The 62,770-nt window shown below is 37.1% G+C and overlaps 4 protein-coding genes across 5 annotated transcripts; 3 read left to right on the plus strand and 1 right to left on the minus strand.

The window, feature by feature from the left end:
• The first annotated feature begins 14,072 nt into the window (after positions 1-14,072).
• Positions 14,073-16,120, plus strand: LOC122614304 (protein krueppel). Its single transcript, XM_043788859.1, has 2 exons — positions 14,073-14,185; positions 14,649-16,120. Exons 1-2 carry the CDS (start codon positions 14,149-14,151, stop codon positions 16,118-16,120), a joined length of 1,509 nt encoding a protein of 502 aa, XP_043644794.1. The 5' UTR covers positions 14,073-14,148.
• Positions 16,121-33,786: 17,666 nt separating this feature from the next.
• LOC122614162 (MORN repeat-containing protein 3) lies at positions 33,787-34,946 on the plus strand. Its single transcript, XM_043788656.1, has 2 exons — positions 33,787-34,357; positions 34,417-34,946. The coding sequence occupies exons 1-2, from the start codon at positions 33,880-33,882 to the stop codon at positions 34,854-34,856; spliced, it is 918 nt and encodes a 305-aa protein (XP_043644591.1). The 5' UTR covers positions 33,787-33,879; the 3' UTR covers positions 34,857-34,946.
• A 1,428-nt stretch (positions 34,947-36,374) lies between these two features.
• Positions 36,375-37,653, minus strand: LOC122614012 (protein takeout). The gene is made up of 4 exons (XM_043788464.1): positions 37,460-37,653; positions 37,062-37,299; positions 36,868-37,001; positions 36,375-36,811 (listed from the first exon to the last, which is right to left on the minus strand). Exons 1-4 carry the CDS (start codon positions 37,542-37,544, stop codon positions 36,375-36,377), a joined length of 894 nt encoding a protein of 297 aa, XP_043644399.1. The 5' UTR covers positions 37,545-37,653.
• Positions 37,654-40,097: 2,444 nt separating this feature from the next.
• LOC122613948 lies at positions 40,098-41,365 on the plus strand. 2 transcript variants are annotated; one of them, XM_043788383.1, is made up of 4 exons: positions 40,098-40,236; positions 40,360-40,540; positions 40,592-40,850; positions 40,899-41,365. In XM_043788383.1, coding segments are annotated over exons 1-4 (798 nt in total). In that variant the 5' UTR covers positions 40,098-40,234; the 3' UTR covers positions 41,255-41,365. The 2 variants fall into 2 exon arrangements, with proteins under 2 accessions (XP_043644318.1, XP_043644320.1); XM_043788385.1 differs by having other exon boundaries at positions 40,104-40,237; positions 40,445-40,540.
• The last annotated feature ends 21,405 nt before the right edge of the window (positions 41,366-62,770 follow it).

Here is a 62,770-nt window from a genome sequence, read left to right on the forward strand (position 1 = left end):
CATGTATTTCTTCCTTTTAACTAGTTGCATGCGATGGTTAATAGCTTGACCTACCATATCGTGGCGGATACTAGTTATTTGAGAATGCTAGACATTTAAAATTTAGTAAATCTCAGTATCTTTTGTATTTTAGTATTTAGTATTAGTATTTAGTATCTCATACCTTTTGCATCTACAGGATAATATGTAAAAATAAGAAATTACAATTTCATAAGTAAAATGCATAACATATAATTCTTGCAATAATAAATACTCATATGGAGGAAATTATCCACATAAATGTTAGTATAAGAGTTTCAGCATATCAATCCGTTGTATAGATGGATGCCAAAAATACAAAAAAATAAATCCGTCTTTTGTATACGAATTAAACAAAATTTACTTTGAATATACCACGATAAAACGTATAAATAAGAATGATTAAAGAAGCGCTGCGAACGCAACGGATTGTTGATTTCGGATGATTCGTTGTCGCTTTCTGTAGTCGAATTGGATTGTACTTCAGGCATATGCGGCCATGTAGCAGTGGAAATTGAGTTTGATATTAATCACTTATCATGCAAGGCGGCGCTAAAGAACAACCGCTGCCTGGACACGCAAATGTGATCATGAGCTCTTCCCATTTAGTCGGAGACGTTGAATAAAGGGAGAGGCTAGATACACAGTTTTAATCTCATTACATAATTAACTTATATTTTATTTTTATTTTTTTAAATTAATTGAAACAAATCGAGTGTGATATGTAAAATACATTGGAAATCGTGAAGAAAAAAATATATTATGTAGCTGGAGTGAGCCCTGGGATATTACCGAAAAATATAGTGAATAAGAAATATGAGAAAGGTGAAAAGAACCAAAGCTAAAATCATTTTCTTGTAAGCTGCCACAAGGAAATTTCGCACAGTTTGACCGATTGAGCACGAAAAACTTTACTGCACTGAAGGAAATCATTATTTCAACATAAAACACTTCGGAAACTACAGATTCCAAAATCAGTGTCTGTTTATTCCTTAGCAGTGTATATCTTGATAAAGTTTCTTTTTGCTTCTCGGGGGTATTTGTTACTCATTAATTACGCAGGGTAAGACTAACCAATTTCGGTGTTAATTTCAAACTTTTATATACTGAGACAAATATACAGACATGTCATTTAAGCTCAACCTCCCACTTCTTATGTAATTAAAACCCAAAAGCAAAACAACAACGTGAAGTGGGTTCACAAAGCTAATGTTTATTGTGGCTTTAGGATATTAGTTATTAACGAGCTTTTTACATATATTAATGATATAGAACAAAGTATAAAGTTATTATTGTTGTTGCTTTGTATAATGATTTTATTGTTGCTCTGTTATACATATGTTAGATGGTGTAAATATTATGTACTAGTGAATTTTGAACGACATCCTCCTTATTTCACCAGAGAAATTCGCAAGAAATTTAATCCCAAAGCAGTACGCCATTTCATAGGTAATATCGATCAAACTCCGCCTTCTTATTTGACTCATACCACAGTACACACAAATACAAACATACATGTGTGTATTTTAGAAATATAAATCAATTCCCCAACGCTAAATAAAGAGTTAAAGAGCAAACAGCGAATGGCAATGACAGAGTTATTTGTGTGTGTGTGGGTATTCGCAACCCTAATATACTAATATATGAACTCTTAAATCGATAATATAAGCAGCCACCCCAAGAGTCCCTTTTTACCCTTTTGATGTACAAAAATCCTTTCGATTTCATCTGAAAATTCATACGAGTATGAGAGGAGAGAACGAAAAAAAAAACTCACTCAAGCCGTACACACACGTACGAGCATGGAGCTGAGAATGAAGGGGTAAGAGAACAAGTGTTGCTTCCCCTTTTTACTTTTACTGAGCGAAGAGGTGTTACGGCGAAGAGCGTGGATTTGCGATGAGTAAGAAAGAGAGGATATTGGCCCAAAATCAAAATTTAAGCCCCACAGCTCCAAAGAGCGCACATCAATGGCAGACAGACGTGATGCAGACGGAGACGGCATTAAAAGGGTTAAAGTGGGCGACACGTGCGGGCGAAAGAGAGCGAAAGTGTTAAATTGGAGCACATGCGTGCTGTTTTCCGTCTCTGTTTTGGCGGCCATTTTTGTATGTGATGGGTTGGCGCACAGCAATCAAGTACGTGAAGCTCCTTTATTTGCCTTATAAACAATTTTTCTTGTTCCTGAACGTGGACAACGTTTGCCAATACTAAAAATTAGGAAATATAAAACGCGTATAGTTTCGGGGTCGACTAACTAGGAAATATTGCATATATGTACATATGTAAACATACCCACACATATTTAAATTTTGTTTACAAGTTTTTTTTTTTACTATTTTGTAAAGTGTTATAAATGGTTGTATATCTATACGAAATCAGCTTTTGCAATTTGATAGCAGTGTCCGGGTTATTGTTTTCGATCAAATCTAGGACACTCAGCGCAGGACATAATAATCGCACATCCTGTGCATACATATACTATTTGGTGTTCTGTTTTTGTGGTTTTGGTTTTCATTGTGAAAGTGAAAACACAAGAACGGATGCACTTTATACAGCTGATCATGTTGGTTTCAAAAAAGATGTTGTTGTATACTTGTGGTTTTCTGTTTGAGTTAAGTGTTCTCAAATTCTCCACCTTGGTATTTGCTAAAGGTGTTTCAGACTCATGCAATTTTTGCGCATCTTTTGCGTTTTGTTTAATATTCTCACAGGTGTTCTCTGGCTCAGGTGTTTGGGTTTTGTTTGTTGTCCAGCTTCCAAAAGATTATCTTTCATAATAAGAAGTCCGCTTGAGGTTTTATTAATCTTTCTTGAGTATACGTTACCAAAAGAGATCGTTGCATAGTTAGCTATTTTTTTACCCGTTACCAATAGAGTAAACTAAGAAATAAGAAAGAAAGTTATCCCTCGCACATTTACTAGCTGAGTATCTGATATTCGATGAACTCGACTATGGACTATGGCATTGATTTATGGCAAATAAAGTGAGAACATTTTCATTTTTTACTACCAGTTTTTTATATTCCCCTTATGTATGTTTTTTTTCAGCCTGCACCTTATTTTAGGCACGCACTCAATGTCGTACAAAGGTGAAAATATGGTGAGCAAAGCATATGCATATGTCGCATCATAGAAGAGTTCTTAAATTCTCTTGGGGAGGAGCCAAGAAAAATTATTATTCGTTCTCCAAGTGGCGAGCACATGGAGACAATTGTTGCAGGAAATGAGACATTTGCTTGAGATTTCTTAAGGAAATATTTGAACTTTTTAACATTTGAAATGCAGCAGGCGCTGAGCACGCTTGTCGGATACGAAATTAAATTTAACAGGGAAGGGGCCCTCAAAGAAAAAATGAATTGTCAACAAAAATAGAGCAGTCAATTAAAAACAGGAATATTATCAACAGAGCGAGAAGTTAACCAACCTTAAAAGCAGACAACGTTAACACCAATGTTATACATTTTGATTACAAAAATCTACTTAAATTATAAATTAAATTATATTATTTCTTTGCAATAATGCCAGAAACCTATAGACACGAAAATATCCAACTTACGTATTTACTCCATAGAAAAAGTAATCTTTTATTTTCACCAAAGTAGACATAACCGCGTAATTGTGTTTTATTACGGAAAAAGATTCCACTCTCGAAAAAAAGTAGATGGAGCTGAAGACCGAATTTTACCGGCACTTATAGCAGGGTGGTAACTAATTCGAGCCCAAGCCCAGCAGTGTGTCAATAGGCCGTCATAAAAACACTAGTAGCCAAGAACTATCTGCGTAAATGTAACGTTACTTATTGCGCGTGTAAGCAAAAAATTGTTATTTCGGAGGTCTGCAAATGATTACATTCGAGCGTATTTTTAAGGGGTGTACTATTTTTTTTATTGACTTTAAGCGTATATAAATTGCGTCCTAGCAGCACAACTTGATTTGAAGTTCGCTTTTTTTGCCTAAACGGTCAGCTTTACGATTGGAGGACCCTTGGGTCCTAATATCCCTTTTAGCACTCAGCTATGTTTTATTCCTTGGATTTTATTTCCGCAACTATTTCGAGTTTGAAAATATTATTATGGTTTCCTTTCCTTATTTTGTTCTTTCCTGATGCGAAGCAGTCTTTTTTTTCTACAATGACACTTACCATCTGAAAGTCGCTGTCAATCCTTTGCAACGTTACGACAGGATGTAGAATGTGTAATGTGAGACGAATAAGGAGCTACCAGCGGCTAGAGAAAGTGTTTGTTTCCCACACATGTAAAATGAAGACAATGTTGCCAGAATGTGGCCCGCTCCTACACGTCATGGGAAAGTGTATGCAACACATTGCAAAGGATTCGATTCACGCACCTATACATATTATAGGCATTACAATGCATTTTAAATAAAAAATGTTAGACGTAAATAACACATAGAAGCTCAGTGAGCCTTACAACTCATCGGTTAAATTTGGACAATTAAAATCGACACAAAGACTGCCTAGGTCAAGCGTTCATTATACAAGGCCTTGTGGAAGCTAAACGATATCCTATGGTGAACAGTCATGAGATGGTCATTATGATGGTGCAATGCAACAGCATAGAGAGGATCCCTTACCGGATCTTCATCAATAATGTGAAACATGTTGCAAAATCGCAGAGTGTACACTTAAACCTTTTTGCTGGACAATGAAGAGAGCAAACAAAAGCAATAAGAAACTGACAGGGCGGAAAGACAATTAGAAACCCTGACAAAGAATTTACTTTTTGTACTTAGCATGTGAAAAATATGTATACATACATACATATGTATATATTTTAAGGCCAAGTACTTATAAAAATAATAAAAAGAGCTGCAGCTGATCTTCGGGAGCTCCTCTTAAAAAAAAACACGTTTTTCGCTTACCACTTTTTTTTTAACTGGATCATCGAAAATTAAAAAACCAAACAGAAAATAATGTTAAATCTTGTAAGTCTAGACAAAATGTCAATTTCTCAGAAAAAAACGCCGAAAATTTGGCTCGAAATTGTTTATATAAGCAAAAATATTTACCGGAAAGAAGAAAAACTTCAATTAATTGTAATAGCTATATCTATGACTAGTAGTACATTTTTAAGTAGAAAACATACTAAAGACAAAAAGAATATTACAACTTTTTAAGAACTGCAGAGAAGATAAGTTGGTTGTTCCTTTATCCTTGTAGAGATTATGTGTATATGTAGAGCATATATTTCGCAACCTACGATATATATGTACATATATTTATATTTTTGATTAGGATATATATTCGAATTGATCTAACCATGTCCGTTTTACCTGTCTGTACAAATGTTCTTTTCGCACAAATGACTGTAATAGAAAGCAATATAGAAAGGTATGTTTTTTGAAACTCACTATTAAATGTACCTAGTCTGCCAATGGTTTTATGTATGACTAAAACTTGTAAAACTAAAACATTTTTGGAGTACGAAGAGGGAAATTTGTATCAAAAGAAATTGGTTATCAATGAACGGAAATATTTATTAAGATTCTAGTTATATGGCCAGTCGTTTAGGGATGAACGAAGATAAAAAATATTGTGAAGAAATTGTGACCACGGATATGCTAGATTAGTTTAAACAAGCATTTGGTTTTATGCGGGTATTTTTACTTCTAATTTAAACAAACAGAATTCCGGAACATATATCCATACAACCACAAATAACTTTCTAATAATACCTTCTTTCACCTTTTTTGCAATATGATAAGTTATAATTATAAGACCACACAATAAATTGGAGGAAGTTTCGATTTTGTTTTTCAGACCACAAATTTGATCGTTTAATCGTGACCCAGAGAACTGACTACGCGGAAATGAAATTTGAATGCTTTACGGGGCGTGCCTCGCTCTGCTATTGTGCGCGATTTGACGTGGAAATTAAAGAAAATCTGCCTGCCCTTGATACACAATCGAAATCGAAAGTTGCCTGGACTCCACGCTGATACCGGAAATGGTTTTTACTTTTATCGAGCGCCTCTCTGATTTATTTGTGTTTTATGTCCTAGTTACCCAAGTGTCGGGTTTCTGCTCGAGGGATAAAGACGAGAACCTTCACTTAAGGAACAAGAAGTGGAAAAAACAAAACTCAACGAGGCATATGTGTTTTCTACCGCATGAACTTGTTTTCCTTGTTAAAAACGACAGTCCTCACATTTTGCATGCCTGCTTCAGTGCACACATTCTTCATCTTCGTTTTTCACCAACGGCACCCTGGTCAGAAGGCCGGCAAGAGATATTCTGTCCTTCCATGTGCTTAAAATTTGTTATCCCTTTGCGCAAGATTGAACATATTTTGCGTGGGTACCTTGGGCATCTGTGATTAGGGTCAGTTTTTTATTTTATTTTCATTTTTGGGAACATGGAATAATGTATACGCGAAAATACTAATATTTTGCGTTGGTCAAAATTAAAAATCTAAATAAGAAATATACGACCAATCAGTATACCTTCTGCGTGCTAACACAAGTTAATTATTCCCCTTTAGACTGGCGCCTTAGAGTAAATAAACATTTAGCCTAACCAAATGTCTAGTCATTTTCGGAGTGCTTTTAAAATGATAAGACACCCATTGTCATTAACCACACAATGAGGCAAACAACTGTTCAATAACAATATTTTAAAAATACATTTCCACAGCGAGTTCCCAACCCATGAAAATTTCTCTTTGCTTATCAGTCTCTTAGTCTGGACAGTCGATTAAAATTGCAATTGAGTAAACATTACCGGAAATGTACTTGCTTCATTGACAATTACTGACTGACCAGACTGACTTTAGGTTATCTTATTGTTTCCTCAAATTGTATCGATTCCCTGTCAGCTTAGTTACCATGTGGTATACTTCACTTATAGTCTTATTTCGTTGGTTGACTTATGTAACATTGCCTGAAAGGGCTTAATAAATGGCACATTTTTTAAGTGCTGAGGAACTTAAATAAGATTAAAGACCGTATAAAATGCCTGCACGATCCAAAAACTAAGGATACGTGCCCATCCAACAAAAAAAAGGATTGCGGTACAGATCAAAGAAGATTTGAATTCGAAGTCCTATTAGGGTTACATGTACCAATAGAAACACATACTTTACACCATGGATAATAAGAACAGTACAAAAGGATACATTGGACGAGAGATACGTTTGATACTTTTATATAAAATCACGTAAATTTCAACTTAAATTGATAATTTATGTAGGTGATGACATGTCAATGTATATGTCTGGTCGCCAGGAAAATCGTGCCCACACAAAGTGGAAAAGTATACAACCAAATTGAATGTCAAGTATTGTTAATCAGTCTTTAGCAAATATGCACACCAGAATCATTAGTCGAGGATTGTCAGGGAATTTAATTTTATCAGAGCAGGATTTATAAAACTATTTTGGACTCTCTATTAAAATGAAGTGCAGTATAAAATGTATACTTTATATACCCAAATACCAACTGAAAATTGGTTTTTGTTAGGTCTAAAGAATAGAAACACATCTGCTTTTACAATTTTGAAGGGAATGCAGTACCAAGAGATGCTCCACTTTATTTCACGGAGAAAAGTGGACGTCTAAAACAACACCGCATGACAAGAATATTTAACAGACTGTAGGTCTAAGAAATGCCTAAAACTTTTTCACACATTGAAAATTCTTAAACTGTAGTGGCGTTTATTGGGTAACGTCAAATACCCTGAGATATAAAACTCACTGAACTGGTAAGGTCAAAATTATGATTAATGAATCTGCTTCAATAAAAGTAAGCTAACTGGCTGGCAGTTCTTGTTTGTAATGTTTTCACTGGATTCCCGATCCAAACAAGGCTAAAAAAAATTAGTGCCAAGGAGAAAAAGTAAAGATCAAAACCTTGAAACATATAGAATTCTTCAGACCACAGGAAGGGAAGGAGCTACTTTCTTTGAATCCATAAATCATTTAGGTCTATTGATTGACACCTAAGGACTACCTTTATTTTATGTAGGTGGCAATACATTTGATTAATTGATTCCGACCAGGGCCTAAAAAGGATTGGCCGTAAGCAATTGCCATTTGGCGCGCTTGTTGACAACCTATGCTTACAAATACTGGCTTCAACTCAGGGCCTGTTTCTATGCGTGTGGCCTTATACCAACCCCTCATCATATCTATAATCGCCCAGCTGTCAGCGGAATATCAATGCAATTTATAGCTTCATTTTTGCAAATTTACTCGAAAAATCTCCCAAGAGTTACAACGCTGACAGGCAACCGCTGACAAACAAAGGACATGTCCAACCACCAACTGTTACTTGAAAAGCTGCCTATGTGCAATGCGATACTTTTCTATTTTTTTAATACTGGTCATGAGTTTTTTGTCATATAACTTTTCTACGACTTCACTTCTGTCTAATTGCCAAACAATCGTCGCCTGATTATCCTGTCACGGCTCAACTTTTTTGCGGATTCCACAATGAGGTTTTGTATAATTGGATTGACTTGCGGACATTTGAGTGACATCATATCAACATCTTCATCGCACCTCTCCATTTCTGGCACTGTTTTAAAAACACGACTGGCCACAAACGAGCCAAATTAGTCAATATCGACCGAGACATAATTGACTTGATTAGGTTGAAAACGTATACATTTTCGGGTTGGTGGCTAAAACATGGCTGTGTTTTAAAAACTACATAGACAGTTACCAGCAAGACGTATTTCTTTAGAAAATTATAAAGTTAACTTACACAAGTTGATATATATTGTTATATAATTAAACATGAAGATCTTAAGAAGTTAGGCATTGAATTTTCAATTTATTTTTCAGCGTATATTAACTGGGACTTATATTTCGTAAGTAAATCTGCCATCGTATTTGTTCTGTCGATATCTGGTTGCCATGCCGGTTTTTGTCCTTCCCCGCATTTTTAACACGCTTGGAGCTTCTGACAGTATTATTTGAAAAATAAATAGCTTTGGTGCTGATAACAAACTGGTTGACTAAATGCGCTCCGGGTGCATTGTACGACCTACTGATAAGCCTGGCAAAATCCTTGATCTTGACGCTGCGTTTCAACTCGCAAATTTATGCTGCTAAACCAACTTAAATGTTTTTTTTACGTATTTTTGTCTAAAGCGTTTAGCTTAGCATAGTGCAAGAAGCAAAGATTGATAAGAGCCCGAGTTCGTAGCGAAAAGTTGCGCGTCGAGCCCAGCGGGCAACGCTTCTGATATGATAAGAAAACCAGCATCGCAAAAAATTCAAAATCATTTTCCAATTATACATCTGGGAGTTAAATTTTTGAAGATTAAACAGCAAAGTAACAATGGTGGAGTGTGCACATTAAAAAATGTTTTACAAATACTCAAAAGCAGTATTAGTTGAATTGGAAATATTACATACATAATAAAGCAAAAACATTTATCGCTTTTCAGAGGCCAGGACACACTTTAAAAATTTTTGAAATAATGGAAACAGTACAGAACAGCATTCAAGTTTTTAAATTCTTTTTAATAACCATTATGACATAAGAATTTATATTTTACATATGACAAAATATGATTTATATATGATTATAATAATGATAATTACGATTAAATATGATATATGAAATATGACAAGACTCAGGTAATCGTGTATGCTTTTTTACTTTCGTCCAAAAGTACTTCTACCGATTATTACTGTTTGAGGGTTTTAATCCACATGTTAATCAAGATATGCGGAACTGCGGTTTTCCTATTGCACCACACACCCAAAGTATCCTAGCGCCTAATGTGGATCAAGTCAAATCGGGCTCCTAAGTTAACTATAATCCCAGCTTAATCACTGGATCAGTGGCTAAGTAGCATTTTCCGGAATGGAAATATGGAACTACCTGCTTAAGTCTACCGATCTTGACAACTGTTTTAACTTAATCGTCATGCATTATCATAAAAAGCAGTTTGCTACAATTTATATTTTCCTATGCTTTTACCTCTTTAGAGCAGATGGGACCTGGATTAGGAAAGAAAAAATGTTACGTCTACCTTCAGAAACGGATTAAATTTTTTCAGACAAATAATCCAGCCTTAAGCATGGTGATTAAGCTTGATCCCCTACCAAGGGGCGTAATATTGACGGATTTTCCTTAAATCCCTCGGTTAATCTCCGGCTTAGAGCGCGACGCGTTTTTTTCGCGACTCCTCCTGCATTGTTTTTTCACTTTCTTCAATTCGCAAGAAGGCAGGCCTAAGAACCGAATGAGGATCATAATTATGGAATTCCTAAATACACTAAGGAGGGCAGTCGACATGGCGTTGATCTACCTGTAAGCGTGGGTTCCGTCTTTGCCCCTTGAGTTCGAGACTCTCTGGTCACAGGTAGTCAGTATTCCAGCCTTGAGCCCGTCGGCAATTAAGAAGTCAAATTTCACTTAAAAACAACAAAAAATGTCAAAGGAAAAACAATGCAAAAAATATGCGTAACTGAACTAAATCCGGCTTAGGATTCTTGCATCATAAACATGACCAGGCAGCCTTTAAAATTTGATCATTTGCATGGCACTCTTGCACCGTAAACGAAACCGCCACATCGGTTGAAACTCAGCGTCATCAGCTATCTCACTCTTTCGCACCACTTTTTTAAAGGTTTGACTTGTCTTTTTTACGAATGCAAAGGAAAGAATTTTTTACAAGGAAGTACTTGTGTACTTCCGTTTTTTAATGTCCAATTTTATTATTGGACTTTTTACCTGCTATTTATTATGGCTAACAAGTTTTTTAACATTCCGAATCATGGTTGTTTTAAAGGTCAATAATCAACATCTAGAATATAAACATTTTTGTAAACGCACTTTAAAATCATATTAACTACTCAGACCATATCAACGTTTAAAGTTAACGTCTACGTAGAAATTTTCCAGCAAAAGGTATGAGTCTTATTTATTTTATGAAAAAAAAGAAATAGACACCAGAAGAATATTTGACAAGGACCAGTGGGCGTGGATATCACTATACCAGTTCAACCGTGATATATACATATATCCTAATCCAGCCCTTTCTCTTATTAAAACAATGGTAAAATTATACTTATTACCGGCAGGGCAATCCAAGTTCTTGATCCTATCATTATAATTACCAGATGCGCAAGATGATAATTCATTCAAGTTATATTTCTTTGGCATACACCGAGGGTAACGACATTATAACGACAAAATATATGTGCTTTATATACATATGTAAACATAAAATATCTTAGACACACAAACGGCAAAACTGAGTTCGAGTATACTTCCTGAGTTCGTTCGAAAGGGGTTTTCCATCGCATTCTGTATTATATTTAAATAGATCTAAGCCGTTCCATGGCAGCTTAAGGTTGCGTGGATTAGGACCGACGATTATCGACTGGTTAAAGACAAACGTGAACAAAATTCCATCCTGTTCTCCATACTTTGTCAATGGATTAAATTTAAATCAGAGGCTCATAATACCTTATTACGTACTGCCTAATCTTACCGTACATGTGGTAACCGCTATTACCGTTACTATCGTTACTATGGACTGACCATAAAGAAACCAAACCCTCAAAAAAATGGAACAGAAACCCAATCGAGTGTTACAAATTGCTAAAAAATTGTAGGCACACTTATGGGATGTCAAACAATTAAAAAAAACCCTATCCGTACCCCTAGGGATGCTTCAAATTACAACCGTTGCATCCCATGTTTTAGGTCTTTACTTTCAACTTTTTTTCCGCTTTTTCCCCTTTTTTATTGAACCATTATCCCTTTGTCGACAATCCTCGTTGTCACTCCATATATTTGCTTAATAACAGATCTCTTCTTTCAAAAATATTATAATTCTAATTTTTTGCCAAGCGCACGGTTACTCTTAAAATAAAGCTAAACGCGTTTAGAATATTAGTTTGCCGCAAATGTATAAATTTAAAATTTAAGCATGTAAAACTACATATCAATATTAAACAATAATAAATTTAAAATGGGAAACAAATTATGCCTTATAATAAAATAGAACTGAATTTGTTGACCAAGGTAAGTTCCCCTATTTCGGACCTTATCAACGGCCACGACCATACGCACTTCACTACGCACTACTGCCCCATTTTCGCAGAAATCGTTGGTTCACTTTGCCAATCTAAACCTAGTCTACTTTTTCTTTTACTCGCTTTGATAATAGTCTAGTTTAGTGATTGTCGACAAAGCCATTAAAGATAAGGCCCGGATCTTATTTAAATCAGTTGAGCTTAAATGGATTTTTAATATCAAGCCGTACATTGCTGCTTATCACGCAAACAACCCAAAAAATTTTCTGACTAATCGCAGAAACCTAGGAATTGTCTGAAGATGTGCTGAAACGGGTCAGCTCAGCCCGAAATTTAAGAATCTCTTATCAATAGGGTCAGTTTAAAGCGCTGTTCTTGCATATTGTTCAATGCCTTCTGCGAATTTTGTTTTGGTGAAAATCTTTCGATGAAGTCGACCGTGCTCATGCCATGACAAAAACCATTCTAATTTTACGTAACGTTATGCAGAGCAAGGATATTCTGCTTTTGTTTGGTTTCACTTTCTCAAAATCCACGGTAGTTCGAATTTACCACCCGGCGAGCTCTGAGCGTCCTTGGCCTACCTACAAAACCAAAAATACCGATCTACACACATTTTCAACATAAATTTAGCACAGCATGTCCTTGCCATAAAAATCTACATAAAACCATTTAAAAGTCAATCCGCAAAAGTCACAGAAAACGTCCATGCAAGCAGAAACATTACAACGCTCTCTAACCGTTTTTTATGATCTTTTTCCCTACCTGAATGCGTTTTTTACTAGTTCCTTTTTTACGATTTCTTTTTTAGACGTGTGCCAATAATTAGTTACCCATTAAACTGAACTTCCACTTTTTTGAGACTGCTCAACAGGCTACAAGCGAAGACAAAAAACTCACTCAGCCTAGCTAGTAAAAAAAAAGTCGACCTTTTTTCTTGCTTTGTGCACTTCTTATGCCGATGTTTTGTTTACTTCCTGTTCACTCTTACAGCGCACGCTTGAAATTCCACCCCGTCCGTGACATCTCTTTTCATGACTTTTGGCTCTTTTGCTCTCGCTGTTTCCCTTTCGCCCAGTTCTCTATTGGCGTTCATCCCCCTTAGCCAGCTTAGATAATTTCTATAACTCGAATGTAAAAAGGGGAAATGACCAAGACACATCTGAGTGAGTTTTTTTATACGTCCCTTAGCTACTTTGATAACTCCTACGTGATCTTTATTTGGAGTAATATTGCCGCAAGTGCAGTTTTTATGAAGGCTCTAAAAAACACAAGCGGAAGTGGTCATAAGTATTAAAAAATGTCCTTTAATGGTCAACACATAGTTTTGATTTTTTATGTTTTATGACTGACTAGAAACGCACAGGTCATAAAACCCTCTACTGAGCGAAGATACTTCTCATCGGCATCCTATGTTAAAAAACATCATCGTCCATATTGGACTCCAGCTAACTAAATGTCTTCGGCATTGAAAGGAACTGGCTGTCTCGTTCGCACTAATTTGCATATGAAAACTCAGCACTTTTAGGTATAAAAAGGAACCGATGAAATCCACTCACTCAACTCAGCGAAGTACCCATTTTTACTTTACCTGCTTCGGGCTTGGGGATCGTTTTTCGCTTTCGCCGTGATGGTTTCCCTTCCTGTTTGTACGCGTATTTGCGTGCGTGTGAGCGGGAGAGCGCATTGAGTCCCGGTGTGCGTGCGTACGAGGGTGAGTGAGACTCTTTCGCCGAGACAGAGCGTACTTATAGTTAGCTCACGCAGCGAATTTGTATCAGTCGTGATTTGGCTCTGTCAGCGAAAGGAACAACCATTTGTTGTGCCACACACAACCGCGAGAAAAATAATCGAATCAAATTTCAACTACCTCATTTTGCAAAATCGGTGAACTTTTATAAAAGGAAATTTTAGTGAAATCTCTCTACCTCAAAGTACAAAAGTGCGTAAAAGAAATTGTTCATATCCCTGAAAGTGCACAATTTGCTCAAATGAAATCTGTTGTCTAAAAAACTGAAGCTACAAAACTACTAAGGCGAATAATTTAAGTGTTTGCTGAGTGAAGGAGAAAATTGCGCGAGCACACAATTATAAGCACAGGAAAAATTTATTGATGTCCATATCAATGCTTCAAGACGCACAGACGCGAAGTAAGTATAAGCCAATATTAAAATATTCGGCCATTTTATAAACTGTCTAGAAATTCTTGTGTGTGATCACTTCCTCATTTAGTCCTTTAATTCCGCAACAAAATCAATATCACTAAGACTTCGTAGTTGACGTATTGATGGCGTTAAGATAGCAAAGACAAATGTAAAAAATACAAAACACCCATGTACACACACCGATCAGTTATACTGTGTTTACACGTTTAGACAGGAACCCGGCACTTAAGCCGTTATCGACCAAAACAAAAGCCAGTTAGGCGCGAATAAAGAGCTGCCAAAATACTAAGAGTACGGAGAGCACGAAACTTTCTCTCACATATGTAACATATGTTAAATGGTCTGCTCTTTTAAACCGTTGCTCTTACGAAGAGGTCACATCAGTTGCTAGACATTTTCAAATTAGATTCCTTTATTAAACAGTCAACTAACTTATGATTTCCTTTAGCTTTAGCTGCTGCATTAGCTGGCATAAAACAAGAGGACGTCGCTCTGGACCGTTCCATGTCGCTATCGCCTCCCATGTCGGCCAACACATCAGCCACAAGCGCCGCTGCGATGTACCCAGCTATGGGTCTCCAACAGGCGGCAGCTGCCTCAGCTTTCGGAATGCTTTCACCCACCCAACTTCTGGCTGCAAACCGTCAGGCTGCTGCATTCATGGCCCAACTGCCCATGAGCACATTGGCCAACACGCTCTTTCCACACAATCCGGCGGCTTTGTTTGGGGCTTGGGCTGCCCAACAGACGCTCCCGCCCCAGGGCACGCATTTACATTCGCCGCCCGCCAGCCCACACTCGCCGCTGTCTACGCCTCTAGGCAGTGGGAAGCACCCGTTAAGTTCCCCCAACAGCACACCCCAGCACCATGAGCCAGCGAAGAAGGCTCGAAAATTGTCGGTTAAGAAGGAGTTCCAGACCGAGATCAGCATGAGTGTAAACGATCTTTACCATACACCGGGAGGCCCCATATCTCCGCCCTCCAGTGGCAGCTCTCCCAACTCAACGCACGACGGAACGGGTGGCAATTCTGGAGGTGTCGCTGTCTCCAAGGACCCATCTCGCGACAAAAGCTTCACCTGCAAAATATGCTCACGCAGCTTTGGCTATAAGCACGTGCTTCAGAACCACGAACGTACCCACACCGGTGAGAAGCCTTTCGAATGCCCGGAGTGCCACAAACGGTTTACTCGTGACCATCATTTAAAAACCCACATGCGTCTGCATACTGGAGAGAAGCCATATCATTGCTCGCACTGCGATCGGCAATTCGTTCAGGTGGCCAATCTTAGAAGACATTTGCGAGTACACACTGGCGAGCGTCCCTATACGTGTGAAATCTGCGATGGCAAATTCAGTGACTCCAATCAGCTAAAGTCACACATGCTGGTTCACAACGGCGAAAAGCCGTTCGAGTGCGACCGCTGCCACATGAAGTTCCGACGGCGCCACCATCTGATGAATCATAAGTGTGGCATTCAGTCGCCGCCTACTCCAGCTCTTTCACCAGCCATGAGTGGAGATTACCCCATGGCAGTCTCCGCAATGGCTATCGAGTCATCCACGAATAAATTTGCGGCAATGTGTGCCAACTATGGAGGTTCGGACGAGTCGGTCGACATGGAAAAAGCAACAACGGAAGACGATGGTCCATTGGATTTGTCTGAGGATGGAGCCAGCTCTGTAGATGGTCATTGCAGCAGCATCGCACGACGCAAGGCACAGGACATTCGCCGAGTGTTTCGCCTACCTCCACCGCAAATCCCTCACGTACCCAGTGATATGCCTGAGCAAACCGAGCCAGAGGATTTGAGCATGCATTCGCCCCGCTCGATCGGATCTCATGAGCAAACCGATGATATAGACTTGTATGATTTGGATGATGCCGCTGCTCCTTATATGGGCCATACACAACATTAGGCCATTACCATACCTAATTGTACATAGCCATAATCAGTTTTCATTAGATGGAATTGACTGGCATTTATTAAAACAAAATTGAAAATTTTGCTATTTCGAAGTGGGAAGTAAAAATTGTTGCAACAGGAATTTAATGATAAGTACAAGTAAAAAAAAAAAAACACAATACATACGAGACTAGAAAAAGATTAGCACATACACAAAACCAACTCTAAAATTGTACAAAGTAAGCCATGCCATATGCTTGTTGCCGCCAAACCCCACCAAATCAAATCGAAAATGTCGTGCCATTCTTTACCTTAAGTTTAAGTTATATTCTTAGGTTTCAAAGCATCTTAAATTGTACATATTCATCTTACGCAGCTGCGAATCGTAAAGTAATCGGCGCTCTAAAAATGTATTGTATCAGAAAATGAAAAGACAAAGTTTAATTAGGAAATCTATAAATAATTTTATTTAATTTAATAGCTTAATTTTATATAATTTGATAAAAATTCTTTGAGAAAACAATGCCAATAATCTTGAAATCAAAACTAACTTTAAGTTAAATAATAAAAAAAAACATTTGTTCGCTAATTGTTTTGTTTGCATTTACTATTTAAAACTATTATTATATATAATAACTGAGTTAATAATGTTTTAAGCTCATTCTAAATAAATAGACTTTTATATTTATACTTTAATAAATATTTGGTTCATTTGTTGCTTCTTGAAATATAAACAATAAATATAATGGAAAAACAATGGTAACGTTTATATTTAACTGTTTCGTTTTTTATTTGTAAGTTTAAATTTTAAACAGCCTTCACGCAGTTTATCTTAATTTTTATCCATTTTTAAATAAATATTTTTATTGTTGCAAACAATAATATATATTCCAAAAGCATAACCTTTATAAGAATGTAGATCAATGCGTATCAAAAGTATGTTAATCCTACGTATCTTAGCACTCGTAACTATTAGTTATAATTGTAAGACATGAACCAAATACACAGGAAAAAAAATGCTATAACCAAATACCTCCAATACCTCTGTATCGAAATTGTTGTGAGCTGAACAGTATATACATTCAACAATTTGGCAATCGTACAATTCAACTGAATTTATATACAAAAATTAGAAATATAAATTATGAAGCAAAAACAATTTATATGTATTACAATTTTGATGCATATTTTAAAGGACCTAAAATAAGAAATCAATTTTGAATACTAGGAAAATTTGAGCTAGATGTAAAAATATTTAAGGTTGTATATAACAATATAAATGTAAACTTTAAAATAATTTTAGTGCAATTTTTGGTTTTATTCTTCAGTAAGCTAACAAACTTACTGCTTTTATTTCAAAACGTTGTAAAGTCATAAAAATGCAACAAATTAATATGTAATTTTCTTTGTTCATTCAAATGTATGGTATACAAGTTCCTCAAGATTAAAAGAATACAAAACTTATAAACTAAAATAGAAAGTGCATTTCGAATCATTTGAAAGTCAGCGCACGAAAGACCTCAAATACATATGTTTCATATTAATTGTGTACAGCAACACTCGACGTTTAAACCGATAGATATAATTAAATATATAAAATCACCACTGTCAATTTTTATGTAAATAAACTATAACCCTAACTAAGGCTAGGGATGTGCAATGTATCCAGAAACAAACCGTATTTGTGTTAATTTTTGGGGTTTTTATATTAAAACCTTTATAGATATACATACATACAACTTGTAAAAAACATCAGTAAACATAAGCTAGAAAATTTATATTATGGTACATGATTGCATTAGATATGTCAGTCGAGCATACAAAAAGTAAACAAAGCTGTTACTTTTTGTTATAACTATTCTTCTCTTGTTTAATGTCCTACTTCCAGGCGTTTGACCTTTATGCATAAGTTTAATAAATACATACATACGTATACATACTGAATAACTATTTATTACTTTAAAACCCTAATATATTATGTTAAATATAAATATGCTATATCTGGGAAACCAAAAAAATATTTATATATATATATATAATATCTATAGATTATATATATATTAAAATATTGTGTTAAACAAAAATTTGTTGTACAGATTCGTAAAAAAAACAACCCCGCTATAGGAAAATTAGCCACAGCTTTCTTCGATTTTTCGTAAAAGCGAAACTGGCAGCATTACATAAATTTTTAATTTATGCAAACGAAGCCCTTTCGCATTATTTTACATTTGCCACAAGACGCCCCACTAATGCTGTCGCCACGTTCCTCCCCATGCCCAGCCCCTTTCGTCATCCCTTCACTGGAATTTAAATTTACGTCTGCAGGCAACGGCAGCAGCTGAGCAAAAACGAATATAAAAATCGCGCCGCGCAGTCAGAAAATGTCACAGTGTTTTTTCCATTTAATCTCCAGAGAGAGAGAGCAAACATCTACAACGCTATGAAAGAAAGTCGATACTACCCACTCATACCCACCGCCTCGCGTTCAACCTTCCCGCGGAACTGACGCCTTCTCTTCTTTGTGCCCCTTTCAACAGCCAAAAAAGGCTTCATCCTGGCAGCTCTCTATATATAAAATGGTATATACGAGTATTACATAAAGAACGTCTTATGTACTTACATATAAAAAATGGTCTAAAAGAGTGAGACGCAGGACAAATGCTCAAGCTTTGCACTGCTTATTAGCATTTTAGCCTTTCTTCGTTTAGAGTTCTGTAAACATACTCTGTGAGCATACACGAAAATAAAAATAACTTAACAAGTAAGAAGCGGAACGTAACGTTATCTAATACAATGTCTACGCCCCATTTAACTTATAAAAGCTAATTACGAAATAAATCTAAAGAAGAAAATATATTCTTGGTAACTACCGTTTTAAAGTGTAGGTATATTTTTCGGACCCCCCCTTCTTACCTACCTAAGCTTTTTTTCTAGCTGTCGAGTAAATGATTTGGTATGGGGGGTAAACATTTTTGGTTGTCAAATGAGTTTACGATTGTTCGGTTGTTGAAATATTTTTTTCATGTGCCGCAAGAGGCATGCAAAATGAATTTAAAGGCTCCGCCGGCAAAGAATCGCCGACGCACCCCACTGTCGCTCATTATTCAAATTGAAAAATTATAATTTTCACCAGCAGTTTGCAACGTCCGAAAATGGGGATAAGGACGAGAAGTCTTCTCACAAAATCTAGGCGCCCATCCAAGCAAGGCATTATAACAAGCTCCCTAAAGGGAAACGGACAATAGAATGAAATATGGATTGTTGGTAGAGGGTTCACCTCAGTGTTCCTATTATTTGTCAGCCTTGGTCTATTTCTTGAATTTTAGGGCGTTAGAGTGGGCGAGGCAAAAAGTTTTTTTTTGGAAAATCGATAGAAATTTACAAGACATAAAAAACTTAAAAAATACCAAAACATTTTTAAGCGATTTGTGTGCGTCAGAGTGGGTGTGACATCAGTAAACAAACTTCCGTCTATGTCTCAGGAATCTGCATGCCTTATCTCATCGTTGTTACGGACGGACAGACAGTCGGACATGGCCAGATCGACTTAGATTTTGATTCTGATCAATACTTTATATGGTCGAAAACGCTTCTTTCTAGCTGTTACATAATTTTCAACGAATCTATTATACCCTTTTACCCTGCGAGTAACAGGTATATTAAGGATATTTTCTTTTAATTAAGCTCAACTGGCATAGCCCAAACTTTTTTAACTGGATGGTTCTATAAATCCTAAAGTTAAAATCATGTGAATTGATAAAACTTTATAACAAACTCTATTCATGTAATTTAAAATTGTTTGCTGATGTTTAATGGTGAGTTTTTACGTAACATTTTTATAATTCTTGCTCACCTTTTACACCAGAAGAGCATGGGACTACCACCTTGGGACAAACAAAATGATTTAAAACAATAGTAAAAAGGAACAAAACGGTTTAAAGGAATGCGAAAAACACATGCGAACGCCAGGGGTCAGTATAAGCCAGCAGGACCTTAGCAGGTCATGCAAATGTAGGCAAACGCAATTAGCAAGGGATCGGGATCAAGAATAGCAATCTAGGAGAGCCCGCTTACAAATGAATTCCCGCAAAATGGTAGAATATGAGTTGGAAAAAATTGCCTCATCTCTTACATACAAATGGTACATACCAAGAAAGTGGGTGAGCGCAAAACACTCATTATAATTTTACAATTCTACTCATACTAATTTCGCTTGGAATTTTCGAGATTGGCCCTGCTCTTATCAAGTACACGTAGTAGAAGCGAAGAAAGGGCAAAAAGAATAACGGCAAGAAAAAATGAAAAACAACCCTCTCAAACAGGACAGCAGCGACTGCGAAACCGGCCGCGGCGTCAGCAGCAACGATAACGAAAAACTCATTTGCATACGAAGTGCTTTCGCTTTCTCTCCTTACCAATCCCTCCAATTCTTTATTTTGAAGCATGGCGGCAATAGGCCACCTGCGTCTGTGGAAAAGAGAGGGTGGCCACCGTGCGTCCCTGTTGCACCTTTGCCTTCATATCAAAGAGTTTAATCCTGGAATAAGGCAGTCACAGCCAAGAAAAGCGTCGACCTGGAATGGGGCAAAGCTTCCCGGCTTTCGGCTAAAGAAGCGCTGAAGCGCTTCCTTCGCTACTCATTATCAAGCAGCGAGCGTTAAACTCATTGAGACGTTTCCATCTTTGCTTCCCATCGCCCAACACCCCCTGCAGCAAAGCTTTTCTTTGCAAGCAGCTCTCAGCGGTTTCTCTGACTCATTTATATTTTTCATTTTAGTCTCTCAGATGTTCACCGAAAGCTATGTAAAAGCAAAAGACATTTTTCCTTAACGAAAATTACGAACAACCCCTTTGGAATTAGATGCAGAGAAACGAAGAAACAAATGAAGCCAAGGAAGTGAGTACAAAAAACCGTCAGCGTGAAAGCTTAAGAAATGAGCGTATATTATTCATGGAATTAACGTCGTACGCAGGAAAGGCAAAGCGCAAGGACGAGTAACTTTACATGGGATTTTTAAACATTCGTTTAAACGAATTCAGGAGTGTACTTGCGAAAGGCTTTAAAGTTTCCGTTCGAAAATTCTGGTAATTTCGACTATGAGCCGCAATGCCACGCAAGCTATGAAACATTTTTCGAAAATGTTTCTTCCGCACATATGAACTTAAGCGTTCTTTATTCACCCTCCCAAAAAATTGTAACCATTTATCTCCTTTTACACATTTTATTAACCGTGCTAAATAACCATACTACTGATTGTATAACAAAGGTCTGGTGAATACATAAACATTAGACAAGTGAATTACTTCCGCCCTAACACATATGTTTTTATTTACCACAAATTTTCGGCAATTTTGGACAAATTTACATGCATAACCCGCAACGACTTTGACAGCGGAAATGCCAATTTTCCAACAATGACGACGAACTGCACACGCGATTTTCATGTGGTTTAGCATTTCTATTCCCCCTTGGGAAGGTCGTGGACCCTTTCTTCCCCTTTTTTTTTTTGCAAAATTTGTTTAGAAAAAATCAAGTGAAAAACGTTTGAAAATTATATGCGTGGTGTGGTTCGTTGACGTGTCAGGGAGGAGTGTGGCTTGTTGACACTTTGTGTTCCATGGAAAGTGAGCTATCAACCAGCTATCATTCACTACACACACTCGAAATTGTTTTTGCGTGTGTGGGCGAGGGCGTTTGGCAACTGTTGATACGTCTTAAGCGATTTGTGTCTGTTTTTTTGCAGACTTTTACATTCGGCGGGTGCTTTATTTAAATTATGAAAACTGCATCTTAATGGGAAAAGAAATGAAGGCGAGTAAAAACGGTCAGTTTGAGAAAAATACATATTTGGTAACCAAAGGTTTCAGTTCGGTTTAACAATTAATTATAAGCTATATATATATATAAATGGGTTTTGGATGAGGTTTAGCTTTTTGGGGTTGATACGTCTAAAACAATTTGTTGTGTGTTTTTTCGCAGACTTTTACATGCGCCTGGTTCTTTGTTTCAATTACGACCTCTGTAACATACATATCAGAACGCTCATGGGAAAGGAAATGAAGGCGAGTGAAAACGGTCAGTTTGAGATATATATATATATTTGGTGACAAGAGGTTTCAGTTTGGTTTCACAATTTAATTATAACCTATATATGGGTTTTGGATGAGTTTGGGCCAAAAAGGATTTTCTAAAAATCACTTATTACATTTTGTTCCATTAAGCTTCGTATCAAATGTCTATCGTCCTCGTATGCTGTTGCGAAATAGTCCTAATGGATTTGTAATTCGCTTATAGAATAAAGGTCGCAGCCTAGGTTGTGCAACTTGCGAATTTCCGTCTGTCTTTCAGCTGTGTACGGCACTAAACGTAGTGCAAAAGAATTTGTAAAGATGTCTACTTATACAACACGACAAAACTAAATTATTCAAAATTCATCAGGCAAATGATAGAAAATGTATAATCGGTAAACCTCACAGAAGTTGTCATCAGAACTATTTATGTAGGAAGTGTGATCATCACTTCATAAAAAGTGTTTTTGGTAGACAAAATCTTTAAATGAGTAACTGAATTTGACTTTGAATCAACATCGAAGCCTGACACGTAAGCGCGTTCAATGGAACAAGAAAAAATATGCCCTCAATAAAATCCACTTTATTTTCGTCTGAAGGATTCACCACTAAATATTTAAAACGCAATTAAACATTGCAAAGAACAAAATTTTAATTACCTTTCACATCCGTCCAAGTACCCTGGTATAAAGCAGGTCTTGACGTTATATCCTTTTAATCAGATGACTCCCTAGCACAACAACAAGGAAAACATTAATTAAGAGACAGACAAGCCCATAACCAGGATGTTGGCAACGAATAAATGAATTAACAACAGCGACGACTTTGCATAAATGAAAGGATAATCAGCCTATCAACAAAGCCAAGGACCGAAGGCACAAAATGGCGTGCAATTAACGTGGAAATTACTTTGTTTGACACTCAAATGAAAGCCAGCATTCTAGTGGGGAGACAAAAGGCTTTGCTGTTCACAATCTGAGCTGGCTGAGGGTTAAATTAGCAAAGGACCCAAAATGAAGACAGCAAAGCACAGTGCCGCGGGCATAATTTAATATTTCCCATTAAGCGCGACCAGTAATGAACGAAGCAAAGGCAACTCTTGCACTGCGCAGACTCTCCCAAGGAAATTGAGGAGCTGGACGTCTCTCTACACCCGTCCCATCCAGCCGTCCAAGACGAGTAATTAAGTTTATGCGAAGTACAAAATTAAATTTCGTTTGCCACCCCTTCTAAGCCACCCCCTTTGCGGCATTGGGGTATCTTAGCTTTCATTTTGTTGCTTTTTTTAAATGCCTTTTGAAGTATTTGCGTCCCTAGTTGGCGCCCTTCGTTTGCCATAAGCATCTTAACGGCATCATTTGGCTCTGGGTTGCGCAGGTGGCCACGCAGTTTTTCTTAATGTACAAATTCTTATCAAGGTGGTATTATAGATACTGCGCGTGAAATTTGACTGAAGAACCCCTGCTTATAATTTGTAATTGGAGTTTGAGTGCACATTATATAAAATATCTACCTCTTAAATTTTTGATGGAACAAAGAACCGTATGCAGTTTATTACAAATTGTAATTAAATGTAGTAGCAAAGAGTTAAACTACAAATTATTTCTGTTTAGTATAGATTAGTATAAAATGCCTAACACACCCAGGCAAGCATAAATTAATAGCTTTTAAGAAAACTTATGCATACAGCGTAACCGTGGGGGCCGCGATTTTTATAGACCAAGGCATATTTTGCAAATTAAATAATCGAGCAAAAAATAAGCGCATTTCGTGATGCTCGCATACTTTATTATCAACTTCAGTATGGCATCTACTGCCGCAATCATCGGAGCTGACACGCTTCCAGTTCAGAGTTGTGCATAAATTAAATTAACCCCTATCAAGGGAAAAAAACGACCCCCTTGTCTGCTTCCTTTTTTTTCTCATTTATTTTTTTTTATCCACCTTAATGTATTTTGTGATTAACTTTTGCTTTGCATGCAAGGCTGCGATTTTGTTACCCCTTGCTTGTTTTTGAATTTTGTATTGCACTGCTGTAATTTTTTTTTCTATTTCAAGATCTTAAAGGTGAAAATAATTATTTTAATGTTTTTCTTTCGACTTAATAATATATAGTATTCTTATTATTTTATAAAACATGATATAAATCATCTAATTAACTAGTTTGTTACCATTTTATATATTTGCATTGTAAAGGGTTTTTAAAATTCCCTATAAATAAATTAATTATTTTCGTTTACTATCACAAAAATTAATAAAAAAAACTAAAATTTCATTAGTACAAGTGCTTTTCACCACATCAGCCCAAATTTTTCAGCTTGAGCACATGCTAAAGAACCCACGTTTTTTTTTTTTTTTTGCGTTTTACCCCAGCTCTTCTACGCGTTTAACCCTTACAGAGCATACTTGAATATTCACTTGTAAATTAAAAAAAACTGTACCAAAAAAATGAGGCATTTGTGTTTTATGCAGAGATCCTGATGCCGACAGCTTTAGGGGTAAGTTAAAACTTGATTTTCAAGTCCTAACAGAAACACAAAGCAACAAAATGCAAATTAAAAGTTGTGGAAACCCCTTTTAAAAAGTGCAAAAAGGGTTGTCGCTATCCCAGCCATAGGACTTTCAATGTTGTCTGGGTAACGAACAGAAAAAATCTTTATGAGGGGTGCTTTTGTCGTGTGCCATGCCAGGCACAGCCTCACTTTTTTGAATATTTAATTTTTTGGGTATGCAAATTCCGGCTGCTGGTAAAAAAAAAAAAAAACGGTATAGACAGATTTCGGTATGTACCTCACAATAGGGATTTATGGAATTTTAAAAGGGTTTCGGTTTTCGATTTTCCTTTAGTTTTCCCTTCTCCCTTTTTTGCATTTAGCATGCGACGAATAATCCCGATTTAGGGGCAGCACATGCAGATGAAGATCAACAACGGATTTTGCGTAAAGAATGCGAGCGGCACACGTCGTTTTCTTTTCAGTATTTCTAAGGAACGGAAATTATACTTTCCTTTGGCGTCCATTGGGCGTCTCATTTACGCCTATTAGCAATTTAGACAGCTGCTCGCTCAGGTTAGCCAAAACAGAAAGGCTTGCGGGCCTAAGTTCTGGCATTGACAGTTGCCCCTGCCATTTACGTTGGCATGTCCTGCGGTGCTATTGCTCCGGCTGACCCTTGCCAGCTTCAAGCATATCCTGATCCAAATACCTTTTTCAAATAGAACGGTCAACCGGTAAAGAAAGGACACATGTTCAAACAAGCCGAAAATTGAACTTGCTTACACACCCCCTCAGCCCCATTTTTCCCCCAATAGTTGGTTTAAGAAATCTACTGCTTCCGTGACATCTTTTCAGGTAAATATTGAAAACTGGCAAACACACGTGCACAGCAGGAAGACAAAAAATGGTCTTGATTAATATCCAGCAAAAGCTACATGTGCTGGCCAGGAACTGCCGCTACAATATGAATATACCACCATTGCTTTAAAACAAGCATATTTAAACGTACTTTGGTATTAGAGTTTTTATTATTTGCGGTCCAATGTAGATTTTGAGTATCTAACATTTTTTTTTTTTAAATTTTGAGTAATTTAACTTTATTTATTAATCGCGTGGCTTTCTTGTAATTGTCGGTGGCTTTTTATTAGAAAAGCTCCGGATGAAAAGGATGTGCAAGGGATGGTAAGAAAAAAAAAAGAGCTACCCCTAAAAATGCTTAAAAAAGTTGTGTCAAAGGTTTTTTGTCTAGCGGCTGCGGGATCTAGCAAAAAAAAACGACAGCAATAGTCACGGTGGGGGAACTTCGCTGGGAGTAAGCGTCAAACCCAATTTAAACTGAACTCCACTCCACCGACCTCTTCACAAAAAGCCCTGGAATGGTGAAATAGAAAAAAATCGATGCGGTAATTATACCCATTACTCGTGGAGTAAAAGGGTATGATTTTAATGTTCCAAATTCAAAATGTACTTTGTATTTTAATATCCATCGGAAGTTTTCGTTATATTTTTAAAATCGCATAAATATACAACAAATTATTAAAAGGGGTCTTATAGTTGGCACTTGACTTGTCGCGCATTTTACTTAGGGAAATGATGATTTCTTACCATGTAGTCTGTCTAACAAAAAATATACCACACCTCGAATAAACATTTTGCAAATGATTACTTTGAAAAATTTCATTAATCTTGTCTTTTATTTAGAATGAGCAACTTTCTGATTATTAAACTTAATTGTTTGAGTTTAACACTAACAACACAAATTTCCATAAACTTAAGTGTTTTTCATATTAAGTTACTTATAAGTAAAAAAAAAAAACAAAGGTCTTACTTTAAACTAAAAAAAATCAGTGACAGCTGCGGATCACTAAAAAACTGACTTTTCATTAGAAGCATGAAATGCAACCCTAAATTTTGTTGTCTTTCAAATATAATATTACACAATTAACATTAGGTTTAATACCGGCAAGTGCAGATGGGAATACGCGGAAGTGGGAGACAGCGTAAGAAGCCGAGAATGGGTGTGGAGTTAGCAACGTTCGCAACAAATACACCAAGGTTCTGGAAACCGTTTTCAGTGCCAGACCAACACAGCCAAAAGTGGCTGGCACAGCCGCCATTTAAAAGGGGACATTGAAAAAAAGGTGCCACCCTCGACCGAAGCTGGCGTAGGAAAAAAACTGTATACCTATTAAAAAATATAAAAGCGAAAACAACGAAAACGCGCGTGTAAAGCAAGAGTAGAAAATTTGAATGAGCTCGCGCCAACGATTCCTTCAACTGCGCAGCCTTCGTCAGCGTCGGGGGATAATGTGGAAAATTGTACTTTTCTTGTGGGCGCTCTTCCCCTTGCTATATACTTATTTCCCAAAAGTATCTAGCTCATTTGCAAAGGGTGAATAAACTTAACAAAAACAGCAGGCGACAATAACAGAATATAGTAAAAGTAAGAAAAAAATTATTAAAAATAAACAAAACCCGAGAAATATACCAAGCGCTAAGGGTTTATTATAAAATTTGCCAATATGGGCAATTTATCTACTCTTTTCTAAAAACTTAATATTAATATATCACATATAGTCACATTCGTTCCTTTAATTTCGATGCATTTCCTTAATGTTAGATCGTCAATAAAGCCGTTTTGTCTGCTGCCCTACATGATTATCCTGCTCCAAGCAAAAGGGTTGGAGTTCGTTACCACCGTTGTTGATCGATATTTTCATTTAATTTTTTTCCAATCTTCCATTCCCTGTTCATCCGAACTCAATACATTTATGTAGTTTGATATACTTGTATCTGATTTTTGCTTTAAATTTTTTGGCAAGGATGTTAATGTCGAAGATTAATTCGCAAGTGTATGTTTGTTTGTGATTATTTCTTTATGATATGCATCTATAACTTTCTTATAGGTATATTTTCATACACTCCTCGTTTATCTAACGAAAAGTATTGCCCACGGTAATAAAATTATTATATTATTGCCTTTCATCGAATACTTTAATCAAAAACCTTCAGCTTCCTTTAATAAATTAAAATTAAATTACTACATATTTGGCAAAATAGAATGGTATACACTAATCAGCAGTAGAGTATAAATGCATTTAACTTGGTTGAATTGACTGTAGAGACTAAGTCTAAAATACGTGCTTTTTAATATTGAAGCGAACTTCGTTGACTACGTACAATAAAAAGCTTTTAGACACAGCCTTTAGTGAAACTACCTAAACAATTACGCCTATTATTACAGTTATAAAAACTTAAAAGGTAATGCATAACAACACCAACACAAAGAATTAAGAAAATAATAAGAAATGTTTTTGTTTCAAAATGAAAGTACACTAAAAGTACATTGCTATTTCGACATCTTTCGTGTTCTCCGAACCACAGCGAGTAAAAATGTCATAAAATTTGAAAAGCAGGCGACAGACAACCTTAGAGGGGAAGCGGCGTCAAAGAAGACAAGGCAACATATGCCTAGTAAGCAAGGAACTGCAATTTTCCTCGCTAGGGCTTGGGGTGCCCTTTGGACATTCCTTGATAAAGACATTTCTTTTAATGCAATTAGGTGAGTGCCCGGAAAACTCAACGAATAATTCAGTTTTGACAACGTTTCACTCGTCGCAAGCAAATTTGGTTAATGTGTTTTCTTAGTACAAAAACACATATGAATATTTTATAGTTCATAACATGAGCATGGTTTTGCAATACAAAATTATGAAAAGTTTATTTTGTGTATATCAACGACAACTCAACGGTCGAGTTCTTGTTTTTTGTGTAGCGATAGAAATTGGCTAATCAAAAATTAAAACAAAAAATATCAAAAAAGTTTTAAAAAGTGTGGGCGTGGCAGTATTTTGCGTTTTGAGAGCGTTAGAGTCGAACACGAACTTGCGCTGCGTCTATGTCTCTGGAAGCTGATATGCATAATCTGAATCTTTTTAGCTTTTATAGTTCCTGAGATCTCGACGTTCATAGGGACGGACAGACGGACATGGCCAAACCCTCTCGGCTATTGATTATGATTAGGGATAACTACTCGACTAAAGACTTATTTTTTGTTATGACTTCGTATTGGCGCAGAAAATCAAATAATGCAAATTCTTTAACAGGACAGTAAGTAATTCGAAGCAGTCAATCGTGTATGAGCTTGGAGCAAAACTTTCGCATAAATAAATCGTATTTGAAATAAGGCCGCATAGTAAAAGTTGGAGAAAAGACAATTCGAATACGCCAAAGTTTGACCAATAGAAATTTGTTGATTTCCGTGGCGAATATGTATCTTTCCAGACTGAAGATAAATGGCAATGGAATTAATTAAGTTGTTAGTTTCCTATTAGACACTATACGCTGTGCACGTAAGGATCGGAAACAACACAAATAAGTGAAAGCTTAGGATGGAGTGTAAGACCCCCTGACAGCACTTGACAAAATTATGTGCCTAGTGGCAACATTTAACCTTTCAGCGTGGTGAAACAGAAACAAAAAAAAACACAAACAACCGCTCGAGGCGAGGGCACGGCCCTTCCTACTCCAACTCTGGCTTGAACTTCAGCTCTCTTTTTCCGTTCAGTCGTCACATATGCGTATGTGGCCACAGAAGCAGCACGCGTAAACATTTTGTGTTGGCTTCCCCATCTAACTTCCGTGGCCATATACATGTGTGTTATATTTGCATAAAAAATCTCACACAGAAAGCATTACAAATCGTTGCCTTTCACCTACTGCGACCGCACACACTCTTCACCCTCAAAACACTAAAGGATTCGCATGACCTCACACCAACGCATGTAAGTTATCCACTCCCCCTCTCCGACTCGTTTCTCATCGCTAATAGACCGTAATAAATGTCATGTTTTTCATGATAAGGCTGAGCTACTCCTTTCAGTGCTTTGAATTTCGATTGTTGTTTGTGCTGAAAAGGGGCATGATGCATCCATGCCATTGTCGCCATTTGGCTGGAGCAAGAAGCTGTTTACTTGAAAGTATATAAAATTGTATTTAAGTTTTCATAGTTTCTCGTCCGACCTAGAAATGTAAATACAAACAAGGACTTCCTCTTGAGGTACCAGATATATTCTTGCTAATCCTACTTTGAGATGTTGTACCTTTTCAAACTTCGTGCGGTTCTCTCCCCTTTTTTGACCAAAGCTTCTATGAACAGCTTAAACTTGTAACTTATATCTAACAAAAGAAAATATGGAAACTGCTCGGAGATACATAGGACACCCAGGGGTTTTTGGGGGTTCTAGGGAGAGAGCGAAAACCTTTGTTTATGGCCTTACTGCCCGCACGGCCCGAATTTGTTCCCTTTTTTCATTCCACTTAGCGAGTCACCTCCTTCATTATTTCTGCCGCTTCTTGCTGTTGTTGTTTTTTGTGCCGCTTCTGCCTACGTGCTCTTTGCTTAATTTTAAACACCCCCTCATTTGCATAAATGAATTATTTTCAACCCCAAAGAAGCACCAACAAAAAATTAAGATTGGAATAAGAAGAAGGCAAGGAAATGAAAATGAAAATGAGAAACAAAGTGAAAAGCAAGGCAAGAAATTGCTGTGCATGCGCAAATTTTTCAAGTGCAAAGCGCTCTGATGGAGAAATCGCGGAGAGGCCGGGGAGAATGGGGCTGAATGACACTTAGAAGTAAACTTAATGGGCAACTGGCCACGACAAGAGTTCAGGCCATAAAAAGCCCACAGAAAAAATACGAATTTCGATAAATTTGTGTCTCCTCTGCATTCGTTAATTTTCTTCTGATAACGGTTAAACGCAAACAATTAAAAATGCCAGTTAAAAGGAAGCAGGCTACACAAAGAGCATAGAACCTATTGAAGACCAGGTGTATATGTGTCCCTTGGTATTGCCCCTCCCCATTCGTTTCAGGTCATGGCATGAAATGACACAATTTCAATTTCAGTTTCCATTTTTTAACAAGGAAGCGGATTCATATTCCCTTTCTTAAAACGAAAGGCAACACCGTAGAGCAACTGCACACGTCAGATCCTAGCCTTTGATTGACCTGAGTATCACCCCCGCAATGAATGGGTACTTGCCAGATTGTCCGTTTTCCTCCGTTCTTTTCCTTGCAGCTCTTCTTTTTGCAGTATTTGTTTGTTTAGCAGCCAAATGTCAAGCGGGCGTTGGTTTTATTTTTCCCATCCGCTTCATTGTGATCCTTTGATCCACAGTTGCAATTCCTTTTGGGCCCGTTCAAGAGTTAAGTCTATTGTAAAGAGGAGGGTGCATCGCTGTCTGTTCCAGTAATGCCATAAATGAGCGTAAAATATTAGGCAAGATTGAGTCCGAACGCACATTGAGGTCTTTTATGTCTACCTAACTGTCTAACCAAGCCTCTAATCAATCATTTCGGGTTTGTTTCTCCTCGGAGAATAGAGATCTATCTATTTGTGTGCTTCGTGTCTAATTCTCAAAGACATTTAAAGCGGTAACCATTCTTGTTTAGGGCTTATAGATTAAAACATATTAATAAATAAATAATAATACTTGAGGGTAAATATCGCTGATTACATATCGAGCTTTTAAAACAATTTGCTTTTTTGTTTTATAAGCCCAATCAACAAATTATTTAATTGCAAGACACAAACCAATATTATCTTTTGATTTGTTATTAACTTTATTATGACATTAAATATATTTATGCATAGGAATCTTAACTTGAGTTGTTACTGGGACCTTTGTTCGAGAGCAGTCTTTTGTGCCATCGAAATTGTTTAAAGCTCGGGTCAAGTTATCAGATTAAATGAGTAGGTGCTACTACATACAACTCATATTTAATTAGGCGAGTTATAAAATCAATGATCTGGTCGTCGTTTTGTTCACTATTTAAGCTACTCTATATCAACTAAAGCTGTTTATTTTCTATACTTTGCAAAAAATTTTGACAAAGAAACTTCCATCAAGGCTCAGAGTACTCAAAACCCAAGACAAGTGGGCAGAGCGGAATGGAAAATTGTAAGTCCTTATTCGACAGCTGCTTTGGATACCAGGCAGTATTTATTTGATTGGAGGTCGCGACTCCAAAAGAAAGTTCATTAAAATTATGCCCTTTTCTAATTTTTGAACTGGCCCCCAGAAAGGAGAAGGGAGGGATATGATAAGTACCATAGACTCAAACTTTGCCTTTCTCGTCCTTTGCTTTTGAAAATAATCATTGGACTGTTAATTTGTTTCAAGCTCAAATTTTTGTTGGTGCTCGTTTTCTGTTTTTCTTTCCAGTTGAAGAAACTTTAGCGCATGCAAATCAAAGAAACTCAAGTTTTGACTACCCCCACCAAAAATAAAATAATTCGTAAATAAAATGTTTAAATTTTTCGAATTTGAAAATATTGCCTTTGTGGGTGGTTTTCGTGGGTGTGGCAGTAGTGGCTCACACCCTTAATTACGAGAAAGGGGTTAATCAGGCGGTGACCCCTTATTGGATGTTTGGCCACTGCCCACTGGGCATAGGTTGGATATAAAAGGGTTAAATTAAAACAAAAAGCTTTCTACCCCGATGGCTATCGCAACAACGGTAAAAACAACCCCACATAAATGATATGTATTTTATGCCGTCGGACCTTACTCTTTCACATACTTTATCTAATGGCTGCGTGGCTATTAATAAACATCCCCTATGATTTAGATAATATTTAAAGGGTTATCTGGGGCATATTTACCTTTACGTCAAATTATGCGTCTTACAATTTTTTAAAATCGATAATGGTAATGTTGTGGGTCCTAACAGAGTTTACAATTTTCTCTTGGACCTGAGCGCATAGCTCAGCCTATGGTAGCGTTGCGATGCGTATCAATTATACATGATATTCAAAATCATAATTTAATTGTCGAATGCTTAATACACATGGAAATGTTTAACTTTTTAGTTGCACATGAACATACCTATAAAGCAAAACCGCTGTATCTGTTATAGATATATATTGGCAAAGCAATTAAAATGTTCCATTTCACTCAACCGAAAACAAAAAGTTGTACTTATTTGAGTTTTATATTTTTCTTCTTTGTCGTTGTTTTGTTTATTTGAAGTTTATCAATACAAGGGAATGGATACAAAGAGAGCAAAGAAAACCAAACGTTTGCCTTTACTGGGATTTTCCGTAAAAAAAAAAAAAAAAATAAGCGGCAACCTACTTAATTAGGCTTATCATATACAGTCCAAATACAAGCTGTCGAACAGGAAGAAAAATTAAAGCGCCTGTCACTTGCATATATTCAGCCCATAGGTGGATTTCGATTCTGTTGCTACCGAAGGAGGAAATTCGATGAATGAACTTATGTACAACTGCCATTAGACTAATCTAAAAATAGATTTGATTTAATAGATTTGGCTAAATAGGCTTGGTTTAATAGTTTAAAACAATCTTTATACGACCAATATTATATTTTATAATCACTTACTTACAGGCTATCACTTACAGTAAACCAAAAAAAAGTAAGTAAATACCAAAAATAACATTTTTGTATACCGAATAACATGACTTTATGATATGATTTATTTTCTTTTATTTTTAATTACCTTTCCGACTGCCACTATATGATATTTTTAATTAAATTTAAACCCAAATTATATATTGTTGAAAAGCTGGTGTATACCACACTTTATGATGAAAAACAACTGATTATTTGGCAGCTTTTATTTTGTTTATGTTATAGTATGTATCAAGTTTTATATATTATATAATATTTATTTATATTTTAGAGATATTGACAATTTAAATGCATCTACAGAAATGTTAAGGAAATCCCGAAAGTTTGATTTTAATAGCATTTTCTTTACTAATCTATTATAATTTAAACCCTCGGTAAATCGGTTTTTCATTCATCGAAAACTTTAAGTGTCACAAAAAAAGGAACCTATTCAATATCCACAGCTCATACACAACAATTTACCTTTTCGCTTTCCAATCCTATTAATATGATTACGGTTTATTCACACGCAAAACGTTAACATAAACTTTCCCTGAAATTTATTGTAAAGCGGTTCTAAAAACCCCGTAAGTTGTGTTCCAGTTGTTTGGTAGTTTCTGCTCATATGTTGAGTTGCTCAAGGGTCGAGTTATTGAAAAATATAAATCAAAGTATTCACAAAATTCACATTTCCTTCTGTATCAATTTAATCAATTTTCCATTGTCATGCATATCCTAACTCTCACATTAGCATATCTTTAAGCGTCCAAGTCAAAGTTTTTTTGACAGTATGAGTACCTGCCTGGAACGATTTTTTTGTCCCAATAAACCCATCTGCAGCTCGGGCAGAAGAGCCACGTTCTATTATCCTGGCGGAGGGACCTACTCTGGCTACTGGTTATGCAACAAACATCAGGGCTGGGGCGTCAAAAAGACGGCAAAACGAACTAGCCAGTACTTTTTTGGTAAAAAACATCCTGAAGGCCAGCTCATTTATGAAGGGGACTGGGTGATGAACAAACGACAAGGAGTCGGATCAATGCTACGAAAACGCGGAACAGAAGTACAACTGATATATTCGGGAAGATGGTACGATGACATGAAATGTGGAGAAGGTAAACAATTCTATTCCGACGGATGCGTCTACTTTGGAAAATGGATAAGAAATCGACGGCACGGTTTGGGAATCCAGTGGTACAACGATGGGAATATCTATGCGGGCGAATGGGAGACAGATTTCCGGCACGGACTTGGGGTCATGTTTTACGGTTCGTAAATAATAATAGTTTTAATGGTTCTTCCGAATTATCATTTTAATATAAACCAGCCAATGGAAACCGGTACGAAGGACACTTTGCACGTGGATACAAAAATGGCGAGGGTGTTTTCTATCATATGCATACGGGACAAATTCAGAAGGGGATGTGGGAAAATGATAATTTAAAGACGTCGGTAATACAGGATGAACAAAAAATCCGCTGTAATACTGCAATAACATCATATCCGATTCCGCGAAACTGTCTTAAGTACCCCAACGAAATAATGCGAGAACTTTTTCAAAGGTACAAAGCTTTTAGCAATAAGCCCCATCGTAGATTCAATGACAGGGTCAGTCTTGCCTTCATTCACCATCACCGACAGTATGCCTCTTGCGAAGAACGTTTCGCTTCACCAACAATTGTAAACCTATACCCCAAAGCTGAGTTTGGATGCACTTGCGACTGCGAAAATGTTGCCCGAAACGAAGCCAACTTTAGTCAGATATAGCATACTATACTTTACCCTATACGTTTGAAAGTTGATGTTACAAAATTGGCAACCTAAATATTAAAGGCAAAATTGTATGTCATAGCAATATTTAATATTCTTTTATTTGCAGTGCCATAATGTTTAACAAGCCAGTAAGGTCTTTCTATAAATTGTCAGTCAGATATAGCATTCTGACCCAACCCTTTTCAAAGATGATTTTCTAAATTTGGGAACTAAAAAAAAATAAAATTGTATGTGATAATATTTTATACTGGTATATTTGCAGTGCAATTATGTATAACAAAGAAGTAAGCTCTTTATATAAATTGCTTATTTATTTTTAAAATGTTATTTACAAGCTTTATATAAATTAGCTTTTGTCCCTTCCTTTCACGAAATTGTAACTTAGGCCGGCCAAGTAAGGATTTTTCTAATGGTAGCAAAAATACCTGTGTATCCCATCACCCCTCTTCATTCAAACAAAACAGACTTGCCACGCCCCAGATGAACCACCCTCCCTCCTACAATCCCCAAAAAAGACACCCACGTTTTCTACTTAATGATAAAAGAAAGGACATTAGCGGGCCTCGGAGCATCTCAACGTTTTGAGCGGCTTTCAAGTGAAAAGCAAAGAATTAAAAAAAAAAATTAGCAAAAAAGGTCGAAAAAGAAGCGGAAAAAAAGCAACAACAAATGAATACTCGTACAATGAAAGAAAAGAAAAAGATTTCAAACCACCTCCCAGCGCACACTCTACGTAATGCTCCTCCTGCAAGCTCTCCATTTATCAAGTTCCTTTTATTTTGGTGCGCGGGCGTAGTTAAAAATTAATAAATGAAATTAATGCCGACGACACTTTGCAAGGCATTGGTCAGTACGGAAGTGGAAGATGTTGCCAAGGTTTTTCTTTGGCTTCCCTCTGTTTACATCAAAAACATTTTCATTTGAAATATTAAGCACCTAAAAGTCGATAATGCTTTTTCTTGCCAGTGACAGCTGCGTCGCATGAATTTAATTATAGCCAGCTGAATATCACCAGGGCAGCAACACTTTTTGGCAACCCAAGTCCATCCAACGCAATTAACTGCCCTCCTCCCTGAAATGAAAGTAAAAACTTTTGAAGGAAAAAATCTCTGTAAATTCATCTTTGTCGTGGCCGGTGATTAATCAAAAGCAAGAGAGGGCCAACAAATAGTCCCGCGCACAATGCTCCAGGTGTATTGCTCGGATAGAGTGTATGTGTGCCCCCTCTAAGCAGTCCCCATGGTGCAGTTAGATGTGACTTTACATTGTAAAAAGTTCAAGCCTAATATGAAAATCCAAAAACAGACTTGGAAGAGGTTCTAGAAGTTATTCACAGCCTTAATCATAATTTTTATATAATTTTACGATGTAATATATAACACAAAAATTTCCATTTAACGAAGAAATAGTTCATAAAATTTTAAAAGGCAATACATTATATTATTAAACATTTCCCAAAAAGAGTGTGGGTTATCACCAATATTGGCCCACAAATGAATTATTTAATTAAAATCAGTTTTGAAAGAACTCTTTATTTAAAATACTTCCATCGGGATTTCCAACTTCAAAGGGGGGCTCAAATATATCTGGACTGAGAACCGATGATGGTAATCTTGGCGCTTGTGTAATCGGATTGATGATCGTCTTTCCAGGGGGAAACATCTCATCAAATGTAGCGCTGGCAATGATTTCATTCGCCACATCTAAAAACTTTTTCGAAAGTCCTTGCTCTAAGCCGGGCACAATCTCTTTGAGATATAATTCTTGATTGTTATTAATAAGTTTATTTCCTACGTCCCCCAAAATTCGATCGCCGCTGAATAGGTTTGCCAAGTTTAATTTAAAATCCTCAAAATCAATGCGCATGGTCATCTTGGTGAACTTCACATATTCTTTGCCATTTCGCAGATAGCGAGAGCCACGAATTTTAACGAATGCTTTTGCGTTTTCTAATATAAAGCAAATGAGTTGTTTTTTAGTTTTTATGTTCAAAGTTAAAACCTACCGCAATATCCCTGCATATTTCCCTTTCCTTTTATGTCTAGAAGTAGCCAATTAAGGTGCAACGAGTACTTCCCTCTAAAGTCAATGCGCGGGAGTGTAATCCAGAGATCGTACGATGTGTCTAACGGTTTGGCACTTCATGCAAAAAATTAATATCTTAGAATCAACATTTTCATAATGCTAATACTTAAGTACATAAGACGGTCAATGACAAAGTTACTTCCTCCATTGGCTTCAAGGTCCGTGAAAACAGCTTGAAATTGACTAGTTAGTCCTAGTTCAATATTATCTAGGAACAACGGTTCTAATGGGGGTGTTGTGAAGCCATCCCCCAGGTTTCCGTGCACTAGTAATGGCCTTATTTGGTACACAGCGTTAATGATACAGCGCTCCAGAAGAGGTTCGTTGCGGGCGCATGGTCTAATTGTGGACGCTAACAGAAAAGATATTTAGCAACAATAAAAACTTACAATTTGACGTGTAACGCAATTAGAAACGTTATTATTTGTTTTAGTCAAGGCCATTCACACATCAACAGAAATTGAAATGCGTCACAAGATAGTCCCTTGCAATCGGTGCAATTCGATACTTACGCAAGTTTGCAAAAATTACAGTATACTGCAACGCCAGGCACACCAGCAATAACACTAAACCCTCAAAACCCCTATAGTAAATCATCTGTAAAGAGGTTTTTTCACAATGGCTTCACGATATGTCCGTTTGTGATTTGAATGAACTGTAGTTGCTGCAGCCAAGAGGTCTACTAACGATTCAACAGGCATTAGATCGTGCTTTTGATTGAATTAAGCATGCTTAGCTAAGTCTCTCCCTCCCGCGACATTTTCATAGCATTAAACGAGCAGCTCACACTTACAAACGAACAAGGCAACGATTACGTACTTGCCCGCTGACGCCACTCAGGGGCACGTGAGTTGTCGCCTTGCATGTAAAGTTAAATTTATGTGGTTTAAAGTGAATTAAAACAATGCCGAATTCATGGCCCTAATATTGAATAACAAATGCAAGTAAATCAGCTACGAAAATTTAAATAATAAATTTATTGTCATCCTCCAAGGGCCAGCCTCAGCGCTACAGTTATAATGTATGCGCAAGGATGAAACAAAACTAGATTGGGGATAACATCAACACCAATCAGGAAAAACAAAAATGTTTATTTTTTTGTAATGCAAATTTGAAATTTATAAACGAAGTAATCAAGGAAAACATATAATAAACCATAGACTAGTCACCATGCTACCACCAATTGTTACATAAAAATTGCTTTCTAGGAATGTACTTATGTATAGTGCAGCTCGATTTATTGAAGCAAAATTAACCATACCAATGGTAAGCCACCAAAAGTAACCATTAAAACATTATTTAATAAAAAAATATATATACATATATAACATTATATTTATATATATATATTTATTTAAAATTATATATATATAAAATCTTAAATGATTTTGTACAAAAAAAACAAAAGCCCAGACAGAATTTAATCTTTCAAAAAATTCATTTCTAGTAGATGATGCTATTCAGAAATTATTATTATATTAAGTTATAACATTATAAAAATAAACTATATTTGTTAAAAATTAAAGATTTCCGGACAAGGAATGTTTTAATATTTTCCCGCTATAGTCTTTAAAAAAATGGATCTATTCCGGAAAAAGGGACAGCACGACAGCAATGTTAAAAAAGGTTGATGATCATACAACCAACAAAATATTTAAAAGGTAAGACGAGTATGCACAGACAATTTTAATTCAAGCCCAACCAACTTCCAGGATTTATCTCCATTTTTTTTATTTTTCCCGTTTGGCAGAAAATAGAAACACATCAAATTTGTAACAAATTACCTTTGATGCGTGTAATAAAAAGCCAGAACAGCTGTCGAAATGAAAGTTCTCTCTTCCATCAATAGGCTTTCACACCGCATTTTGGCCTAATTAAGTTTTCAAGTGCAATAAAATGATGGCCGGACTGTGCAACTCAAAATTTCGAAGGTGCGGGAAGAAAAACCAACGGGGAGGAAAACGCCCTATTACGTGCGGACATCAAATTTGTGCTCAAGTACATAAAACACAACTTAAAAACTTAAATGGATTTACCACAACATGACGAGAATCAGAAATGTAGATAATGATGATGAACACACACGGGGACGTGTACCGAGTTTGCTAACATACCCATACATTTCCAAGGTAGTATTTTAACATAAGAAATGTATATTTGCAAAAAAAATTTAAACATAGTTTATGATTATAAAATATATAGATATGTAAGCAATTATTGTAAGAACAACAGAAGATTACGTTATTGTCAAGTATTTCGGCAATTAGATAACCATTGCTCAGCTGAAGGAAGTGCGAGAAAAAAATGTATAAGATTTATAGAAGCAACAATGCTTCTGTATTCGAAATTGCACACGATTACCTTCTAACGACGGAAAATATTTTTTTATTACTTTTTTAGCTCTAATTTAAAATCAGGGGGGGACGCTATTGTCGAGTTTTTGGACTTTAAGATACCCGTTAGTCAGCTGGTAGGGGTGCGAAAAATAAATTTTAACATTTGTCTCGAAAATCCATAAAAATTTGGGTGGGGTGGGGGGTGAAAACAATAATAAAAGGAAAAAATGTAAAATTGAGGATGTGCAATTTTGTTGCGATTTGTGGGCGTTAGAGTGCGCGTGGCAACGTTTGGAAACAAACATGCGGTGGGCCTGTGCCTCTGCAATCTGCATCTTTAATTGCAACAAGCTTTCATAGTTCCTAGGATCGAGGCGTTCAAACGGACATGGTCAGATCGACTCGGCTATTGATTCTGTTTAGGAATATATATATTTTATATGGTCGGAAACACTTTCTTCTCCCTGTCACATACTTTTCAACGAATCTGGTATACTCTTTTACTCTACGAGTGATTAAATATAGCCGCAGCGCAAATTTGTTTACTTACTCCACACCCACAAACTGCTCCACTAGCTGAGTAACGGGTATCTATTAGTCGGAAGACTTGACTATTGCATTTTCTCCCTTTTAAAAGTTATATGGTTCGAGCTTCCAGCCTTTAGGTACGCCACCTTTCGTCTAACAAATATGCAGAAAATCATTCTTTAGAACATTCTACATGGTTTGAGTCTCGGAAACAATTGTTAAGGGTTCAAGTCCGTGCAATATTAAATTTCAGTATCTTAAACAAATATTTAGTGGTATTTTTGAACTGTCAAAGGAAAGCCACACAAGTTGCAAATGACAACAGAAAATAGGGAATACAAGATAAAATAAAATATACGAAAGAATATAGTTTTTATCGTCTAGATATAACATTATATGTCTTGCAATTAAATCCCCGGCGTAATGTAAGTAGAGCAACTGCGTATTCAAAGGAATATGCTGTGTTGAAATTTGTGTTCATAACAATTTCAGGAGGAAATTTCTGAGATGGCAGTAATAATTATTTTGGGTTTTTCGGATTGTTTCAGGGGTAAGCACAGAACAGCCCAACAGGATGCAATCTTCGTAGCATTCATGGAACGGCATCCAATCATCTCGAAAAATTATCTTAAAGGCGACAAGCAAGCGGCGGAGGCAGCGTGGAAGAGATTGTCAAATGAACTAAATAGTGTTGGACCCCCTGTCAAGGAAGCCAGCGAATGGAAACGGGTAAATACAAGTAAATTAAACTAGCTACCATTTTAGACAATCTTTGAACAGGTTTGGAAAGACTGGAAAAGTTGTATTCGAAAAAAAATTACTAATAATCGGCTAGAGGACTCTAAGGCTACTGGCAAAGGATCGCTATACCAAGATACTCTCACTCCCCTGGAGGATGCAGTTGCTGTAATCTGCGACTTATACGATATGGCAGACACCATCGCCGAAGCCTGTCCCAGGGCTCAATCTGAAATGAGCCACGGAGTTTCTCTAAAATGCATAAAAACCGACCAAGACGATTCCACGGTGACAGATAATCGTAAGCAAGCATTTAAGTAAAGCTTATTTTACCACTATTATTTTTCAGACGAGTATGAGGATGAAGATTGCTCTATCAATATTAGACCTTTGAGTGTTCAGTTAGAGCATAGCTTTAGCGCTAACACTTCACATACTACTCATAAAAAAAGAAAGCGTAGTAAAGAAAATGCTTCAGAAATGGAACAAGAACGTTCTGTTCCGGTTCTTTTGGATATAGCAAGAGAGCTTAGTGACTTAAATAGACGATCCCGCTTAAACGCCCAGCGAACTAAAGCTAACACCGATGCATTATTAGCACTGGGTACGCAGATAGCGGATTTAATGCAGCAGCAGTTAAAGGAACGTAAGCGACTTAACGCCATAATGGAGAAATTTGTACTGAAAATGGAATCCACCGATTAGAGCCAACAAAAAGATTGAAGATGATCGATTGAAAATAATTTTAAATATCCGATTTTTCAATTCGCTATTAGCTAATCATCTTTGATAATAAAAAAATAAATAAAAAAACTATTACAGAATATCTACTCATAGCAATGGATAATTGTAAGAATAAGGTATTTATATTCGTAAACTAAATTATCAGCAATAAAATCCACACATAAATCATCGCATTTGTCTTGCACCGCGGTTTTAAAGTTATAGAATTAAAACAACTTTAAAAGATTTCGATTGACTTATTAAATAAGAATTTTCCTGTTTAGCACCAAAGTCAAGACTCGGAATCAACAAAATATAAAATTCATTAAAGTAATTAAAAAATATCTAATATAAGACAGCGTTACTTAATATCGAAACCATAAAATAATGTTTTTGGTATACCGGTAGTAATTGGCAAAACAAATAAAAAAAACAAACAAAAAAATCAAAACAAAAGTGTGGGCGCGGCACTTCTGGGTGATTTATGGTAAGTAGAGTAGGCGTGGCAGCCATCTTAATCAAACTTGAATTGCGTAAGACTTGCTAGAATCTGTATGCATAATCTCAACAAAAGCTTTAATTGTTTCCGAGATCACAGCGTTCATTTGGATAGACAAATACAATAAATATAAAAAATAACAAACATTTTTCCATTACTTTTAATGTAAAACAAAAATATTTCTGCCTACATATGCAAAAGTTTCCACTGTACGTTTAACTTTATTATTTTAATGATATCTAAGTTTCTTTAAAAAATAAGTTTTTAAAATGTCGTTTAAAATTTTTTGTTTGATTTGTTTTCGAATTTTTATAAAAAAAACCATATAGAAAAAATTTGTACATAATTTAGTAGTAAATCTTACTGTAAATCTTCACAAAACTTGATATCGGAAAATGTATAAGATTAAAAGGCTTTGTTTGTTTTTGTTTGATAACAATGTCATCAGTTAAAGTGCAAGAAAAATGTCCGGAAAGATAACGGTTAAAACAAAAGGAAACAATTAAAAATTATAAAACTTTTACTTACCTTTGTTTAATGATTAAATAAAATTCCTATATGTATTGTCACCAAAATATATACAAAACGAACACCCGTTACGTGTTTTCAATGTTTTTACACCGAAAGAACCGTGAACTAAACGCACAAGCTTTAACTCCAGCCAGGAATCGAAGAAATTTAAAACATAGTTCATCAAGATTAGATATTCATCACCAAAAAAAATTCCCACGCGGCGCGTGCATATCTCGCGCTTGCACTTTTTTCCCGAAACGACCTGAGAGCTGAGCGCGCACACACCTCCGCTCCAGTCAAGAACCGAAAAACAACTGAAGCAGATCATCTAGATTAAGTTCTACATCACAAGGAGACGACACCGATCACTGTCGTGTGTCTCTCTATCTCTGTCTCTCTGCAGCGGACTTTATACTCTTTCAATGCACACACATTTACAAACGTACCCAAAAGCACACGCAAATGCAAAAACAGTTTTTGTTGTAAAAAATGAAGTACCACAAATACAAGCGCTACCAGACATAACAGGACTCTTGAGCATTCAAAAACAATTTGCATTGGTATTAGCAAACTAACGGAAAAGTCAATAAAGTTTTTGTTGCGAGAAAATGAAAACAAAACGCAAAAACGTTTTGGTAAATGGCATTGTCAATGCGCTGAACAGCACATGTATATGACGATTGCTTTTTCTTAGAAAGAGAAGTTGGCAAACACAAAATAAGCTGAAAGAGCAATGGCGTGGGTATGTTTGATTTACAGTAGGTTATTACTTGGTTTTCTTTGTCACGTTTGTTTTGTACGTTCGCAGAGAGCGTGCATCGGCTTTATTGAATTGCAGTGCTAATACTATTTGTTATTCGGTTTGTTTTTTGCCATCAGCATTTTGAGTGCAAAACTTTGAACTTAAATAAATAAGGCGCAACGTAAAACTAGATGCCCAACTTAAAAATATATGCACCACCAAAAACACATGTATATACATATGTATGCGCGGCTATAGAAAAAACAATCGTCGTATACATGTGTTGCTCAGCGCATTGACAATGCCTTTTGCAAACGTTTCCTTGCGTTTTGATTTCATTCTCTATTTTCCCGTTGAGATTCGCAACAACAACTTCATTGACTTTACATTTCGCTAATACCAATGCAATTTGTTCTTAAATGCTCGAAAGTTCTACTATGTCTGGTAGCGCTTATATTTGTGAAACGTTATTTTCATTACTAACCAAATAACAACGTAAAATTTTGGTGGCATTATTAACTTGTTCTTGAACAAATACTAATACATACATAAATATATATCTAGTTAATAAGAAAATTATATTATGAAAATATTGTTTTTTATCATCTGGTTAATCTTTTTCAATCTGATACCAGTAGAAAAAAGCTAAAATAAATGTAAATATATTTTAATATTATTATCGTGTGATATCTTCAATGGTTTTTTTCACAGTATATAAAATTAAAGAAACGGTTGCGTTTATGTACATATTTGCGTGTTTGGTGATTTGCTCTGCCATAAACAGCTTTTAGACACCTGCTGTAAATGTGGTGGTTATTGAAAGAGTAGAAAATGCGCAAAGAGAGCGAGAGCAAGATATGGCGTTGCAAGTGGCCGAGATCGTTGACGCCTCCTTGTGACGTAAAACTTAAGCTAGGCGATCTGTTTTCAGTGGTTTTTCGGTTCTTGACTGAAATGGTGTGTGCGCGAAAGCTTTCAGTTATTTTCGTAGACAAAAGTGCAAGCGCACGATATGTACGCGTCATTTTATCAATTTTTTTGGCGATGAAAACTTAATTTTGTTGAACTGTTTTCTGAAGTTCTTCGATTCCTGGTTCGAGTTCAAGTGTGTGCGTTCGGTTCTCTGTAGTTTCGGTGCAACAGTATGGAAAACATGTAACGACGCATTTGTTTTATATATCTTTTTGTGACAATAAATTTGGGAACGGTTCTAATCATTAAACAAAGGTAAGTGCGAATAATACCTGTTTTTCATAAAGATTTTTTTGCTGGTAGCCTAGAGAGCTTTGCAATTAAAATTATTGGACAGTGATTGACCACGATCAGTGACCAATCATTAATCTATCCCCCGTTACTTTTAGAGTAAAAGGGTATGCTTGTTTTATTAATAAGTATGCGAGAGGTAGAAGAAAGCGTTTCCGAACCTATAAAGTATATATTTTTTATTGGAATATCTAGCCGTGATTTCGGAAACTATAAAAGCTAGCTGTTGAGATTACGCTTGCAGACTTTAGTAAGTCCTATGCAGGCAAGATGCTTAGGATGATTGCCACGCCCAAAATCAGTCCAAAACTGACACGCCCGCACTTTTTAAATGTCTTTCTTTTTTGTTCATTATATTTTTAATTTTTTTTTATATATTATTTTTTTACACAGTTTCAATTGATATGCCAAAAAGAATGTAAAACTTTCTCGTTAGCACTCCCGGTAGAAATTTGAAAGACAACTAAGAACATTAAAAAATCAAATCTTATTTAACGTTTTACTCTACGAGTTACGGGTATAACAAGAGAGAACGCTATGGTCGAGGTCCCTGCTACTATCAAAAATGTGGTAAAAATATAAAAAAATGAAAAAAAATTAAATATTAATTTTTTTCCAATTGGACAGTATAACACCTTTTAACCTTATACATATATCTTTTTCCGCACATCACTGCGCCATAGGCACGGAGAGCAAAACTATATAGAAAATGCACAGAAAACTATACGCTAAAATACACTAATGCGATAAACGAAAAGGTTAAAAAAACTGACGCGCTGTGTTAAAATTTTTGTAATGTATCATATAACAATAATAACAGAAAATATACCATTTTAGTCTAAATTTTTGTTGTAGTCTAAAAACAAGAGAGATCGCTATAGTCGAGTTCTTCGTCTATCAAATACCCGTTACTCAGATAGTGAAAGTCAGAACGCATTATTTAAACATTTTTCGGACACATCGATAAAAATGGAGAAATATATAAAGAAATTAAAAATTTTGTAAATGTGTGCGCGTGTCAGTTTTGGACGGCTTGTTGGCTTTGGAATGACAGTGGCCAAAAAAGTTGTAGTATATCAAAAAACCAATAATACCACAAAAAAAACATTTTTCAAAAGTATGGTCGTGGCAGATTTGTGCGTTTTGTGGTTGGGAAAACATTTGGAAACAAACTTGTCTGTCTCTGGAATCGGCTTGCCTAATCTTCTAGCTTTTATACCTTCTGGGATCGAGGCGTTCATACAGACAGACGGAAATGGCCAGATAGACTCATATATTGATCCTGATCAAAAATATTAATACTTTACTTGGTCGGAAAAGCTTCATTTTACCTTATACATACTTTTTAACGAGTTAAGTATACTCCTTTACTTTGCGAGTAACAGGTGAAATAATACATTTTTAAAATTGTAAAATTTAATAAGAAAACCAATTAGGGGGCAAAACAATTGATTGAACTAGTTTATTTTAAACAAATCGTTCATTATCCAGAACAAATTTATGCAATTTATTATTGGTATACAACGGTAAAATTCATTTTTTATAAATTAGTTAAATTATAATGAAATTCTGATCAACGCCAACAAAAGTGTCCGTTTATTTTATATTGCCTTGAATATGTGTTTACATATATCATTAAAGCTTTTAGGTGCATTACATCTTCCTATTAATTGAAAGATTTGCAATAACGTAGATATACATAAGCAAAATAATAGGGTTTTTTTTAAAACATGGCGGTATTGTACAGGAGGTGAAATAAATATTATACAAAATGGTGGTCGTTTTTAAAGTAACGGTAAAGCGGTAATAATGTGTGTTATATTTTAGAAGTGTTTTGTGTTATAGATTTTAATAATAATAATATATACATATATATATTTGATACCATTAATATAAACAAAACGAGCAATGTATTAGTTGTGGTTCACTGGCAAGTTCCTTAAGTTTTTAGGTATGTTTTTATTTGGTTTTTCAAAAAATTAGATTTGTTCAAAAATTGTCTAGAAAGTTGGTAGAAAATAAGCGGACATTTTAATATTACCAAAACATTTCGTATACTATTTCGCAAAAAAACAACACAAAATTGGCTTAAATATTAGGATTTACATTTTTTTACAGTATGATAGGCATCGTTAGTGTTGGTTTAATACAACTCAAAATAGTGTCATTTCGATTTGCTGCCTGGTAACATAAAATTACAGCTAATACCACACTGTCGAACTTACATATATGGGAGTGAAAATTAGTGGCAAAAAAAATTAATATTCGGAAAATTGTTTGTAGAATATTTTGCAAAATAAAAGAAACCAACGGCTATTTAAATATTCGCTAAATAGTTTGTAGAATATTTCGCAAAATATTAGAAACCAACAATAGCGTGAAATATTTGGTTTTCAACCTTTTTACAGAATGTTAGGAATCTTTACTGTGGATATTAAACATCAAAAAAGAGGGGTAATTTTGAAATGCAGCCTGTTTTTAGCTAAATTACAGGTTACACGAACAGAAAAATAAACCAATATTCAAAAAAGAAAGTTTTTGATTTTCTGCAAAAAAAATAATTGCCCTTTGGACAGAAGTATAAAAATTAAAAAGCAAAATAAATATAACTCTGTTGGCACTTAAAATTTAATTTTGAACTATATTTCGCAAAATGTAATAATGGAACCCCATACAAATATCACAAATTGGCAAAAAGTTAGGTATTACACATTCTTAAACCAAATAAAAAAAAATTGATGTAAATTATTGGTTAAATTGCACATCTAAAAACCAAATTTATAATATTTAAATATTGAAAATACCAAGTGAGAGCAATACATACACATCGCCTTTATATTTTATAAACGATAATCTTATTTGCAGAATTACACGGGCATAATGTAGGCAATCCATAGGGTACCGCTTTTGCACAACCACTTTCAGCCGTAATTGTATGCGACAGAAAATTAGCAGCAGTTTGAATATATTTGCATCCTTTTCTTTCACCGCCATTTGTAATTGCTGAACTTTTGAAGAAAGCTATATTTACGCCACTCCTCTCGCACACGCTAACATTTTCGCTCCCAATAATATGGCAGAGAACATGAGAAGCAATTCCACTATCTCTCTCTCTCTTTCGTCTATTGTCTGAAGGTTTTCGAAGAGAGCCAAATTTAGGCCACTCCTCTCGCATACGCGATAATTTTCGGCCCCAATAATATGGAAGAGAACATGAGAGGCTACAATCCTATATCTCTCCCTCTCTTACGTGTATTGTCATTATTGTTTGCGGTAATATAAGAGAAATAATAAGAGAAATTATTATGTATTCAAGACTCGTTTTGCGCGGCCATTTTGTGCTGCATAATTTAACGTTGCTCCAAATTCTCTGCTGCCGTCGACATCGCGGCTGCGTTTGCTCACGCTGTTTACTTTCAGCTTTTCAACTCAATGGCCATTTGTGTTTTATTTCGGAAAACTATCTTTCTTGTGATTGTATACAATAATAAATAAAATGTAAAACTGGTTTAACATGAACATAAAATCTAAATAATTTCTAAAAACAAGAAAGACCCATTACCATGTTTTCATGCAAAAAAATGTATATTAATTGATTTATTTATTATTTTTATACCAAACGCTAATTTTTAAAAATTTGAAGATGCTCTAACTAAAATTTAAACACAAAGAAAAATTTTATGTAAAGCTATATATTTACTTCTTAGCCATAATAAAAAAGTCGAATTTTTTTATTTATACTATTTTGTTCAAAAATGTTACAAAAATAGACTGCAAATATGTTCTTCTCCTGTTTCAATTTTCTGCGGAAACATGCAATTTCTGGGCAGAAAAAAAGAGCAACACAACTAGCAATTGTTTGGTATGCAAAGTTAAATACATTTATGTTCCCACTTTATTTTATTTATTGATGTAAAGCCCTAAAAAACCACACAACTAGACTATGCATTTATAAATAAATTACAGATAAAAACTGCTAAACCATAATTGTTTTTGCAAAAAAAATGTACCAATCAGATTGCATTCAAAAATTACGACATTTAAATTGTGCGTAAATGATGCAAACCAAAGAATACAAGAATGGGTCTAAATGTTAGGACTTGCAAAATATTTAGTGTTCTAGAAAACATTACTGTTGCTTATCACCTGCAGAAAATATTATGCCATTTTACTTTGCAAACCATTTCAACTACAATTAAAACCAGTCCATACCCGTACTTACACACGTATTTTATTTCCAGGAAAATTATGTCTGCTTGCATCTACAAAAAAACGTTTTCCATAGGTAAGTACACAACCGTTTACCTTTCAAAAATTACAAAAAAACAACAGCAAGCCATTTTTAAAACGTATAATCATTTGGCAGTGTTCTCTAGTTTGACTACACCAAAAAGCAATTACAAAACAAAAAGCCTGGTTGCCACAAACAAATTGTTGACAAATATTAAATGTCTGTTGTCTAAAAGATGCAAATTAAACCCTAATAATAATTTCCAATTAACTGGCCTTTAACATCGAAACGTTAGATATTCCAAATTGTACAAGGGCTGACAGGAATACAGGGAACGTCTACTCCGCCATTTTCGGTTGCAAAAACTTGGCAGGTGGAAATTAGTGTAAATATATCTATTGCTCTTTTATCCGTCGCTATTTTGAGTTCCAGAGAAACCCATGTTTAGGCCACTTCTTTCAGTCTAGTTCCCAGCAAATGTAGTCCAAAATGAGCGTCAATTTATATATATATACATCTCTCTCTGCCGTTCATCACCATTTTGCGTTTGCGGTAATGTAAGAGACCCCATGAGAACAAATCTTTATATATTCTAGCCTCTTTTTACGCGACCATTTTGTGCGCCAACTTTATACGCTCCGCTGCGTCCAGGCAAATTGTCAAGATTAAGAACATGGATGAAGATATATTTAATTTCCTTTTTTTCCCTTTTCCATTCTGAGAAAAAAATGTCAACAAAATGGAAAAATTGTCTCTTTTGTCCGAAAAAATTAAGAAAATTATAAGTTAACTCTCATTCACTCTCAAATACACCGTCGACAAATTACCGCTTAAGAGAGAGTAGCAGGGGCCTTGATATTGCTCTCACCCCTTTACCGCAAGCCAAATTACCGGCGGGCAAATGAGTTGCATATACGTAAAAGCTGCTTTCTATATTGCAATCAAAAAAACGCTCACTAAGAAGCACTAAGATTGGCATAGCTATTGTTCTTACCCTCACTTCCGCATCGCAAAACGGTGCCCAAAAAAAGAAACAGTTTTATAAGCACTCTCCCAATTGTGACCGCAATACGGTACCAGGAAAAATGTATGTATATTCTTATAAGCTGCCTACCAAATGTAACCGCAAATAATTTCTGTCAATAATAAATACGACTAACCCATCTATTGCACCCACCTTCACTTGCTCAACGCAAAACGGTCCCCGAAAAAAGAAATACACATATTTATCAGCTACGCAAAACGGTCCCCGAAAAAAAGAACGCTTCAATAACATGCCTTCTAATTGTGAGAGTGTAACAGCTGCTGCCTAACAGTGAGTAGGAGTGGCCTAGCTATTGCTCTCACACACAGTTACAAAATGCCGACGGGTAAATGAGACGCATATACCTACGAATTGCCATCTTTATTGCAACCGAAAATGGCCGCCTCAGCAGGAGTAGGAGTGGCCAAAAGCTCTGTTCATATTACCGCAAACCAAAATAACTGCGGAAGAGGGAGTTGTATATATATTTAAATGCCATCTTTTATTATTTCCACCGAATCTATTCCCGAAAAAAAATGTAGCAATTTCTTGATACCCTGCACTTCTAAATGAGATGCTTCTATTGGCACTACTTGTATAAGCTGTTCTGTATAGTAGCGCCAGTGCGGATAGCGGTATTAAACAACACACAACTGCTTTACCAACACACCACACTGCCGCCACTATACTCAACAGCTTTAACAACACTGGCGCCACTACACTCTACTGCGTAGGAAAGAAAGAAAAGGAAAGGAGACGACATATCGGGAAACCGAATTGCTACACAAGAAATGAGGCTTTTTATAACGTCTTGCCGCATTGTATAAACTCATTTTCTTATTAATGCGGTCTTTTTTAAAAGTGTTTTATCTTGCAAAGTTGAACGGAAATTATTTATTCCCTTGCTTATTATCCTAAACAAAATTTATTTAAATTGCCGTTAAACACACTTATTTAAATTAACATTTACTTAGTGGAGCCTTTGCGTGCCTCTATTTAATATGTTTATAGTGACGCCACTGCTAGCTTTTGTTAATATATTTTTTATGCAGTTGTGTACAGTAGCACCACTGTGTAGGTATACTTCGCCTATTTTCTAGCAACATTTTTATGTAATATGTATAAACTGTCGACACGGCTCATATACATTTGACATGTGTTGTGTAGAATTGTTTACTTTATACATGTAAAATATACATACTGGCGCCACTGTGCATGTAAACTTGGCATGCTTTATATCTACATTCTTTATGTAATATGTATACATTGGTGGTACGGATTATATATATTTGACATGTATTGTGTAGAATTGTATACTTTACATGTACTATATACATAGTGGCGCCACGGAATATATATACTTGACATATTTTACCGGCCTCACTTTAAATGTAAAATGTAAATACTAGCGCCACTGTGCCTTTGTGTTTGACGTTTGTATATACTTATACTTGTATAAGCCGTTGTATAAGGTGCGCCACTGTACTTTTTACACCAATTGTGTGTAGTGGCTCCACCTAACTTTTACATAAGCTGTATAGTGGCATCACTGCAGTTTAAATTAATTGTGTATACTGGCAACCCTGCACTTCTAAATGAGATGCTTCTATTGGCACCACTTGTATAAGCTGTTCTGTATAGTAGCGCCAGTGCGGATAGCGGTATTAAACAACACACAACTGCTTTACCAACACACCACACTGCCGCCACTATACTCAACAGCTTTAACAACACTGGCGCCACTACACTCTACTGCGTAGGAAAGAAAGAAAAGGAAAGGAGACGACATATCGGGAAACCGAATTGCTACACAAGAAATGAGGCTTTTTATAACGTCTTGCCGCATTGTATAAACTCATTTTCTTATTAATGCGGTCTTTTTTAAAAGTGTTTTATCTTGCAAAGTTGAACGGAAATTATTTATTCCCTTGCTTATTATCCTAAACAAAATTTATTTAAATTGCCGTTAAACACACTTATTTAAATTAACATTTACTTAGTGGAGCCTTTGCGTGCCTCTATTTAATATGTTTATAGTGACGCCACTGCTAGCTTTTGTTAATATATTTTTTATGCAGTTGTGTACAGTAGCACCACTGTGTAGGTATACTTCGCCTATTTTCTAGCAACATTTTTATGTAATATGTATAAACTGTCGACACGGCTCATATACATTTGACATGTGTTGTGTAGAATTGTTTACTTTATACATGTAAAATATACATACTGGCGCCACTGTGCATGTAAACTTGGCATGCTTTATATCTACATTCTTTATGTAATATGTATACATTGGTGGTACGGATTATATATATTTGACATGTATTGTGTAGAATTGTATACTTTACATGTACTATATACATAGTGGCGCCACGGAATATATATACTTGACATATTTTACCGGCCTCACTTTAAATGTAAAATGTAAATACTAGCGCCACTGTGCCTTTGTGTTTGACGTTTGTATATACTTATACTTGTATAAGCCGTTGTATAAGGTGCGCCACTGTACTTTTTACACCAATTGTGTGTAGTGGCTCCACCTAACTTTTACATAAGCTGTATAGTGGCATCACTGCAGTTTAAATTAATTGTGTATACTGGCAACCCTGCACTTCTAAATGAGATGCTTCTATTGGCACCACTTGTATAAGCTGTTCTGTATAGTAGCGCCAGTGCGGATAGCGGTATTAAACAACACACAACTGCTTTACCAACACACCACACTGCCGCCACTATACTCAACAGCTTTAACAACACTGGCGCCACTACACTCTACTGCGTAGGAAAGAAAGAAAAGGAAAGGAGACGACATATCGGGAAACCGAATTGCTACACAAGAAATGAGGCTTTTTATAACGTCTTGCCGCATTGTATAAACTCATTTTCTTATTAATGCGGTCTTTTTTAAAAGTGTTTTATCTTGCAAAGTTGAACGGAAATTATTTATTCCCTTGCTTATTATCCTAAACAAAATTTATTTAAATTGCCGTTAAACACACTTATTTAAATTAACATTTACTTAGTGGAGCCTTTGCGTGCCTCTATTTAATATGTTTATAGTGACGCCACTGCTAGCTTTTGTTAATATATTTTTTATGCAGTTGTGTACAGTAGCACCACTGTGTAGGTATACTTCGCCTATTTTCTAGCAACATTTTTATGTAATATGTATAAACTGTCGACACGGCTCATATACATTTGACATGTGTTGTGTAGAATTGTTTACTTTATACATGTAAAATATACATACTGGCGCCACTGTGCATGTAAACTTGGCATGCTTTATATCTACATTCTTTATGTAATATGTATACATTGGTGGTACGGATTATATATATTTGACATGTATTGTGTAGAATTGTATACTTTACATGTACTATATACATAGTGGCGCCACGGAATATATATACTTGACATATTTTACCGGCCTCACTTTAAATGTAAAATGTAAATACTAGCGCCACTGTGCCTTTGTGTTTGACGTTTGTATATACTTATACTTGTATAAGCCGTTGTATAAGGTGCGCCACTGTACTTTTTACACCAATTGTGTGTAGTGGCTCCACCTAACTTTTACATAAGCTGTATAGTGGCATCACTGCAGTTTAAATTAATTGTGTATACTGGCAACCCTGCACTTCTAAATGAGATGCTTCTATTGGCACCACTTGTATAAGCTGTTCTGTATAGTAGCGCCAGTGCGGATAGCGGTATTAAACAACACACAACTGCTTTACCAACACACCACACTGCCGCCACTATACTCAACAGCTTTAACAACACTGGCGCCACTACACTCTACTGCGTAGGAAAGAAAGAAAAGGAAAGGAGACGACATATCGGGAAACCGAATTGCTACACAAGAAATGAGGCTTTTTATAACGTCTTGTTTTTGACGTTTCTGGTGAAAGTACGGAGACAGAGTGATTTATTTCTGCCCCGCATCCACGCATTTATTTGCCTGTGATTACACCGAGTGCAATATATAGGTACAATTATTTGTGTTTTTGAATTTGTACATTGGTGGGATTAGTGTGGGTGTTGGACAGGTGTGGTGAGTATAATAGTGTTAGTATTTTCTTACTTTTAGACAATTGCGTGGGTGGTAACATTATCATATGGTTTTGTTTTGTTTACATTTTAGAATTGTAGGGAAATTGCAACGATTTGATTTAGTTTAAAATTGATTTTGTTTCTATTTTCAGGTACCCCCGCCAGAAGGACGGAAGCACCGAGCCTCAGGAGTCATTGCCGGTGGGGAATGGTAGTTGTTTGTCCCATCTATTTACAGCCGCAGGCTGCGCGCAATTTCGAATTTGAGTTGGGCTTTTAACATTGCGTGGGTGGTAACATTAACATTAACATATGTTATTTGTTTTGTTTACGTTTTAGAGTTACAGAAAATTTTGCATTAGTCGATTTAATTGTGTTTAATATTTGTTTTGTTTCTACTTTCAGGTACCCCCGCCGGAAGGACGGAAGCACCGAGCCTCAGTAGTCATTGCCATTAGGGAATGGGAGTTGTTTGTCCCAGTTTTTTGTTGCCGCAGGCTGCGCGCAGATTTTGCATTAGAGTTTGGCCAGCGTTTCTGGTAAGTAGTATTCATGGTGGAAATTGTTGCCGGCTGTCAAATGTGGTACTTTTTACCACCACAGCGGCCGTTGTTTTGCGTTTGATTTCAGTAGCTTCACCAGTCGTCAGTGTTTCAGCTCCGTGTGTGGATCCCGCGCTGCCGTCAATTATGATTTCCTTGGAGTCGCTGGCAACATTTGGCGATGGAGTCTGCTTATGTTGGGCAGAGTATACATCGCTTTTGGCGGAGTCTGTTGTTGTTGCCAGCAGCGCCGCGTCTGCCAGCAAGTTCGCAGGAGGCTGCCAACCCGCCCGTGGGTCTCATCGCCAGCCGTCAATGGGTCCAAAGCGCAATGGATTCCCGCGCCGCCGTCATATTCCAGGGTCCAGGGAGTTGCTGCACTTCAGCTGGGGTTCATCAGGGTGTCGGCGAGGAGTCATCATTGGTTTGGAGTCATCAGGGTCGTCGCTTTTTTGGGTCATCTCGCCAGTGAAAAGGAAGCATCTTATGGTCGCCGGGCCAAGATGCTTTGCTTTGGGCCGTCGCTCGTAAAAGTCCATGGAATTGGATGCAGAAAATTGGATTAGATAAGTATATCTATGTGTTTAGTTTTGTTTTGTCTGATTTTAGTTTTTTGTCTTTTCTTTTGCAGGTCCAGATTGTCCAGGATTTTAAATTTGTCCGGTGGGATTTGGAAAGGAAAGCAATGCCATGGATTTATAAGAGGCATCATTGGGGAGGTTCGTATATGTCAGTAGGTTTGTATATACATTTAGTGTTCTGTTGTTGTTAATTATTTTTTTACTATTTCAGGAATATATTCATAATACCGCTACTACTATAAAAGGTCGAATTTGGGGGTCACAATTTTGACCTTTTGCCGGGCCGGCAGCGCCACACCCAGAATTCAGGAGGGCGAAGGGGCATTTCGGCATGGAAACGGCATCAAAACATTATACGTTTTTAATGTTTTAGGTGCCAAAAACATCGTTTTTCGTTTCGCTGAATCAGGAGGTAGTGATTTGCATAGTTTACGCTTTTATTAAATTATTTTGTTCTTTTTCAGGGATGTTTTCAGTATACTGTTGCTGCCAGGAAAAAAGTCGAATTCAGGGGTCACGCTTTTGACCTTTTGCCAGGCCAGCAGCGCCGCGCTTAGGATTCAGAAAGACGAGGGGGCATCCTAGCATGGAAATGGCATCAAAAAATTATGCGTTTTTAATGTTATAGTTGCCAAAGACTTCGTTTTTCGATTGCGTCTATTAGGTGAGTTGTAGATTTCGTCGTTTTATGTTTTTATTAATTTGTTATTCTTTTTCAGGGATATTGTAAGTGTTTTCATTGCTGTCGGGAAAAAGTCGAATTCAAGGGTCATGATTTTGACCTTTTGCCGGGTCGGCAGTGCCACACCCAGAATTCAGGAGGACGAGGGGGCATTCCAGCGTGGAAACGGCATCAAAACATTATACGTTTTTAATGTTTTAGGTGCCAATAACATCGTTTTTCGTTGCGTCTAATCGGGAAGTAGTAATTAGCGAAGTTTACGCTTTTATTAATTTATTTTTTTTTTTTTTTTTTTTTTAAATATTTACAGTGGCTATTGCCCCTGTCATTTTATTGTCCTTTGATTTTTTTTTACATAAAAAACATTTAGGTACAATTCATGGCTATTGACATTTTTTGGAAACTTAAGTAACATAAAAAATAACATAAATAGTACAACATAAGGTAATAAACGTGGGCTCCCCGTTCGCAATTGCGCGTCCCGCCGTGCTCGCTTCTCTTTTTTTTTTTCCGATTCAAAATTGCGCTCCCTCCGACGCGTCCGGCCTCTGTTACTTTTTGGCTATTACTGGTTTATTTTCCACACTGTAGCGGGTATGTCGTTTTCCAATACTAAAACAGGTCTAGTATCGGATGATCGATATTGGCGGTAATTTTAAACGTGTGAATATCGGTTGGTATTTTAAATAGTCTGTCTATGGTTTTCCAATACTAAACGGGGTAGTATCGGATAATCGATAGTGGCGGTAATTTTAAAAGTGTGTATATCGGTTGGTATTAAATAGTCTGTCTATGGTATTATCGTATAATCGATAGTGGCGATAATTTTAAGCGTGTGTATATCGGTTGGTATTTTTAATTAGTGTTGTCCTAGTATTAATCGTTCTTGTAGAGATGCGGTCCCATTCATTCATGCATTTTAACGGCGTCGGTTGTACGGTCTCTCTTTGCTCAGCTTGGTGTGAATGCACGTGCATCCGCTTTTAGCTTTTTACCTACTTGCTGCTGGAAACCTGGAACTGGACCGCAATACTTAAGTGCGCACTTGTGTAAGTATTCAACACATCCCTTCTGCGAATTCAAGTGCGCGCGTGGACAGCGCAAGTGTAAGCCAGCAGCAAAAAGCATTTGGCCGCATTTCCGTCTGGCAGCAGGGGTGCTGCGGCGTAGTAGCAGGTGGCCAGGAGTATATTAATAAGGTGCCGCACGTGTTGAGTAGATCATTAATGGCTCGCTTATTCTTTTCTTTGCAGGAAAACTTGCAGCCGCCACTCCTCGAACCAGCCGTCCTCCATCTGCGCAAGGATGACGTAATTTGTCAGCGAGCCGCCCCTTGTTGGACCATCCACCAGATCTGCGCAGAACATCCACCGGCAGATCCGCGCGCCGGCGCAGCACTGGAATAGGCCGCCGCTCCTTGCTCCTGCCGCCCACATCCGACGCACGGAAAATGCGACTGCCTGCGTGCCTCCCTCTGTGATAGACATCGAGCAGATCTGCGAGCAGCAGCCGCCACAACATCCGCGCGCAGCCGTAAAGAGGAGAAAACAGCAGCCGCTCCTGGGTCCCGCCGTCCTCCATCGGCGTATCCGCGCGCTGGCATAGGATGGAAGAACAGCGGCCATTCTTCGGTCCCGTTGGCCCCCACATGCGCAAGGACAACACGATTTCCAGCGAGGACGCCTTTTATGCCATCTGTACTGGCTTTGGTGGAAGGATGTGTCGGGTCCTCAGCGCCTATAGAATGCCAGTTGGCCAGGAATGAATTTTAAATAGTGTCGCGTGTGTTGTGTGGATACTAATCCTTTTCTTTATCTCTTCCCTACAGGGAGGCTTGTCGCCGAGTCGCTGCAACGATATACCAGCGAGCAGATCTGCGCGCAGGCTTTGGCTGGAGAGTTGCTGTCAGTCGTCGGCGATCGTTACCAGGACACATCAGGTTAGCCAATCTGCGCGCAGGCGTCAGTTGCAGCGGCTGCGGTTCTAGTTCCAGTGGACCTAATATTGCGCAAGGATAAGGCGATATCCAGTGAGCCGCCTTTTGTCAAGTCATCGAGTAGATCTGCGCGTAGAATATACCATAGTATCTGCGCGCAGGCGTGAATAAGGAGATCATCTGCTGCTTCTCGGACCTGTTGACCCCCACATGCCCAAGGATGACACGATTTCCAGCGGAGAGCTTTTTGACGTCTGGACTGGATTTTGGTAGAAGGGTATGTCGAGTCCCAAGCGCCTGTAGGGTGCCCATTGGCCAGGAGTGAATTTTGTATAGTGTCGCGTGTGTTGTGTAGTTGCTAATCCTTTTCTTTATCTAATCCCTACAGGGAGCCTTGTCGCCGAGTCGCTGCAAGGATACACCAGCGAGCAGATCTGCGCGCATGCATTGGCTAGGAAAATTGCAGTCATTCGTCGGCGCTCGTTGTCAGGACAAGAACAGGTAGCCAATCTGCGCGCAGGCGTCAATTGCAGCGGCTGTGGATTCAATTCCAGTGGACTTCATATTGAGCAAGGACAGCGCTCGTATCAGCAAGCATTGCAGGACTAGGAGACTTCATCAGGCTGTTCTACGTAAAGTATTTTAAGTAAATTTTACCATTGTTTGTAAGATTATTTTAGTACCCTTTAGTTGAGCCTTTAGCCTTTATATTTTTTTTTTCAATTTCTATTTTTTTTCTCTTTAGTTGTTAGTTTTTGCCGACCTTTTTACCATGTTTTTTTTTTTTTTTTTTTTTGTTTTTTGTTATTGCTTAGCCTTCTTGTTTTTAAATTGATTTAGTTATTGTTATAGTTATTATGTTATGTCCCCTTCGTAATCGGGTAGGATTATTCGTTGGATGCTTATGGGTTGCCCTCTGAATTTTTGTATTATTTCTTGCCTAGTTAGGTCCCCATTTCTATATCTTTTATTGTACATATTTATCTCCAACTCGCACCATCTGTCAGGAGGCCATTTTTCGTTCTCTCTCTCTCTTTTTTCCATTTCTTCCTGATTCCTAATTCTTATAACCTCCATCTCTTCCTCTTCCAGTCTTAGAAGGGTGGGAAGATCCTCTAGGTGCCTTGTCCTTATGCTGTCTCTTTCTTTGCGTGTTTTTAGAGTTTTACATTCGTAGAGTTCGGGGATTTTAGGGAGTTTGGGTGAAGTTAGTCCAGTCGGTCCTTGGGGGATGTGTTCCTGTGTCAATTTTAATAGCCGCTGTCTGCTTCTCTCCAGTCTTTTAGGGATATAGTGTCTGGTAGCGATTCTTCGGACTGCTTTGTTGGGGTGTGTTTTTATGGTTTCGTAGAACCTGTGGGTAGCCTGCTTGTAGAAATCTTCTACCGTTTTGACTCCGTACTCGTCCCTTATAAACTGGTTCCTTGTAAATCTCCCTGCCCTGCAAATTTTTCTCATTTTAAGACTTTCCTCGACTTGAATCCTTTTTATTTGGGCGTCCGTGACAAGGGGACCCCAGGCTGAGATTGCATACTGCCATATTGGCGATAGAATTGTCTTAAAGATTAGCATCTTGGTGTTGACCGGGAGTTTGCTTCTTTCGCTCAATATCCAAGTCAGTTTTTTGTAGGCTGCAGCGAATTTTCCCACTAGCTTGGTGACGTGGGAGCTAAGGGTGAGCTTATTGTCAAGAATTACTCCAAGGTAGGACTGTTTGTTTTGGTTTTTTATTTTGTTGTCCCTAATTTGTATCGTTTTTAGGTTTGTCGGCAGGTCTTTTTTTAGAGTGTATATAACGTGTCCTGTTTTGGCAGCATTAACCTTAATGCCCCACTTGTCTGCCCAGTCAGAAAAGGTTTTTAGGTAATTTTGGTTATTACGTATGGCTGCAGTTGGCAGTTGGTCAGTGCTGAGGACTACTGTATCATCTGCATACGTTGACAGCAGCATTTCTCCTGTTGGTGAGACGCTGTGTGTTCTAGGGATAGGCATGTCTGAAGAGAAAATTGAGTACAGTATGGGGCCCAGGTTGCTTCCCTGAGGCACACCAGCACCTATTTGTCCTGTTCTGGATGGCTCTCCTGTTTGGTCCTTGACTTCAAATGTTCTGTTTGTCAGATAGCTCTCCAGAATGGTGTAGAGATTGAAAGGCAGGATCTTAGCTAATTTTAGTAGTAGCCCCTCGTGCCACACCCTGTCAAACGCCTCTGTGATGTCCAGGAATACCGCAGAGCAATATTCTTTCCTTTCGTATGCCTCAAGGATGAATTGCGTGACCCTTGCTATCTGTTGTTCGGCACCATGTTCTTTTCTAAATCCAAATTGGTGTAGTGGGATAGCTTTTTTGAATGAGTCGATCCTGACCAATCTCTTGAGAAGAAGCCTTTCAAATATTTTTGAAAAACCCGATAAAAGGCTGATCGGTCTATATGACTTCGGGTCATTTGCGCTTTTTCCCGGTTTTAGGATCATTTTGACTGTAGCATGTTTCCAAATGTCCGGGTAGTGTCCTATTCTTAGTATGGAATTGTAGATCAGTATCAGGTAAAGTGTCGCTTTCGTAGGTAGGTTTTTAATAAGTTTGTTAGTAATTAGGTCTTTTCCCGGGGCTTTGTTATTGTTTAGGTTTTTTAATTCCTCTCTTAATTCTTTTAGCGTGACTGGTTGGTTGTGGGGGTTTTTGTTTGTATTTTCTCGGTCAGTTGTCATAGATTCTTTTATTGTTTTAAGTTCAGTATTTATTTTGCTAATGTGGTAGTCGGGTATGATCGTATTAGGCTTGAATCTTCCTTCCAAGTGAGAAACAAAAGCTTCTGTTGTTTCTTGGGTTGTTTTAGTCCATTTGTACCCTTGTTTGGTCTCTAGTTTAAGTGGATAATTTGGTTGTGTTTTCTTTTTTCCTTCGTCCAGCAATCTCCACAGTTGTCTCATCCTGTCTGGGTTTTTTGTATCGATTCCTTCGACTTGTTTGTTTATAGTCTTCTCTCTCAAGGTTTTTATAGCTTTTTTTAGTCTGTTTTCAGCTGCTTTCAGTTTCGCTTTGTCCTCATTTGTCCTGGTAGCTTTAAAAATCCTCTTTAGTGTCCTTTTTTCTTCCAATAATCTACTGGTGTTTTCGTCTAGTGTGAGAGTATTACTATGTCCGTTTGTTCGCCCGTGCCTGCTTCTGGGGTTGTCAGGTAGTCTGGGGGGGGGAGTTGCTTCAGTAGCCGAGTCCGTGATGTTTTTGATAAAGATGTTTATGGCGTCGTTTATATCTTGAGCTACTCTTATCTCAGTATTTAGAAGGACCTTTCTGTCAAGAGCGTTCTTAAAGAGTTCGATGTTTGTAGTTTTCTTAAGGATGCTGTTGTTTTGCTTGTGCAAGAAGAAGGTGTTTCTGTCAAGGTTGATTTCCAATAAAATAGGAAGGTGGTCTGAGGAGAGATCCGAGCTCGAGGAGATTTTCTTTTCGTACATTCCAAGGCCTTTGCATATAGAAAAGTCTATTGCTGATGGGTTTTTCCTAGAGTCGAAAGGGAAATGAGTCGCACAGCCAGTAGCGATGATCTCGGCCATGGTATCAGCTTTGACAGCATCGTATAGTGCAGCGCCACGCTGGCAGCCGCGAAAGCAGCCCCACTGTCTATGTTTAGCATTCCAGTCGCCACATAGGACGAATTTGGCTCGACCTTCTAGGGTTTTCTCAGCATAGTTGAGTATGTCCCTGAAGTGGCTGGACGACCATTTATGTTGGGGCGGACAGTATACAGACGCTATTACTATCATTTCACTGCGTCTGTTGTTTTCCGGTAGCAAGACTATTGGGGCACTCTGTATACATTCCTGCTCGATCGGTTCTAAGGCCATGTGGCGGAGACTACTGTTTACTATCGTGGCGACTCCTCCTCTCTTGCTAGAGGCAGGATTTTGGGCTAAGTATGTGAAATATCCTGGCAGCTCTAGTTTGGTAGAATTGTTGTCTAGTCTAGTTTCGGTGACTATGATTATGTGGGCATCAATATTTAGAATGAACAGCTTAAGCTCATCTATTTTATTGTTGATCCCACCAGCATTCCAGAAAGCGATTTTAAGGATGTCCCTGTTGCACTCCCGAGTCATAGGAAACGTCACTTTCTGATGTTACTAGAAAGAGCATTTAAACGAAGATTGGATCTCGGAAAGGATTTTTTGGAGACTTTGGACAGTCTTTTCCTTGGCTTAGTAGGCGGGTGACGATTTCAAGAAGGTTGTTGAGCTTCTTTTCCATCCCTTCAATGCGATTTAAAAGGTATTGCTCCCCACTCACCTCCTTAGATTCGTCATTAGGAATATTTTGTGCTAATGGTGGTGGGCGGAAATGAGTGAGATGGGTGTTGGCCGGGTTTAGGGCGCTATTTGGGTTTTTTCTGCTTTCTTCTAGAGAGGCCAAGACCTTTTTACTAGTTGTCGGCGGGCTTGTCTCATTCCTCGGTTTTGTGTCCAATGTCCTGATTCTGTTTAAGCGTTTATTTATAGATAGATTCCTTTGCGATATCTTCTTTCCTTGGATTCTTTTGGCAGGTAGTTTTGTGTTGTTTACTAATGTGCGAGGGAGGGGGTGTGTGTAGGGCTGCTTATTGTGGGGCGTCTGAATGTGGGTGGGTTTTGGGTAGGGATGTTTATTGCGGGGGTCTGAAGGTGGGTGGGTTGTGAGTGAAGGGATTGAATTTTGTTGATAGATAGTCTTTGCTTTGCTTCTTGGAAAACAGGACATCCTTTATAGCTGCTAACGTGGCTTCCATTGCAGTTTGCACAAGTAGCCGGAAGGTTTTTGGGTTTGGTGCATGAGACCGTGGCGTGCAGCTGGCCACATTTCATGCATTTAAACGGGTTCCTGCAATAATTTTTTGTGTGTCCAAAGCATTGGCAGCGATGGCATTGTGTAGGATCCTTCGATACCCGTTTCCTTTCAACCTTGACCGTTTGTCCTCCAAGGGATTTTATTAGCAGGACCTTAAGATGGCTGCCGTCAGCCTTGGGTACAACCTCAACCTCATGGATGCGCATAGGATTTCTCGTGTCCCTAAACTGCATTGCCCTGATAAATTTTGTAGCTATACCGATGTCTTGAAGTTGGCTTTCTATCCATTTGGTCGGGGTTGACTGGTGGAGGTTCCTAATTACAATTTGGAAGCCTTTGCACTCTTTGGCTGGTGAGAGTGTAGGGGAATGTTTGCTTCAAGGAGGACATTCTGAATTGCATTGTAGGCGTCCATCGTTTTAGCCTGGATTCTAATATTGTTGCCAAGTTCAGACTTGGTAGTAAAGCTATTTACCCCGGCTTTATAGTTTAGTTTTTCTATTAGCGGGATAATCTGCTGTATATTGGACAGGAAGATTGATGGTGGTTTTCTGCTAGCTGGAACAGTTTTCCAGGGCGGTAGGTCGGGATCGGCTGCTGCGTTTGA

Source organism: Drosophila teissieri, chromosome 2R (genome assembly GCF_016746235.2).
Source record: "Drosophila teissieri strain GT53w chromosome 2R, Prin_Dtei_1.1, whole genome shotgun sequence".
Lineage (NCBI taxonomy): Eukaryota > Metazoa > Arthropoda > Insecta > Diptera > Drosophilidae > Drosophila > Drosophila teissieri.

Excerpts from the sequence above, each read along its gene's own strand:
- LOC122614162 (XM_043788656.1), top strand. The coding sequence starts at position 33,880 with ATGAGTACCTGCCTGGAACGATTTTTTTGTCCCAATAAACCCATCTGC. Across the intron at positions 34,358-34,416 it reads ACTTGGGGTCATGTTTTACG|CCAATGGAAACCGGTACGAA; the intron begins GTTCGTAAATAA and ends AATATAAACCAG.
- LOC122614012 (XM_043788464.1), bottom strand. The coding sequence starts at position 37,544 with ATGATTTACTATAGGGGTTTTGAGGGTTTAGTGTTATTGCTGGTGTGC. Across the intron at positions 37,300-37,459 it reads TGTAATTTTTGCAAACTTGC|CGTCCACAATTAGACCATGC; the intron begins GTAAGTATCGAA and ends CTTTTCTGTTAG. Across the intron at positions 36,812-36,867 it reads AAATATGCAGGGATATTGCG|AAAACGCAAAAGCATTCGTT; the intron begins GTAGGTTTTAAC and ends GCTTTATATTAG.
- LOC122613948 (XM_043788383.1), top strand. Across the intron at positions 40,541-40,591 it reads AAGCCAGCGAATGGAAACGG|GTTTGGAAAGACTGGAAAAG; the intron begins GTAAATACAAGT and ends ATCTTTGAACAG. Across the intron at positions 40,851-40,898 it reads TTCCACGGTGACAGATAATC|ACGAGTATGAGGATGAAGAT; the intron begins GTAAGCAAGCAT and ends ATTATTTTTCAG.
- LOC122614304 (XM_043788859.1), top strand. The coding sequence starts at position 14,149 with ATGTCCATATCAATGCTTCAAGACGCACAGACGCGAA. Across the intron at positions 14,186-14,648 it reads TCAAGACGCACAGACGCGAA|CTTTAGCTGCTGCATTAGCT; the intron begins GTAAGTATAAGC and ends GATTTCCTTTAG.